Below are 69,649 nucleotides of genomic sequence, written 5' to 3'. Positions count from 1 at the left end.
GTAAACATTACAAGATTTAAAAAATCTGTCAGAGCTAGAAATGATTCCACTTCTAAATAGAATCCCAATTCTATCCTTAATAATTCTTCATATGAAAGAATATAAGAAAAACCATGACAACAGTGATGACACACAGCTCTTTGAGGTCGAGGGGGGGGCAGTTGAAGTTCAAGTTAAATATGAATAAAACTTTGAGTTGTGTTATGAAACCATCTCGCACAGACAGAACCTTCATGACTATTTGAAGTGAAACGTCTGCGCCATCGTCGTCACATCTGTGTGAATTTCTTGTTGCTCAACAGAAGCTAATGTTGTGAAATATGCATCAGGGAAGTTTTGCATATTTATCAAAGTGTTGAGCTGAGCATGAAACAAACTGACAGACAGCTGACACAGTGGTGAAGATATCAGGTTTGGATCAGTGTCGTGTTTTCTAATGAACATCGTCACATGCACTCGTTCAACAACATGGAAGCAAATTTAAATGTTTGTGTTTGAAGGATTAACCCATTCACTTTCACTGTCTTTAACAATTGCAAGATTTCCACATTTCAGTTGATTCCTCTTGGAAATAATTCATGGATCTTTTAAGGGGACTGATATTTCTGAATGTGAGTCATTTGGTGCAGATCCAAATAAAAGTCTGGATCCAGTTTCCCTGGCGGAGGCATCAACTCTACTGGGAACCATTCTAGTTAAGAACTTGCTCCCAGGTTGTTGCAGAGAACACTGGACTTTGAGAAAGACGTTTACTTTAAATAAAGAGCAGGTTCAGTTTGCTCTTTGTCAGCCGACCACTTCTGAAATGTGTTTGTGTTGGATACTGAAAGTCTGCCAGCGTTAGAAATGGTGATGAGTCGCTTCACGCTGATCTATTAGAATAACTGTTTGGTAAATCAATAGAATAAGAAAACAGAGGAAGATGCTGCTCGTCTGCACGGAAACTTCTCAACAGGTGATTGTGTGTTAATGTTTCAGTCATACTGAAGTGGGACTGCAGCTGGAACAGTCACGTGTCACTGATCTGCGCACACACAGACACACACACAGACACACACACAGACACACACACAGACACACACACAGATGTTTATGTATTATTTAGTCACTGTAGAAACAGCCGATGGTAAATAAGTGAACAAAAAGCTGGATTGTGCAAAGAGCAGATGGCAGAAGATGGAAGCAGCAGGAGAACCGAGGTGCAGTCGTCTCCTTGTGGTTGTTTTCTTCTTCTTCTTCTGCTGCTCGTGTGTGAGCAGGAAATCATTTGCCACCTGTTGCTAAACTCAGTTTTGAAATATGATTTTCCTTCTTCTTGCTGAGAAGCTGGACACTGTTTGATTTGAGTGAATGAAAGAGCCCGGAGGCTTTTTCACGTCTTTGTTGGAGTCCACTGCTGCGACGAGTCATCATATTTTCGGTCATTAACCAGCAGCGACCAGCTGTTTAGAAGACGTCCTAACAAATAATGCAGTGGACTCAATGTTTGAATGATTTAAAAGTCTTTCAGATGATGAATATTTACGAATGTCCAGAAAGTTCTTCCACTGAAGCACCAACCATTCTCACTCGTTTTGTTCTGTTTATTCCAACATGTAAAATGTCACATTCAAGGGCACAGGGTTAATTGTGTTTCTCCTGCAGGTCGGTTTAGATTAGATTAGATTTCTTTATTTATCCACACAACGGGGAAATTCACTTGTTACAGCAAAAAAGAGAAAAACAGAATTTAAATAACAGTGCCGAAGCACAATAAAAAAGAAAGATCAAAATATATACACTACTAAACTACACATAATGAGAGTAAAAATATACAGAAAACAAAAACAAAAAACAACCTGCAAAACAGACACTGTGCAAAAGCAGGTACTGGGGAGAAAGTGGAGTGATGTAAGTGTTATTGTAATGAAAACAAAAGTGTTATAAGTAATATTGCAACAGTAGTGACCATGATACAGAAAAAATAATGATTAATAGTGATTAAACTCTGTGACTTTCTCCTCATGAGCCAGATCCTCTAAACTTTCCAGCTCTGCAGCCACGGGGGCATTTCTAAAGTGTCAGATTAATAGTTGTGAAACCAGTGGAATGGAGAACTCTTGACTTCCAGCCTGAAACTAAAACGTGAATCCATCGTGTATGTGGCTCGTTTATCTGGAGAACCATTCCTCTTACCAGCTTCACACTTAGCATGTGTATTGTGAAGGGCCCAAGGAAGTGCAGTGTTGAATCTGGTGAGATTGGGAACTTCAATATGTATATTAACATACCTAATGCTTCAATTTAGAGATAATCCTGATAAAATCTTTTTTCATGTGATATTTTAAAATGTATGAATTACCTCTAGATGCATGAAATACTTGATATTTCTCATTCTTTGACTTGACATTTTTCAGATTTCAAATGACTTGAAACCAACATAAAAACAAAATATAGACTGAATCCCCTGTGAACATGTACATACTGTACATTTTGCACAAACTGTACATCAGGCTACTGGCTGCCGATTTCTGACTAGACAAGTTTCCGAAGTTTCAGACTAGATTCACAAAAACATAAATGTCAGGTACGTTGACGATTGACGGGTGATGGGTTGAAAACAGTGTTTTTCAGAATCCATTTCCTGAACCTGAGACAGACAGAGAGGCTTCCTTCTCCAGACTGGGAGGCTCACTGGGAGGAAGGGAAGACAGGTCACAGGATAAAGCACAGACCAGTGTGATGCAATGATTCAACACATTAACGTCAGACGACTGATGTTTCCAAACACCATCAATCAAAGCATCAGCTGTCTTTCTGTTTTCTCCGAATCAATTACACAAAGGGCATTTGGAAAGTTCACGAAAGTGGGAAACAAAAATCCTGGATCCATCCCTTGGGTCACACCCCTCTTATGAAAACGTTAGAAATCTGTGGAGTATTTGTTGAGTAATTCAAAACAGAATCTCCTTCCTGGTGGTAATTAGCAGCGCGTTACTTTCTCCATGTGCTTTACAATAATGTGAGGAAGTGAAATTCAGTGTGAGATGCGCTTCACATATTCTCCTGAGATTACAGAGACCTGGAGGAGGAGGAAGGGGTGGGGAGGCAACATTCACAGCTTAATTATTGTTTTTCCACCCATGGCTGCGCTTCCACAGCTTTCATGATCTTAATTACAGATCCTGGTATTATTATTTGTATTATTTGCTTTCATTTCTTCATGCAGTTCCTGGAGATGCTCTGGTGTCTTCCTCTGGTCGTCGTCCAAATACCAAAAATGTAAATGTACAGCACATGCACTATTTATGCTGCTCCCTCGCTCTCCTTCTCTTTTATCCGTATATATTTAAACTTTCATGGCTGAATCCAGCAGGGAAAAGGGAATAATTCATAAGATACACACATGAAGCCGCCTGTCACATTAGCAGAACAAATATACAACGTGAGCTTCTGGTTCTTCTTGTTAAAAAAATGCAAATTGAGGTCCGTGAGGTTTGCTGCTTGGGGATGAAGGTTCATGTTCGAGGACACAAACAGACCTCGTGCTCAGCTTCCGCTTCATTCAATCCTGAATTCCACGGAGACGCCGCGATTTCAGCGACATAATGAAGTGGCTCCTGGTGATTGAGTGACGGATGAATGACAGAGAACAAGAGAAGCTGCTGTGCTGGATGGATGGATGGATGTTGCATGGATGTGAGAAAACCTGCAGAGCTCTGAATGTGAGAGCTGACCACGTGGGAAAGAGAACATCTCTGTCCTGTGTGTTCCTCTGAAAGCTTCTGCAGAATATTGAATAGGAAAATATTCAGGATTCAGGCGCCTCCATCTTCCACTGGTGATGTCATGTGACGCTGTGTGGTAGTGATCATAGATATATATATGAGGCTAGATGTTTGTCCGTGTTGCCGGCCAACATACATTATTACATATTTTCTAAAAAATAACATAATTATTTATAAGTATGCAGTGTCATAACTACATCTCTGACGTTTATAACAAACCAAACCGTTTAAAAATCGGTTGAAAATTTAGCAAGTTATGGTTATTTAAAAAGTACGTACCTCTACAACACAATGTTATGGGTGGGCGAGCCGCCTGTAGCAAGATGGCTGCCATGTGCAGATGTTCGACTCCGTTGGCCGAGACATCTAGCCTTATATATATATCTATGGTAGTGATGCTCACGCTCTGCCAATCGTAGACTTAGCTGTCAATCACAAGGTTTCACCCCTGTTTTAAAAGCATCAGATTTATTTAAAACCCTATTACTAAGCTAACTTAAACTAATATTTAACGTAATCTTTACTTCTTCTTTACTTCTTCTTTAATAATAATTAATATTTTCCTTTTTAAAGCCTAAAATTGATTAATTAAGGCTGACCGTGCTATGTAAACTTCAAAAGAAGCGATACATTTTTCTTAGTCCATCTTTAATTATTAATACATTGATAGTATTTTAGATTTTTATAAAATTCTCTGTGTAAGTTCCTTCAATGTGTAGAAATCCAAAATCAAATCACTCGGGGCCACGTCCGATGAAATCTACACCAAACAAAGCAAAGATATTGATTTAATTTCTCAGAGTTTCTTATCTCTGGAGCTCATGAGGCTCCGAGCCAAACATGAGCCAAACCACGTCTTCCTCTTTTGAAATGTGCAGTTTGCCTTATAGATATAGTCCAGGTAAAGTAGCGTTTTACGACCGACTAATTGTAAACAAATTTTTTTCAGCATAGATCATTTCTATGAGGTGTCCAGAACAACGTACTAAAAGTCCTAAGAAATCCTAGTTGAGGAAATATGTTTAATTCTCATCAATGTGTGCCAATAAGGCCCGGCAACAATACACCCCAAAAAGACTATTTTTTTCCTTTACTCCAATCAAAATAAAACTTTACACAATGAAAGTAACCATGAAACGTAACATTTTTTGTATTACAAGTTTCTTTGAAAATGAATTTGAATATGCAAATGAGCTATACACTAATCCAATATGCCCCAAATACACCCAAATAGGCTTAATTTTTTCCTTTACTCCTACCACAATAAAACTTTATATAGTAAAAGTATTTATGAAAAGTAACTTTTTTTGTTTTACAAGTTTCTTTTGAAATGAATTTGACAAGCACATGAGCGCCACACTTATTGAATATGTCCTAATTTGCATAGGCAGAAACACCATTCATATGTATGACAAATACATACATAAATTCATTTTCAAAGAAACTTGTAATACAAAAAATGTTACGTTTCATGGTTACTTTCATTGTGTAAAGTTTCATTTTGATAGGAGTAAAGGGAAAAAATAGCCCCTTTGGGGTGTATTGTTACCTGGCCTAATTGGCACACATTGATGATAATTAAACATATTTCCTCAACTAGGATTTCTTAGGACTTTTAGTATGCTGTTCTGGACACCTCATAGAAATAATCTATGCTGAAAAAAATTCTTTTGCAATTACTTCTATTTTTGGCTCCAAAATGGGTTCCTTTGCCTGGACTAATACTCATGATTTTAACATTGAAACTGATTTTCCAGGAACAACAACACTAACAACATCTGTTTGTGTGTGATTGACAGATGTGTGTCACGGCTCGCTGGTGTCCACCCTCCTCCCGTCGTCCTTCAGGAGCTCCTCCCTTCTGTCTGCCAGCCACGGACCCGGCTTCGCCAAGCTGAACCGGAGAGAAGGTGAGTGTCAGCGAGCGTCACACACTGTCACTGTGATGCTTTGTGTGTGTGTGTCACAGCGGGGGGGGGGCTCCGCCTCACCTGCTCTACCAGGACACGTTATTACTGCTTTTTAGCTGACAATAACAAATTGTGTTGCTGTTATAAAGGCAACACATTGCACACAACGTAATTTTGCCTATTACATTTATAATTATATGAGTAGAATATATTGCAAACAGCTCTGGACAGTGTTGAACTTCTTGCTGCTGTGAAGAGCAATTTAATTCACGATGGTTTTTATATGAACACGATGAAATGACAGGGAACAGTTGACAGAGAGAAGGAGACTACTTGCCAACAGGTTGCCATAGGGATGAGTTTCTGTGTGTTTGTTTTGGAATCATTTTTTTAAAAACAGGTGGATATTATTCTTTGGCTTTACTTGGACACGACCTTTACCAGCTGCACTCTCCATATTTATAGATATGGAAACACATGTTCACACAATCTGAGCCTCACAAAACAACCACTGGAGATGCTTCACTGGTGGAGTTTAGAGTTCTGCACACGTGTCTCCTGTGAACCTCAGGATGCTGAAGTGCATTACTTTGTTTGAAGAGTTCATACTGACAGTCAGGTTTTGCAGTTTTGGGAAATTGGGAATTAAAATTGAGATTGCGATGCACCGGTAGCTCAGCTGGATGTTTTCAACCCTGACCATCGGCTTATTGGTTAGTTTGTTTGGATTTTTAGCAGAATTTCACTGAAACTACTCAACGGACGCCAAGGAACAACCCATTAACTCTTGGGTTCGATCCAGGAATGTGTTTTCACTTTCTTTATCAATGCAAGAGCTTTTCATTTCTTTATTTTTCACCTATCTCCCAGGTAATAATTCAGGAATCTTAATGAAAATAATCTGGCACATTAGGGAACTGAGATCTATGACTGTTGGTGCAGGTGGTTTAAGACACTGGAGACTGTTTGATTGATTCCTCTTTACTGAAACTGCACAGGTTTGAATCCAGGCTGAACCAGTTCCTTTATGTCATCTCCTCCTGTTCCTATTGTTTCTTTCCACGGTCCCTTTCAGAAAATAGATAAAAGCAAGGAAACCGAAAGGATTAGCGCGACATCCTAGTGTTTGACGGATCATCGAGCAGCCGGGTGTTTCTGTTGGTAAGAAACAATCCCTCCGGCCTGTTACATGTCAGCTCAGCCTCGGTGGGATCTCCCAGCTCCTCCCAGTCTCCCTCAGCTCTGCTCCCCAGTATCCACATACAAAATTTAGCAGCTTCACATCAATAAATAATCTCAGCGTTCACGTCGTCTTTTCTTCTCGTTGCTTTTTTGTTCTCTTTTCTCGGATGTTTTCACCGGTTGTGCAGAGAAAGGAGGAGAACCTTTTGTTTTCATGTTGCTTTGGGTTTTAGTGAGTTAGCTTCTTTCAAACATGCACTGAACTCCAGATAATCTCCTGAAATCATCAGGAGGGGCTGAAGGCGAGAGTCTGAATCTCTAAAACTCTCAGGATGAAGAAGGAGGAATGAGGAAAGACGCTAAGAGCTTTTGCTGATTGGCTCTGACGGAGGGGTTGATGTTCCGGGAAAAAAATTACCCATTTAGATAAATAATCACAAAAATAAGTCACAATTAGGTTTAGAAAATGTATGAAACTTGTGTGCTGGTGTGAGAAAAGAGTTGTGTTGTGAGGAGACGACAATCCCACCTGAGGCGTCTTTGTCTGTGACTGAACTGAGGATGTGAGTGATTCTCTGCACCTGGGAGGCGACGCCCACAAGTTGATGTTTCCTCGGTGCGTTTGAAGGTGAAAGCTGTGAGCCGCCCCCCCCCCGCTGAGCTCCCTCCCTCCAGTCAGCTCCCCCCCCCCCCCGTGTGTTTACCGATCGCAGTTTGATCGTCGTTAAGAAGAATCAGAGGCTTCTGAAGAAAGATCAGATGCATGGGAGAAGTTTTTCTTGTTCAGCTAAAGAGAGAAATGAGATAAAGAGATGAAACAAGACGTGACTCTGATGTTGTTCTGGCTCACTAACAAAGGAAAGGTGATTGTAAATTAAAAAACACATTTATTCCTCTGCCAGCGTCAATTCATCATTAACCTGTTGTCCAGAAAACTGTTCATTCATTTAGCTAACATTTAACTTACTGCGTTTTATTGCCATCTCAGTATCTTTCATACAAGTTCATTGAAAAGTGCTGTATAAATAAAGTTCATTATTACTTATATGTATACAAACATGCAGCTCAGTGTCCAGAGCAACCACACCCCCCCTCTGAGATGAAACATGAATGCTCCCTGAAACACAATCTGACTCTTTCCTCTGCTTCAGATCTTGAACTCATCAGGAAACTTGTCAATAATTTCTTGTTAACAATAAAAACCCTCACAGCTTACAACGCCTTATTAATCCTCTGCCTGAGATTGGAACTGAATTAGATTTGAAGTAGACTGCTCAATAAATCCAATTTGAAAAGCAACCACACAAACACACACACACACACACACACACACACACACACACACACACACACACATGTCAGGAGGAAACCACAATATAACGAAACGCTTCATTGATGGAAAGAAACTGCTTTAATTACCGAGTCCCAGCTGTTCTTTGTAGAAATCAAACCCCCGCTCCTTCACGCCTCCTCCAGCTGCTGCTGATGCTCCTCATCCTCAGCGCTCGCTCTCAGAGGAGCTGCTTCATTCAGAGTTAATTTGCAAACAAAATGAGCAGAGACGTCTCTCGAACGCAGCACAACACGAGGCTGCGTTCGAGAGACGCATCAGGAGGTTCGTTCTTCTTCCAGTGAAGTCTTCAGCCCGTGCTCCATTAGCCGGTGCGTTAATGTACAGGAGCTTTGTGATGAATGCAAATTCACGAAGTGGAGGTCGGGGACATACTCCATTAAAAATTCAATATTCATTAAGAGCTTATCAAACACAAGATGCATGTTTTTCTTCTTATGTCAAAGCTGCGCTTAAACAATGGCGCTCAGTGGAGTAAGAACTTATAGTTACACCTCATGAAACCACATTTATCTGGATCTGCACCTAAATGGACACACTCAAAGATATTTTTCTCATCAAGATCCTTTAATTATTCTCTGGTATATCAATGAAAATGTGGAAAAACCTCTCACAATGCTTAGGAAAGTGAGAACCAATGATCCTGGCTTCGCCCCCTGACCCATTCCACAACCTTTTAACCTGTAGAGTAGTTTCTACAGTGATCATTATATTATAACACATTAAATAAACTGACAAACAAACTCTGGTAATTCTTTGAATGGAGGAAGCCGCTGAAAGTTGAGCCTTGAAAATAAAAAACTGCTCCACAGTATAAACGCTTACCAAGCAGAAATAAACCATCGACCGCAAAACCAGAGAAGTAATTTAGAGCAGATTCTGTCACACTCACTCTTGTGCACATTTCCAGCCTGTTGGCAATTTCCTTGATGAATGAAATCCCAACACAGAATAATTTTCTCCTGGTACTTAATGAACATGTTTCTGTTTTATAATGGACTTTTAAATGCAGCGTGTGGGGAATATTTATATCAATTTGTCCATTTTATTATTATGAGGCTGACAGAACGTGTCCGTCTGTCTCTCGTCTTCCTTCCTGTCAGAATAGAGACGTGTTAGTGACCTCTCGATTGACCTGCGTCTAAAATCTGAAACTATGCAGAGGATATGATTTGGGTGAGATTAGGGTTCAGAAAGCTCATCTCTACCTGTGCTGTAGTAACAACAGTGATTTCCTGCCTTGTTCTTCTCGGTGGAAACGTTGAAACTTCTCGCTCGTGTGAGAAGAAACTTAGGAAAAAAAACACCAAAGTGATTTTCATTTAACTTTAACTTTCTTCCCGAGGGTCGTTTCTTAGCTTCTCTGATACCGAGTGGCTCACACTGGCAGCGAGCCCAGATTTAAAAGTTCGTTTTTGTAAAAAAAGGAGACGTATATTTTGAATTTCTAATCTCTGGTTGTCAGCAAAAAAGAAATTGCTGCGACAAAATGGTGACAGTGATTACAGTGTGTGGTTGTACTTATTAATTAGATATGTCCTCAGAGTCAGAAGTGAGCAATCGTCCCAAATTAAACACACATCTCAGCTGCTGTGTTATCAGTGTGAATTATGGCCTGTTAGAACTCATTGCTATCATAATGATACTTCTATCTTTGTGATGACAGGCGTGTTCCCAGCTTGTTTCTCCCAGTGCCCAGGACTCAAGATAACAGCAGCAGTGATAAGCGTCCTGGAGGAGACAGTGGTGGTGAAGGGACATTTAAATGTAGAAATGCATCATGGGGGAAATGGTTGGGGAGAGGCGTTCAAACCATTGACTCTAAATAAAGATGGACGATCTCCCATTGGGGTGGAGCCTCAGAACCAAGGTCCAACTCTTTAGCATGGCACCGGTTCCATATGCTAAAATGGAGGAGGACGGATGCACCATGGAGTTTTCTTGTAAACAAACCAAAGTTCACTTGTTTCCTCGAGGTTTAACAAACATGCTCTCCTCTTCTTCTTCTTCTTCTTCTTCTCAAATTCTACGTTTGAAAGGTCCAAACCAGGTTATCACGTCGTCAGGTTTCCATCAAAGTGAGTCGTACTGCTCTCGTGCTCGTGCACATCCTCCATCGTCCAACACTCTACCTTTACTCTACATTGTGGGGAAATGAAAGGATGTAAAGGAGTTAATTCCCTTTACAGAAGGTAGAATAAGAGTAAAGCCACTGGTCTCAGGGAAAGCACATGAAGTATAGAAGTGCACTCGCATGCTTATAAGCCGACGTTCTGGCATCAAAATGTCCCTTTGGTATGACTCAGCACTTTCCCGAGCACACAAATACACACACACCTTGTGGTGTTTTAATTATTTAAAGCGTCTTCATTTTATGGTCCTCTGCCCTGCTACTCAGATTATATGAAGGTCTGCAATGAACCGGTTACTTTTAATATTGTATAAGGCTCGCGGTGTCCACCACCAACGCCTCAGCCTCAGCCTGGCTCGGCTCGGCTCGGCTCGGCTCAGTGTTATGTGCAGAACGGTCCCTGAGCTACAGATTAAACCCTTTTGACTGCCGCGAATTAAACATCAGAGAAAGACGTTGACGAAGCCTCTTCGCTCGGGGGCCGAGGAGCCGGGGAGAAGCTTGGTGTCTGATGAAAGACGTCAGATAGTGAGATTTGTCTTCTTGTAAGAAGACAAATGAAAAACTCTGTGTGGATTTGTCTGAGAGCTCTTTTGTTCCTGCTCATGCTGTGAAGGCTTTTCAAAAGGCTCAGCCGATATTTCCATAGAGTTTGGTGAGATGTTTAAACTTATTCTATTTCCTCCTTTATTGAGAAAAGTGTTCCAAGGTTTATATATCAATGTTCGTCCCCTGTGTTCTTTTAAAGCACCCGACTACAGTTTTTACTCCAGACTTAATTCTTCATATTGTTCATATATGTGATTCTCTCATCCAGGCGCTGGAGGTTGGTCTCCTCTGACCTCGGACCGTTACCAGTGGCTGGAGGTCGACCTCGGGGGGCGCACAGAAATCACCGCTGTCGCCACGCAAGGTCGCTACGGGAGCTCCGATTGGCTGACAGCCTACCTGCTGATGTTCAGTGACACGGGACACAACTGGAAACAGTATCGACAGGAGGACAACATATGGGTGAGTTCATACTGAGTTTATGTTAAAGCCACTTTTATTCAAACTGTCTTTTCATCGCAGACAAATCACCTGCACAGTTTGAGCTGGAATTGAACATTTCTCAAATTAGCGTCTCATTGACTCATGCAATTCTTTTTATGTGTTATATTGTTTTACCTGGTGGCTCCCTCACCCATCGTGTTAGAGTCAGTCCAGCGTTTCCTCCCACTCACTTCTAAAGACAGTATATTCTCCCTATTCCAGTGAAGCTGTGACAAACAGGGAGGTGAGACTCTCACTCTGAGGGTTAATCTAATGTCAGCCCGACACTTCCTCCGACACAGAACAGAAAACCAGCTTCTCACGGCTTAAAAGCTTGTTGATTTCACACTCAGCATAAATCGGGATAAACCCGCAGCATGTCTCCAAAGTCCCTGTGAAGCTCCACATATTAGTCAGCCGGGTTTATTACGGCTCCATCACTCACGACCCCCCCCTCCCAGAACTCTCTCCTTCCTTCAAGCTCTCAGGCCGGAGTCACTGAGCCGGAGTGATGCTTCCTCTCCTCCGCCAGTTTTCATCTCCTCTTCCTCACATCTGCTACAAAGGATGAGGATGGGCAGATGGTGTTGGGCGGGTTCACTCCTCCAACCAGGGAATATCTGCCTAAGTGTTAATGGAGGTAAAAGGGATTGGAACGACATCACAGGATTTCCCTATAGCAAAGGAACACTTTCTGCTGAGTGTCATCCTGAAATGCAAATACAGGCTCTGAGACGACAGATAGAAACTGACTGAAGCTGTGAAGTCTGAGCTGATTCATGAGGGATTCACTCACCTTTAGTGAGAGTGTTTTAAAACAAGTAATTAGTTTTACAGGTTTTTCTCAATCTGAGCAATGAGGCCTGGAAGACCACAACAATTTCAGCTGAATAGAAAATAAGTTTTCATAATTTCAGGAGAGTTTAAAACAACATTATGCAACTTTTAAACCTTGAACCAGCTGCTTCAGACTTTGGACCCAACTGTCCAGACATTTTCTGGAGTTCAGGTCTGAAAACAGCTGTAGTGATGCTTCAAAGACTGTTTGGTTCAGAAGGCAAATGTCGATGCTGCATATTTCTGTGTATTTCCCAGAGTTTAGCAGCCATTTCCTTAGGTTATAAATGATTTCAATTGAACCAGAAACCAATAAATAGACGGATGAAGTCTTTGTTGCTTAATGCAGCCGTCACACCACATCTCACTTTCCTCTCCCAGTTGTAAGATGTATTTGTGTCATTGATTCCTGTCTCATAACTGTCTGCAGAGCGCTGCTCCTCCGTGAGGTCGTTTATCCTCCGACAGAGAGGCTCAATAAAAGCGATCGGTGCAAACAGAGCTAATAAACTACAGCAGCTTCCTCCGTTTGGACCCTGTGCCCCCCCCCCCCCCCTTGCGTTTCCTCACAGGTCATCACTCAGGACTAATGTCCGACCGAAGCTGAACAAAGATTATCTTCACTACTTGAATCTTGCTGTAAAAATTGTTGGTGTTTCCAGGTCCTTTAGAAAGTCTGACAAAAAACATGATTACATTATTTTCTCTATTCCTCTAGTTGCTCTGACAGGCTCAACTGTTCAAAGGCGTCAGATTAGTGTCACACAGAATCCTACGCTTCAGCTGTTCAATTGAAATCACTGATAACCTAAGGAAATGGCTGCTAAACTCTGGGAAATACACAGGAATATGCAGCATCGACATTTGCCTTCTGAACCAAACAGTCTTTGAAGCATCACTGCAGCTGTTTTCAGACCTGAACTCCAGAACATGTCTGGACAATTGGGTCCAAAGTCTGAAGCAACTGGTTTAACCCTTAAAAGTTGCATAATGTTGTTTTAAACTCTCCTGAAATTATGAAAACTTATTTTCTCTTCAGCTGAAATTGTTGTGGTCTTCCAGGCCTCATTGCTCAGATTGAGAAAACCTGTAAAACTAATTACTTGTTTTAAAACACTCTCACTAAAGGTGAATCCCTCATGAATCAGCTCAGACTTCACAGCTTCAGTCAGTTTCTATCTGTCGTCTCAGAGCCTGTATTTCTTAACTTAAATAAGTCAAATTATGCAATATGCAGATGGGCTTGAGAAGTGCCACTCCTCCATGCAGCAGCACCTACGTCCTCTCATCTGATCTCATATTCTAACCTTTAAACTCATTACGATCAAGCAACAGGTGACACAACTGGATCTTCATCAGATTAAACCCTCAGGAGAGAAGGAGGATGTTGGTTCCATCTCTTCTTCGTCCACTGAATCGGCCGTGGATCCGTTTGAGCTCCAAAAACCAACAAGTGAAACTCACCAACTTCAATATCAGTCTTTTATTTCATGTTGTTTCTTTTTATCAAAGACCAGATGATCGTCGCTTGATGTTGATGCCAACCTTCTCCTCCTGAGGCATGATTTAATTTTTTGAGCTTATAATTTATTGACGATGTTGCGTCACCGTTAATCTTTATCATCAGACGTCAAATTCACCTCTGAATTATTTGTTGTTTGTTTTGTGCGTCACTGTTGATGTGCATCGGCCTAAAATCCTGCAATTGAATATAAGGTGGAATGTATTTTAATATTTATTTAAAACTAAATCATGAAACAGTAGAATACAGTTTGAGGAGCAAAGACAAAAGTTGGGAAGAAGCAACCTGAAAACCAAATGAATTTCCTCACAGAAGAAATGTATGTGATTTATAAAGAGAACTGATGAACAGGGTTTAGAGCAAATCCAACTTAAAGGTAAAATAAATTATAAATCCAGATAGATTGTTCCTGGATCACAGAGGTTAATAAATGTTATTCCCCGTGGACCGTGTGTTTACCAGAACGTCTAAAACCTATAAAACTACAACTAGTGCTTCACAAATCTAATTTTCTACCTGATTGAGAAACCGTTCACCGGGAACCTGGCTCCATCTCCACAATATTCCTTCATTAAGAGGAAAATCAGACGTTTCACTTCTCCCCGGCGCCGAGGGGATTTCAGTTCAGCTCCAATGAACCGACACCGGAACATGTTCTCCGGTTTGGGACCGAGCTCGACCACAGGGAGGATCCACAGGGCGTGTTTGTGTTGTTGTCTTTGTGTTGTTGTCTTTGTTGTGTCTCACGATGATGGACAGGTGTGTTCTCCAGGTAACCTGCTGCTGCTGCTCGTGTGTGTTTTTATTTCTCAGGCCTTTCCAGGAAACAGTAACGCCGACAGCGTGGTTCAGCACAAGCTCCAGCTTCCTGTCATCGCCCGCTACGTCCGCCTCATCCCTCTGGACTGGAATCCCAACGGCCGGGTCGGACTCAGGCTGGAGACGTACGGGTGTCCCTACAGTCAGTTCCTCACTTCTCTCATTTAAAGGCATAAACTGAAAACATGTTTTTTAATTAATCATATGAACCTGAGTGGACTGGTTGTGTTAATTTACACGTGAGGACAAACTCTAGACTGTGGTTAAAGATGGCATCTCCACTTCCTCCGGCTGAAATGATGAATATCCCAGAAACAGGTGATTCTGATGTGCAGCTGAGGTCCTGAGGTCCTAGGTCGGCTGTCAATCATAACGTTTCACCTCATTTTACCATCAAATAACTAGTTGCACGTAGGGTTGCAAAATTCCGGGAATATTCAAAGTTGGAAACTTTCCATGGGAATTAACGGGAATATACGGGAATTAACGGGAATAAACGGGAATATACGGGAATTAACGGGAATAAACTGGAAATGTTGTGGGTAATTTATACTAACTGTATTTACCTTGTCATATACAGACATAAATATAAACATTTTGTTGTGTCATAGGCTGATTTGAGCCCTGAGGAAACTTTGGGCACTTGACTATATGCTTCTGCATCGTTGTGTCATTCTTAACATAGGTCTTTGCACAGTATTTGCTAATGAACACAGCCTTTCCTTCTACATTGGATGAGGTGAAATGTCTCCACACATGAGATAGTGCACGTGGCATTGTTCTGTAGAATAAGATGAGAACAAAGTTTGTAAAAAAACACTAATGCAATGCCAGAGATATAAATAGTTAGTCAAACAATTGGAATCGTCTGTAAACCTATTTTACAATTGATGGATAAATGAATGGAAATAGGCTAGATGAACAGATGAACAATCCTCAATCAGCATGCTAAGATATTTTCCCAGTAATATCATGGAAACTTACCTGACTAGTCCTGCACACTACAGTAGGCCTCACTAGCCCTGCTGTAGAGTGAAGGATGCTGGGAGTTATCTGTGCATGTGATGGAAGAATGCACAGTGGAGGGTTGAAACTCAACGTTCCATACATCTTTAAAATAGAGTTTTGAATGATGTTTTTATTGCTTAGCGTTTAATTTGCGTAGTTTTTTATTTTTTTCCAAAATTCCCAAAATTCCCGAGCCAAAATTCTCATGGAAAGTTTCCGGAAAGTGTCCGGAAATTTACGGGAAACTTTCCGCCCCTTTGCAACCCTAGTTGCACGTGCACACAACTTTTCCCGAGACTCACAGAGTGACTTTCAGACATGTGCACTTAACTAATAGCCTCTTGTTAGAGATGAGAGACGTCGACAGCTGCTGCCTCATTTAGCAACGTAGCACTTAGTCTGTGATCTGTGGCTGCAGCTGCTGCAGAGTTAATGTTGATTATACATCTTTACCTTTCTGCTGCTTTATTACTCTGTTGAATCTATATTGATTTATTTAGCTTAATATTACTTTATGAATGAAAAATTATCAGCTGAAGCACAGGCTGCAAAATAATAGATAAAGATGTATGACATGAAATACCCATGGTACCTTTAAGATGTTTTAATATATATCATTATTCTCAGCTTATAACAATATTTAGCACTTCCCTCCCCTTTTTTTAAATGTAATGCACTAATTTTAAGATAAGATAAGATAAGATAAGATAATCCTTTATTAGTCCCAAAGAAGGAGGAAGCAGGAGAGGACGTGAGGGAGGAGGAGGCAGGAGAGGACGTGAGTGAGGAGGAGGCAGGAGAGGAAATGAGGGAGGAGGAGGCAGGAGAGGACATGAGAGAGGAGGAGGCAGGAGAGGACACAGGAGAGGAGGAGGCAGGAGAGGATGTGAGTGAGGAGGAGGCAGGAGAGGACGTGAGGGAGGAGGAGGCAGGAGAGGACATGAGAGAGGAGGAGGCAGGAGAGGACACAGGAGAGGAGGAGGCAGGAGAGGACATGAGGGAGGAGGAGGCAGGAGAGGACGTGAGGGAGGAGGAGGCAGGAGAGGACACAGGAGAGGAGGAGGCAGGAGAGGATGTGAGGGAGGAGGAGGCAGGAGAGGACACAGGAGAGGACGCACCAGCTGTGGCCACGACAGAAGCAGAAGACGGTTTCATCACATGAATTAAGAAGTGAAATGTCAGCGAGGAGTCGACTCAGTGTGAAAAGTTAATCAGCTCTTTGCCCCCAGACAGAGTTTCAACAGAGCTGTCAAGCAAATTAAGTGAAATTTAAAAAAAATAATTAAATAACTCCAGTGCAAAACGATGAAACTGGACGAGAAGGAAAATATCTTGTGTATAAAAGGAAACTGTTGTGAGAGAATCTATTATCTTTCGAAGGAGTGAGCTCTGAACAAATGTCTGAGTGTCTCCGTGGGTTCGGTTTGATTCAACAGCTCAAAGAAATGAGAGTTAATTAGACTCCGAGGACGCTGGCAACACGTCAGCATCCGAGAGGTGAAGACGCAGAGAGAAACTTCCCAAGCTTTGACTTGTGTATAATTAAATTGTTGGCTTTGCGTGGTTTCCCAGCGTCAGTGGCGGCAGCAACAACATGCACCGAACGCTCCAGGTGACTTTTCTCATTTGATGCTTCAACAGCGACTCGGTGCAGGTGGAACATTTGTTGGGTCGGCACAGAAACACTCACCGTTACAGTAAAGTGTCATTTCCTTTAGAGTGACAAGAAAGATGCAGTTAACGTCTCATGTTCAGACACCAGCTACAGAACGTCTGCATTTAGTTCATGACTCAGCTAATTTCATCTGGGTTTTGATGTCTTGATGACCAGAGGAAGATGGAGATGTATTGTTCAGAAGATTGCATTGTTCTTTATTAAAGTTAAAAAGGTTTTTAGACCTTTAAAAAAGTAGTTTATTCTCCTGCATACAGACATAACTGGAAGAAGGATATTGTTTGGTTTGTGTGTGTGTGTGTGTGTGTGTGTGTGTGTGTGTGTGCGGCTGATTGGTCGGTTTTAAGGGGTAAGGTCAACAAAAATATGGACAGAAGAAACAATTCCTTGATATCGCCCCAAATTTTAGAGACGGTCTAAAACTTATATTGATCTCAAATGTTTTCCCCAGATAAGTCACATGATAAATGACATCATGAAGAAGTCAGAAAAGGACAATGCACAAAGTTTAAAAACAAACTATTTGAGGTTTCTCTTCATCCTATGTAGACGAGCTAACACTCATATATCGGCCAAAAGATTATTTATTATCATACTGGAAGAAATATATCATAAAGACATCATGTTTAATTCAGAAAATTAAATAATATGGTGTAGTAATGCATTAACTAATAGGAATAGAGACTGACATTATTCTCTGAAGGAATAGAGAATCTGCAACATATTTCGGTGAACCAATCATTCAACCTCATAAGGTTTAAATTACATTATTACAATATTAAACGTTTGGCATGCATCAAATTGTTGTTAGAGAATTATCTATATATGAAAATCAAGTAAAATTAAATGTACATTCATGATCAGTAGAGTTGTTCATGTGGTTTTTCAAAAATCAGTCAAACTCGGTGAGAACAATCCTGCATTTTATCCACTTCATTCTTTTTGCAGAAGAATCCAGAATGTTTTCAGAATTCATTTGTTTGTTAAGTTGAAGCTGCAGAGAAATTATTTATGATGGCATCAGTGGGAGCGTTGGATCTCAGTTCTCTGTGAGCTACACGCTGACAGCTCCTCTGGGGGGGAGACAGATTAGAGACCAGATTTAAATAGATGTGTTTCCAGAAGAAGCATAAATTGCGAGAGAGAATAACTTTGAAGAGATTCAAGGACGTTGGAAAATCTAAACTTTTTTGGTGAATTACCTTTTCAACAACCTGCGTGACATTTACCTCACGTGGTTTAATCTGGGCTGGATGTATTTCTGTGGTGGTAAAGAAACTAAACACAGATGCAGGCGACATACTTATATCTGCACAATGAAAGAAACTGGGAATCGTTGGTTTGATTTAACTTCTACATCTACCAATGAAAACTCACAGCTTCCTAATCATCTTCCCAAAAACAACTTAAGACGATCTTATTTGTCAGTCTGTGATTTGATTTATCAACATATGTTCACTTTATTGTGTCTTTCCTTTGTGCAACAAACCAAACTGATTATATAGTAAAAATATAAATAAAATCTGAGGTATGATTTTCATATCTTCCTTCTCAGGTAAATATTATTTATAGGGCTGGGCAAGTTAACTCGTTTCAATGGAGTTAACTCGAGTTAACTCAAGTGATGAGTTAACTCGATTAATTATTTTATCTCGCATTCACTCAGGTTTGATTATTTATTGTTTTATTGTGAAAGTCAGGCTTTTATTTTGTGAAAGTCTGTTGCTGACTGCTGCAGAACAGGAAAAAAGAAAATAATGCTTCAGAACAGGAAAAAATAAAATAATTGGCGGATAAACAATCGAGTTAACTCATCACTTGAGTTAACTCGATTAAAACGAGTTAACTTGCCCGGCCCTAATTATTTAGTTGATTAAAGAAAAATCTCTGAGATTATTCAGATTTCTGTGGTTGTACAAATACAGTAGTGTAGTATCAGCAAACAGACCGATGTCATTTAAAAAAAATATTAAATATTGTAAAGTATAACCTGGCCTGAGTTCACTGAAGCAGCCATTCATCTTTGTCCATAAACATATGAGATCCTGATATAATAAATAAGAAAGTCTACAAATAGTTAAGGTTTTTTTTGGTTGTGCCTAATAGGAGTGTATTGTGTGAGTGAATTGTGTGCTTGTTGTTCCCCAGACTTTGACGTGGTGAGCTTCGATGGCCACAGCATCCTCCTCTACAAGCTGAGTCCCCGGCCGAGGCCAACCACCAGGGAGAGCATCTCTCTGAAGTTCAAGACCCTGAGGAACTCTGGGACGCTGCTGCGTGCGGCCGGGCGGAGCGAGTTCAGCCTCACGCTGGAGCTGCAGAAGGGAAAGCTGCTGCTCGTCCTGCAGAAAGGTACAAGGCTGAAATACTCGAGTACACAAAAGTCTTTCTGCTCAGACACCAGTGTTTGTTTTCACAGAATAAAGTGAACTCGTTTGTTCTGGAGGAAACTTTCCAGCTGAAGCTCCGACGCCTGTTCCTGCAGACGGACTCTTTCATGTTTTAGTCTCTTCGGAGATGGAAGAGATTTTGTCACCGAGCCAAACGTTGAGTGTTTGTGATAACGTGCATTTCATTATGTGGTCGTGTGCTGAACAACATCATTCAATAAGCTGTGAGGCTGTTTCACTGCTCTCAGCGTTTTATAAGGAAACAACGCTGACCACTAGTTTCTGTTCTCATGTCGGTGCCATCTTCTTCCATGAGGGTCATCTCAGATCAGAGTGTCCGACACAGACTCAGTGCTACATGCAGAAGGTGTGAGGGTTTGAAAGATGTCGGCTTGTAGAAGTCTTATTATGGGATGTTTAATCGAATGATCTTCTGAGCAGGTTCAGATGTCAGAAATGTCAGAATTCTGAGCTTGAGGAAAACACATATGGTTCATTTCTGCAGCACAACACAACACTTCTATTGAGTAAAAACTAAAAATGTCACTCTTACAGCGAGTAATAAAGGACGTTCACTCCTTGTTTTTAGATTTAGTAAAGAACCTCATTAACTACAATGTGTGTTTTACAAATTTCAACTTGAATTTTACGGGAAAAATAACAATTCATGCCTGCAAGACAGGTGAGAGAATCCCATATTGGCCAACTTGGATTTCACTGGTAATGTGAAGAAAAGAACAATGTTAAATTCATCTGCACATATTATGACATTTCATTAATAAACCACAGAGTAGAATCCCATTAGCAGTTTATTACTCTTGCTTTATGGCACTAAGGAGGTAGAACTGTTGTGCAACTGAAAACAAAACTACAACAAACAACCCACACTAATGACTGCTTGGTTTGATGCATTGACCAGGTTCAGCAGAATGAATCACCAAACAGTCCCACGCTGTTTTCCAGGACTCATTCAAACCACTGGAGTGAATCCTCAGCCTTATATAAACGCTGTTGTCTCCACAATTAGTCACAGTGTGAGTGCAGGTCTGGATTATTCCAAGTGAAATGGATCCAGCTCGGATCCGTGTCCACGAGTCCTGTTCCTTCTGGAGGAGCTTCGGTTTTAGGTGAAACTTAATGAACGTGTTAGAAAGGCAGACGACAAAGAGCTTAAGGTTTTTAACCTCAATAAGTCCAGATGTGACGTATACAGAGTAACAGGTGAAGTCCTGAGGTGTAGAGTTACCTTGCTAACGTACATGTTACTTTCTGTTAAAGCTCATTTCAGGATTAAAGACATAAAAAGGATCTTTGCACTGAGCAGGACTCTGTGTGCATGTGAACTCGTGGTGGGGTCTCCTCTTCCTTCGCATGCAGAGTGAATGTGATCTCCTGAGTTTCTCCAGGAGCTGAACTCGTGACCTGAGGAGAAGGTCTCAGGTTTTTCCCACAGGGATCCGGGAGCTGCTGCCCGTGAAGCTCAGAGTTCCATGGAGAAGCTGCTGAAATGGAGACGATTGATTTGCGGTCGTAGTAAAAGTTCTCGGGCTAAAGGTTCGATTCCAGCAGGAGCCTTCATCCTCATCATTGGACTCTGAGACAGAGCAGCAGAACCTGGAAAAACACGGGTTTGGTCTTTTAGTTTTTGGTGTTTTAGTTTTTCTCAATAGTAAATGCAGTGTTTCCGTGAGGGAAACAGATTCTGTGTGGACGATGACTCATTCTGGATACAGTCGCTCGGCTCAGGTGTCCCAGTGAACGCCGGACCCCCTGCTGTGCTCTGTGCTGCAGTATTGACTTCCCCTGTTATTCTGCTCTATCCACAGTGATTTACAGGAAGGTCTCTGGGTAGTGCTCCGTCTGACAGCGTGGTAAATAAACAGCTGAGCCTTCATCCCAGAGGCTGCACACTTGTGCCATGCAGAGCGAGCTGAGCTTCATTATTACAGCCGACTCACTGCACCTCACAGACGTGTGTGTTAACATGCGTCCTGTGTGCAGCTGTAAGAGTTTACATCTATCTACTGATTCCACAATAAAACACTAAACTAGAGGGACACCTGGAGACGACATACTTCCACTAATGCTGATCACCACATTGCATTTACACATATTGTGATCCAATACATGCAAACAATCATTTTCTGCAATCTAATCTCTTCTAATTTCCTGATAAATATGTTGAAGGAATTCCTCTGTCTGCCTCCTTAATAGAATCAGCTCCAATAGTGACTGTATTCTTCCTCAGGCCGCGACTCGCCCTTCCATACAAGTTTAAAGAAAATCAGTTCAGTAGTTTTTGTGTAATCCTGCAGATAAACTGACAAATGAGGTCACTAGACATTTTAAAAGTCTGTCAGGAAAGTGAGCACTTGTTGGGCGACGGGTCAGAGGTCACACCCGTGTTGACTGACTCCGTGCGGCCGCTTCAATTATCCACGCCGAGCAGAATGTAATGAAAACGCTGAAACAATACGGCCGTCTGTCATCTGATAAGAGCCGTCAACGTCTTCCAAGCAAATGAGATTCAGAGTCGCAGTGAGGAGCAGCAGCAGACAGATGGTGATTAGTTGATATTGCCTCGGAGGGGCTTTCTGGAATGATCCGACACAGGATCTCAAAAGGATCTCAAAACACCGGAGGTTTGGAAAAGCTCCTGGAAAGAAGCCGTGTGAATCCTGAGGAAACTCAAACTGAGAACGAACTTCAGAAAAACATTCTGTGATTGTAAAGATCACAAAGAGAAAAGAGTTCTGGAACAACTAAAGACGTGAAGAGCATTTACGGATCATTATCACTGTGGGTAATGGATCCACTGAGCCAGTAAACCTAATGGGAACAAACCTGCACCTTAAGAGCTTCAGCGTTCTGCAGATCTGTAGGATAAGAAGTAATCTGTACCTTATTACAACCAACTGGTTTTTATAACTTTACATTTAAAAGTTGGGGACTCTTCAGATAAAAGAAGCTAAACTTCTGTTTACACTCAGAAACACGTTGAATGTTTCCTACATTAACTGCATATATATATAATAGATATATTTATAGATGTGTAAAGATGGACGACGCATCTTCACTTCCTCCCAATGTCATGAAATGAAGACAGAACACGTCGGATACCAATGCAGCATTTTGTGAAAAGTTAATTTCTTAAAATTACTCTTAACGGCTCTTTCAGATATACCGTTCTTCTTCTTGAGCCTTTTTTTTTATCACATATTAATGCTCCATCACTCTCCTAGAGGTCATTACATCACTTACCCAAATTATACAAATATAGAGGACCAAACACAAAATAATAAAACAGCAAGAATCTAGAGTATTCATGGCAGAATGTGATGTTGCTATGGTTACTGCTCATTGTGAATCAGGGCAAGAAACATATGAGTAATAAAGGTAAAAAAGATTTGAAGATTTTGCATTTTTAATGATGACGTGTCCGAACCCTCAGGCTGCAGTTTTAATCTGGTGCATCTGCAGCTGAAGGCAGGATGGACTTTTAACTCTATCTGAACTTATCCATAATAATAAGAAAACCAAAGAATTCCGTTGTTTGTCTCAAAGTTGTGTGACCTTCCCGTGTTTTGTCAGATTGATAAACAACCTGGGACCAAAGCACTGACTCGTGTTTCTTTCTAAACGTATTTGCAGCTGAACATCGGTGGAACCACTACGTGATTTATAGGAAACAGTTAGGACGAAACTTCGGTCTTATGACTGAACACACTTGACTTTGTCTCTGTCTCTCTGTCGTCCCTCATTGAGCTGATCACTGGTGATTGACCAGGCTGCGCTCCGTCCTCCTCTCTGTCCGTCTGTCTCTGGATTCTCCCTCTGCGATGCCAAGTGTCTGTCTGATAGATCCATGATGATCGATGACTCAACACTTCTCTCTCTCTCTCTCTCTCTCTCTCATTCTTTCTGTTCCCATTCAGTCAAAAGTTATCTCTTTTTAAACTGATTCTGATTCATATTTAATGACATTTAGCTCCATTTTCGCCCTCGACTGAAACCCTGAGCTCGACTCTTATTGCTTGTGTCTCTGTCGGCGATTGTTGATTTGGTTCTGAGATGTGATTCCCACTAGAAACCTCAAAAAGTACTGAGGTCAAAAACCTAGAAAACACACGTTTCATGAAGGGAAAACTGGGATGTGATGCTAACTTTCTTCCCACAGAGCAAAAGGAAAGAGAGGAAAATGCTGCATTTCTGAAATTTGAAGATGACAGAGCAGAATTCAGGAAACTTAAAGACATTTCTGTAGTCGTCCAGACAAGACAACCAGAACAAAGTAAATATTTGATAGTTCACCACCTCAGGGTCTCACCCAGACAATATCAGCACAATCTGATGGAGAATTTTAAGGTAAAAGCCCTTTGGAAATCACTGTTTTGAAAGGAGATTCTTATGGATGTTATTGTAAAGACAGCAGAGTTCAGTGAGTTACTGCGTCTCCTACATGTTAACTAGTCTGGTAACCGTTACACAAATAGGATTAGCTACACAATCAGAGGTCTGGAGCTGCATGTGAAACAGCTCAAGTTCCCTTCAGTTTCTCCTCATCCTGTCTTCTCTCTGCCTCTCACCTCCTCCTCCTCCTCCTCCTCCTCCTCCTCTGTTCCAGGCCGGAGCTCGTCTGCAGCCGCTCGGCAGCTGGTGTCTCTCGGCAGCTTGTTGGACGATCAGCACTGGCACCAGGTCAGCGTGGAACATCACAGCCATCACCTCAACTTCACCGTGGACAAGAGCACCGAGCGGCTGCAGCTTCCTCCAGGACTCGCCCACTGGGACCATGATCAGGTGTCCCTGTGTGTGTGTGTGTGTGTGTGTGTGTGTGTACCTGTACTTCTATCTTTATTAACTATGAGGTGCAAAGGCACATGAGGTCCAGGGAAGTTGGAATACTTAAAACTAGCATTGCATATTTCATAGTTCATTTGAAATATATTTAAAGTAATAGTTTGGGCAGCTATGATTCAATTGGAATGAATCAGACCTAGAAAGACACTGAGACATCATACCTGTTCCCCTTTGATGATAATATAAATAGTAATAAACTTTATATATCTTGCACTCTTCAGGCTTAAAGACTCTGCTGAAATGCTCAAAAAACCAAAGATAGTAAAAGTTAAAATCCAGAAACCAATGAAATCCACCGTTCTGGAACATGACAGCATATTTATCCACAGCACTAAGAGTATAAATAGATCAATTGATTTCTATAAATGAATCAAACCAATGTGTGGTTAAATTATAGCTCCTTCTTTTCCCCCATGGTATAGAAAGTTATCTCCTATCTTTTCTCTCCCGTGCAGATGAGCGTCGGCGCCGACCACGACCTCGGCTCTCGCCCGTCGTCGTTCGGCTCGGAGCGACATTTCTCCGGCTGTTTGGAAAACCTGGTCTACAACGGCGTGAACCTGGTGGAGCTGGCTCAGCAGAGGGACCAGCGGGTCGCGGTGAAGGTAAACTGCTCGTGTGGGTTCGTATATCACCACGTATATTATTCTGTGAGTGTGTGTGTCAGTGAGTGTGTGTGTGTGTTGTGTTGTGTCAAGCTGATGCACAACACCTCTCTTCAGCCTGCGTCACTTTAACGAGCCCACAAAGAGCTTTTAGATTTGATCGTGTGTCTGTGAGCTCCACTCGCCCGGAGGGAACCGGGGGGGTAACTTATCACTGCTGCTGCCCCGGCTCTGGATTCACTGTAATTACCTCTTCTCCAAACCAGGAGCCCTGGTAGAGACGGCCAACTGCTCCCAGTCCTTTAATTGCCACCTTATTTTCTCTCTCTCTCTCTTCCTCTCTTCCTCCGTCTCTTGCTCGTCACCCTCCCTCCGCGACCTCAGAAAGCTGCTGGGTGACCTTGGGGTCTTCAGCTCGACTGTTGCTACTCATTCTAAACTCAGCTATTATCATTATGGTAATATTTTCATGCTCTTTAAGGAGACTCGCCCGATCGGATCTCTGAGCCACGCACCCTTCGGAAAATTAATTTATATTCATGCTTTATCGTGTTTTCTCTCTTTTGCTATAATATTTTCTCTCTCTCTCTCTCTCCTTATCTCCCCCCTCCTCCTCCTCCTCCTCCTCCTCTTCCTCTCCGTCTATCTCAGGGCAACGTGACCTTTTCCTGTGCTGAACCCGTTTCCGTTGCCGTGACGTTCACCGGCCCCCGGAGCTTCCTGTGGTTCCCGCGGGCGGCTGCACCCTCCTCCTCCCCCTCCATGACGGTGGGACTTCAGTTCCGGACGTGGAACAAGGCCGGGCTGCTGCTGACCTTTGACCTCCCAAACCACGGGGGTGCGGTCTGGCTGTACCTGAGCCGAGCCGTGCTCCACCTCCAGACCCACAAGCCTGGCAGGGCGCCGCTGGAGCTCCACGCAGGTCAGTCCGACCTCTGACCTCTGACCTCCACCTGAAAGGGAGACTGTCTTTAATGCTTGTTTCTTATTTAATTAAATTCTGTCTGAACTTTCTTGCGTCTCTGCTCACGCTGCTGTTTCTGTCACTTTCACTCCAGGTCACTTTAAACTCTAAATATCATCCTGCAGTTATCATAAAAATATTATAATTCACTGCATGTTTTACCTCATGAGCCTGTTTGCATGTGACGAATAAGAATCCTTGAATTCACCGACTGTCTCCAGCTTTTATAAAGATCTCATCCTTGTCATAAATGAAAGGTTTCGATGCAGAAACAGACTTGTGCTTGAAGAAGGAATATCTTGGGTCTTGTTATGATTCTGTGTTTTGTTTGGATAGATGCAGACACAGAGTCAGATGATTGAATTCAGCCCCAGATGGTGAAAGGTGTGTGTGTCTGCGTCTCCAGGTTCAGCTCTGAACGACGGCCAGTGGCACTCTGTGGTCCTGACCTCCGGACGAGGTCATCTCACCCTCGCGGTGGACGGAGACGACGGAGACGCTGCTCAGGCCACTCCCTCTTTTCTCGTGACCACATCTCAACTCTTCTTCGGGGGTAAGAAGAGAGATGAAGAAATGAACTCATGCAGAGTTGAAAAGTTTTAAACTTTGAGCCTGGTGTCACGTTTCCTTTGCGTTGTGTCTTTTTCCTCTCGTGCGCAGGTTGTCCCCCTGGAGGCAGCAGCCAGGACTGCATGAACCCCTTCAGAGTTTTCCAGGGATGCATGCGCCGGCTGAATGTGGACGATCAACATCTGGATCTGATCAAGGTGCAGCAGAGGCTGCTGGGAAACTACAGTCACCTGCAGGTCGACATGTGTGGCATCATCGACAGGTCGGACCTCAAAACACCATCTGGTTATTTCTACAGAATCTGATGCTTTGCTTTTCGGCAGAAACAAAACCGAGACCAGTGCATTTAAAACAACTTATACTATGTATTCTAACAGCTGGAGGCTACTGATCCAATAGGGAAGTAATGATTGATTTCATTCTACTAAGGCCCTGCTCTGGTTTAGTGCTTTGAAAAACAATTACATACAGAGAACGAATGACATCGAACTTCTTCTATTATTCAGTTTGACAGTCATAACGAAAGAATAATAGTTTAATCTAGATATACAGAATATTTCTTTCTTTGGGGCTGTCTTTGTTGAATTTATTGCGTTGTTTAAATGTGAATATCCAAAGTTTGCCTCTGTATTTGAAGTGCAGTGTTGAGTTATAGCTGACATTGTGGTTAACCCTGGATAACGCTGCTCTACTGGGAACTACTTCGTCCTCGCCGCTCTGGAAAGTGATTTTTGTGTGAAACTAAAATAATTCATAGATGTGGTATCGGCTCGGTTCATAGATTCATGTTCTCGGCCAGTCCCAGACCTGCCAGTAACATATTCTATTGGTGCAACCGACCAGTTTATCCAGGAAACGTTTGGTGCAGATTATTCAATGTGCTTAACTATTTGTTCGAGGGCATTGAAAGAGAAAGAGGAAGCAATGTTGTTCAAATGTTTAATTTCATTGTCACTTGTTCGTTGTAAATCCTGTTAATCTCCCCTGGAGGCTCCGTGACTGGTTTCCTGTGAAATTGGGTTACATATGGATTATTGGACAGCAGAGGATTGGACACAGAGGGAATTTAGTTTCCTTCAAATTTTCCTTCTCACCAGGAAAACAGTCTTATTAGTATTATTGTTTTTCATCGTTTAGCATCTCATGAGGTGGAGCTTCTCTCCCTGGGCTGTAATGTGCTTTAGTTTTCTTTGTTTCTTTGAAATGTGATTTACTTTTGTGAAGCTGTGATTCTAGCATGGACGGTTAGAGAGAGGATTCACTATCCAGGAGCCACACACACACAAACACACACAATCACACTAACACAAACATACATTTATGTTACATTTGGACCAGAGTGAAATGAGCGCAGAGAAAACTTAATTTTTCTCTTCTGCTGATTGCTGCCAAATCCTCCTCCTGCCTCCAGTGTTTCTTCTTCTTGGCTCTGACTGCTGCTTCGTCTCAGTTTGTGAGTTCGGAGAAATTATAGGATTTTGTTTCAAAGTTACCGCCGGTGGACGGAGTGATATTTGGCATGTTTGCAGAAATATGTGTGACGGGAATTTTGTATTTAGATATGTTTAAATGAAACAAATAACATTTAAGTAAAAAGGAGTTTAATGAAGAATGTATTTCTGTGTTTAAGACTGTAAGTCAGAGTTGTGGCTCAAAGTAACTGTATGCATATTGCTCCTGGAAGCCTTCAGATTGTGGCCTCCTCAGTCTAGTGTGAACAAAAGGTTTCTCAACAGGGGCCAGAGACGTTGGGTCTGAGAGAAAAGATGTACTCACACCTACAGTCTCTCAGAGCCTCTGAACACATTTGCATGTCATTGTCTTGAAGGAGATCTACTTTATGATGGAGGACCAAATGTCTGAACATCCTGTCAGGACATCCAGAGAAGCTGATTGGTCTACTATATTCTGATGTGAAAGGAGGAGTTTAAACTTGTATAAGTGTTGTGTGTTTTCATTGTTCATTGCATTTGCTTGAATCTGTCTGTGATGATAGCAAGTTGCCCCCAGGCGCAGCTGGGTAAAGAATTAAACTTCCAGATTGATAATTGTTTGCTTGTCCTTGGTATAGAAATTTCCATAACATATGTCTCAGATTTGGACTGGTTTGCTTTCTGCTTCTGCTTCGAGTAGTTTGTTGCCAGATGATCATCATCATCCTCATCATCATCACTTCCATAGTTGTGTTTATTTGCTCCAGTTCAACAGAACAGAAGTCTCCCAGCTTGGCCTTGAATTCCCGTTACCGACCACGATCACTAGTCCGGTTCCAAATCCATAAAATGCTGGCGTTCATATTGGGTATATTTTTGTTTCAGTTTTCCAAAGTGGGAGGAAGTTAACAGTTCATCTATATATAAAGTCCATGGTGGATACATACATGCATGAGAATAAAACTCTTCTGACCCTCCACAGATATCACTCCCTCGAAAAATACATTTCCACCATTGCACAGAATCAATATTCCAGACATTTCATAAAATATATTAAAGGACCCATGACCTGTGATGAGTCTCTGAATCTGTGATGCAGAAAATTCAAGCTCCGCTGTAACACATCGTTCTCACAACACGACCCTTGACCTTTGTTCCGAGTGATTATAGCCCATTGCTAAATGGTAAACATGTGATCCACCAAGAGGGTTTTCCTTCAGTGAAATATCGAGTTGGAAAATAGTTTTTTCACTTCTCCAGCCTCTCACCTCCGACCTCCTGTAAACGCAAATATGTGCTGCATGACCGTTCATATAAATTCATCCGTGAACCCATTGCCCTTTTGCTGAAAATGAATATTTCCCAGTAAACACGGCAACACCGGACCATCAGAATTTAAATTGAATATATATTAACAGCAGTGGAGTTAATAGAAAAGCTGCAGCTGCCTCCATTTCTAACTTATATTCAGAAAAACAAAAAAAATGCAAAAAGGAAATTGGTGATAAAATAAAAGTTTCCCGTCTGACAAGTCTGCTGAGTCAGACCTTTTCATGCAGTGAATTTCCCCCCCCGACTCAAAGATTAAACATACAAGCTGCGCTGCTCTCTCTCCTTCGCTCTTTCTCTCTCTCTCTCCTTCTCTCTTTCTCTGTTCTCGTCTCTCTGCACATATCGCTGACCTCGTTTAGCCTCACTGATGTGGTTACCCACTCCCTTTCTCACCCTCAGTTCCCCTTCCTGTATTTCCCTCTCCCTCTCTATGCTATCTCCATCATTTTGTATTCCCCTCCTCCTCCTCCTCCTCTCTTTCTTGTGTTGCTTGCCCCTGCAGCTCCATTCTGACACAAGGCTGAAGGAAAAGAAATACGAGTTAACGGGAGCAGAGTTTTCTCCAACGTGTTTTAGAGTTTGTGACGTTTCAGATACAAAATTATAACACCAGAGAAATCTGGAAAAATCTTATAAATCTTTTCCATGTGTAAGAGTTTTGTTATTCAGTCGTGTTGAATGGATGTTTCAGACCAGGGGAACATTCTGAAGTGCTCTCTTCACACACACACATGCACTTGCTTCAATAAAGACTGAGTAGACTGAGGGAAAGACAAAGAAATAAATAAATCTTCTTATGAAATCAACCCTTTCGATTTCCGAGCAGATAAAAAAACCCTCTAGATCAACTCCATTAAGCACAAGAGTTGATGCTATTTTATCGTTTCATTATTCTTATTAACAAAGTCCTTGAAAGGAAAAGGCAGAAATGTCTCTGTGGACAAAGTCTGAAAGGCCTTTTTGCCGTTTAACTATTAGAAAAACACACAAAGAGCCACAGAGTCTCGATGGGAGACATTTTATTAAGGTGATAAAAGCTTTAAACAGATCCCAGTTAATACAGTCAGGTTTATAGTTGAGGGCCAGTGGGTTCACATTGAGTAAGTTTCTCTACAGTGATCAGAGGTGAAGTCCAAGACAAAGCAGGAAACTTTGAGAGGAAGTTTCTGTTATTTTAATTATACCTCCTTACTTACTTACTTATTTACTTACTATTGTATGTTATGTTTGTAACTTGCACTCTCTGGTTTGGATTTTCTCTTTTCACAAACCTCTGTGAGAATGTTCTCAGCCTCTCGATCTCTGGCTCCTTACGTTCACTGCGCCCACGGCTCTTCTGAAAACACACATTTTGGCGGCTGTGTCTCAGGGTGTAGAGCGGGTCATACACCGACCAGAAGTTCAGCCGTTCGATCCCCGGCTTCATGTACACTGAGTCTGTTCTGGTTGGCGGCAGGCAGACATTCAGAAGACAGTAATTCTAGACTTTCTTTTGGGTTGTGGAGTTGTAGTGTATCTTAAAAGTGTGAGTTTCCACTCCAGCAAATTATTGGAGCGCACTCGAAGCCTGTCCTGTCTCTTCTCTGTCTCCTTCTCTCAGGTGTTCCCCGAATCACTGTGAACACGGAGGCTCCTGCAGTCAGTCCTGGAGCACCTTCCACTGCAACTGCTCCGGCACCAGCTACACGGGAGCAACCTGTCACAGCTGTAAGAGACGTTCTCCTCCCTCACAGATCAGAAGCACACCCTGGAATCTGTAGGTGTTTCCTCTAATGAGACATTAGTGTCGGGTCCCTGTGGACGCTGGAGGAGCTGAGGGTCAAAGAGAGAGGGATTCAGAGGATGAGCAGGAGAAAGAGAGGAAGAGGAGAAGTTTATTAAAGTGATTCCATGAGCTATATCGTTTTGTAATGGAAAAGTAAATATATTTTTATAAAGTGCTCTTCCTGCAGTCTTCAGCCCAAACGATGAATTACACACGAGAGGTTTCCACAAGCTTCAGTTTTCAGAGGTGATGGAACTGAAGTGTTTTACTCTGCAGTCGACGTTACACACGGGACAAGGGAATTTTTAAAAAAGATCAAGAAAAATCAATATGTCGCTCGTTGCTTCACAACAGTTGTTCGACTTATTCACCAGAAACTTGTTTGCTCCAGAATCTCTGTTTAACTTTCCATGGGAAGTTTAGCTCGGGAATTTTGGGAATTTTGAAAAAAAAAAAAAACTACGCAAATTAAACGCTGAGCAATAAAAACATCATTCAAAACTCTATTTTAAAGATGTATGGAATGTTGAGTTTCAACCCTCCACTGTGCATTCTTCCATCACATGCACAGATAACTCCCAGCATCCTTCACTCTACAGCAGGGCTATTGAGGCCTGCTGTAGAGTGAAGGACTAGTCAGGTAAGTTTCCATGATATTACGAATATATTAGCATGCTGATTGAGGATTGTTCATCTGTTCATCTAGCCTATTTCCATTCATTTATCCATCAATTTTAAAATATGTTTACAGACGATTCCAATTGTTTGGCTAACTATTTATATCTCTGGCATTGCATTAGTGTTTTTTTACAAACTTTTTTCTCATCTTATTCTACAGAACAATGCCACGTGCACTATCTCATGTGTGGAGACATTTCACCCCATCCAATGTAGAAGGAAAGGCTGTGTACATTTGCAAATACTGTGCAAAGACCTATGTTAAGAATGACACAACGATGCAGAAGCATATAGTCAAGTGCCCAAAGTTTCCTCAGGGCTCAAATCAGCCTATGACACAACAAAATGTTTATATTTATGTCTGTATATGACAAGGTAAATACAGTTAGTATAAATTACCCACAACATTTCCCGTTTATTCCCGTTTATTCCCGTTAATTCCCATGGAAAGTTTCCAACTTTGAATATTCCCGGAATTTTGCAACCCTACTTAGATGACACTACGTCATTAAAACATTTAGTAAAGTAACAATGTAAATGTGCAAAGAACACATTTAAATGAAATGCAGGGTTATTTCTTTCCTGTTTCCCAAAAATGATTTGTGCGTTGTTCTGTATTCATGTTGTGTGATAATGTGAAGAGGAGGGTCACTGTTGATCTGTTGTAGTTCGACTGCAATTCCTCAGAAAATAGCCGCACTTTGCAGCGATGCTTAACATGCAAAGTGCTGGAGGGGACAACATTTCAAATACAGACACAAAACTAAAGAGATTCTTTCTTGAAATTGGTAAAAACATCAAAAATGTCAAAGAATAGATCTGTCCTTGTTCCACCAAGTTTTGTGGAAATATGTTTTTTGTGTTATTCTCCAAACAAACCAACTAACAGACATTGGGACAGCGGTGAAAACATAACCTCCTCATGTTGTGATTCCTTTATTCAGTCAGACATCCTGGTTTTGATTAGAAAGATTCAAACGCCCAGTCCCTGTGATCTCTCCATCTCTCCAGGGAGAGAGAGAGAGTAGAATCTGATGCTGTCTCTCTCTCTCTCTGTGTCTCCTCAGCGATTCACGAGCCGTCCTGTGAAGCGTACAAACACAAAGGAAACACGTCGGGGTTTTATCACATCGACGTGGACGGCAGCGGCCCCATCGGACCTCAGCTCATCTACTGCAACGTGACAGGTGGCAGACACACACACAGCAACACACACAGCAACACACACATCAACACACACTGGTGTCCAGCTTCTCCTCCTCTCTCTCTCTCTCTCTCTCTCACGTGCTTTGTGTTTCTCTCTCTCCACCAGAGGACGTGACCTGGACGGTGATTCAGCACAACAACACCGAGCTGACCCGAGTCCGACCGGCGCCGGGGAAGACTCGGCACTCGGCTCGCTTTGAGTACGCGTCCAAGGACGAGCAGCTGGCCGCCGTGGTCGGCCAATCAGAGCACTGCGAGCAGGAGCTGACCTACCACTGCAGGAGGTCACGTCTCCTCCACGCACCAGGTCAGGAGCAGAGGACTTGTGACACCATGTAGAAGATCCTGATGTTCATTTCTGCACCAAATCCCACACACTCTGCTATTAGTCCTCTAAATATGACAGATTATTCTCATCAATATCCGTTAATTACTCTCTGGAAAGTGAGTGAAATGTCCCAAAACATCGACTCCCTGTGGTTTCTGCATTTTTCGAGGATTAATGACCGAGGATGTTGTTTCAGATTGTTCAGCCCTGGGAGGCAGGTTGTGATTTATGAATCTGTGTGTGTGTGTGTGTGTGTGTGTGTGTGTTTGTGTGTTCCAGACGGCTCCCCTCTCAGCTGGTGGGTGGGGGGTCCAGGTGAAGGTCGGAGACAGAGCTACTGGGCCGGAGCCCCCCCGGGCAGCCAGCGCTGCTCCTGCAGCCTGAGACAGACCTGTGTGGATCCCAAGCACCAGTGCAACTGTGACGCTGACCGCACCGACTGGTACGGCTCATTTATTAATGTCAACGAAGACCACGAGATTTGGAAATATGATGAAATGACACATTGGCCCTGCATGGTTTATTAATAAGGTTCTAGACGAGTTAACAAACCTAACGGGCCGGTAGAGTTTACTAATGATCCTGTTTGAGCCACGCTCTAATCTGTAAACAATATTTAATACTTTTTTAATATTCATCCTCTGTGTTTACTTTCATTTGTGTTGATGAATTTGCCTTTTTGCTCCTTTGTCACCAACGATAACGATAATCAGACTATTTATTATTCTCTCTCTCTCTCTCTCTTTCTGTCTCTCTCTCTCTCTCTCTCTCTCTCTGTCACTCGTCTGTCTCGTTCTAAAGATAACAATTCATCTTTCTTCTTCCTGTAATCTGCTGTTTCTCCTTCTGATGTTTCTCCTCCTGATGTTTCTCCTCCTGATGTTTCTCCTCCTGGTGTTTCTCCTCCTGATGTTTCTCCTCCTGATGTTTCTCCCCCTGATGTTTCTCCTCCTGATGTTTCTCCTCCTGATGTTTCTCCTCCTGATGTTTCTCCTCCTGATGTTTCTCCTCCTGATGTTGCTCCTCCTGATGTTTCTCCTCCTGATGTTTCTCCTCCTGATGTTTCTCCTCCTGATGTTTCTCCTCCTGATGTTTCTCCTCCTGATGTTTCTCCTCCTGATGTTTCTCCTCCTGATGTTTCTCCTCCTGGTGTTTCTCCTGCTGATGTTTCTCCTCCTGATGTTTCTCCTCCTGATGTTTCTCCTCCTGATGTTTCTCCTCCTGATGTTTCTCCTCCTGATGTTTCTCCTCCTGATGTTTCTCCTCCTGATGTTTCTCCTCCTGATGTTTCTCCTCCTGGTGTTTCTCCTCCTGATGTTTCTCCTCCTGATGTTTCTCCTCCTGGTGTTTCTCCTCCTGATGTTTCTCCTCCTGATGTTTCTCCTCCTGATGTTTCTCCTCCTGATGTTTCTCCTCCTGGTGTTTCTCCTCCTGATGTTTCTCCTCCTGATGTTTCTCCTCCTGATGTTTCTCCTCCTGATGTTTCTCCTCCTGATGTTTCTCCTCCTGGTGTTTCTCCTCCTGATGTTTCTCCTCCTGATGTTTCTCCTCCTGATGTTTCTCCTCCTGATGTTTCTCCTCCTGATGTTTCTCCTCCTGGTGTTTCTCCTCCTGATGTTTCTCCTCCTGATGTTTCTCCTCCTGATGTTTCTCCTCCTGATGTTTCTCCTCCTGATGTTTCTCCTCCTGATGTTTCTCCTCCTGATGTTTCTCCTCCTGGTGTTTCTCCTCCTGATGTTTCTCCTCCTGATGTTTCTCCTCCTGGTGTTTCTCCTCCTGATGTTTCTCCTCCTGATGTTTCTCCTCCTGGTGTTTCTCCTCCTGGTGTTTCTCCTCCTGGTGTTTCTCCTCCTGATTTTTCTCCTCCTGATGTTTCTCCTTCTGATGTTTCTCCTCCTGATGTTTCTCCTCCTGATGTTTCTGTTTACTCCTCCTTCGACCTTCCTCTTCCTTCAAGGGTGAATGACTCGGGCCTGGTGACCCACAAGGAGAACCTGCCTGTCAGATCCTTGGTTCTGGGCGATGTGCACAGGCCCGGCTCGGAAGGCGCCTACAGGGTAGGACCACTCCGTTGCCATGGAGACAGTAAGTCCAGTCCAGAGCCATCATCTGACGTAATAGCTAAGGAATTCCAATGTTCCAAAAGTTAAATTTCGATCTCATTTCCTCTTCTCAACTCTTTGTAAATATGTTTAATTTGTTTCTTCAGAAAATGTGTGGAACGCTGCCTTCTTCGACAAGGAGACCTCCTACCTCCACTTCCCCACATTCCACGGAGAGCTGAGCGCCGACATCTCCTTCCTCTTTAAGACCACTTCATCCTCCGGCGTCTTCCTGGAGAACTTGGGCATCAAGGACTTCATCCGGATCGAACTCAGCTGTAAGTGAAGAGCTCTCAGGTTAGACGTCTGATCCGAGCGGTTCTTAGATGGTGAGATCAACCTGAGCAGGAGGGATCACGGTGGTGGCTGCTGCTTCATCAAACTCCAACTCAGATCCTTTAAACCTAGAGAGGAAATATACTTTTCCAGCAACTCCACCGTTTAATTTCCCTCCTCTGGGAAATCACTGCAGTGTCATTGTTCCAGCAGTACGTTTCCTCTACAGCTATTCTCTGCTGTTGAGATATCATCGTAACGTCACGGTTCACATGGCCTGAGCTGCTGTAGCTCTCCACAGGAAGGTGTTGTATCATTTAATGTGACTTGCTAAAGGTAATGTAGCGTGACTCTGTGGCTGAACTTGATAGAATCAGACGACTTCATGACGGACAACAATATATTTTCTCACAAGACACAAAGGTTTAAACTCCAGGCAGCCATCTGCTCTTTACCCTTCAACTAATGACAGTATATTGAACATTTGTTAGTGATTTATTGTGTTGAGTTAATGCTGATTTCTGCTAAACGACTTAAAGAAGATATTTATCTTTGCTGGTTGTCAAGACTACAGCTGTCCAGTCGTCGTTGTAACTCGTTGTCATGACAACCGCTCTCTGGTGTGTCGTCCTCCTGAGCCGGTTGGTGTTTGATGTTTGTTTGCTTCGCCCTAATGATTAATTACTTGAGTCTGAATATATATATATATATATATATTGTTTTCTCATCAGTGTCGACCGGCTCCTCCCACAGGGAATAAGAGTCCTCGGTGGAAACAGATAGAAACATAAAGGGTCGTTTACAGTCGAGCAGCAGATGAGAAAACGAACCAGGAGCAGGATGAGCACACGGCACTTTGCAGGAAACAACCTCTGACGAAAAGATAGAACGATATCGTTAGGGGATTTTAATGGTCTTGCCTATTCTTGTTTGGTAAATAAATACGGCAGGTTTGGTTTTAAACGATGATGAGAACAACAGCTGAATCATGTGCTTTCAGAAACTCAACAGGAGCTTGTTGGACTGTATTTAGATAGATAGATAGATAGATAGATAGATAGATAGATAGATAGATAGATAGATAGATAGATAGATAGATAGATAGATAGATAGATAGATAGATAGATAGATAGATAGATAGATAGATAGATAGATAGATAGATAGATAGATAGATAGATAGATAGATAGATAGATAGATAGATAGATAGATAGATAGATAGATAGATAGATAGATAGATAGATAGATAGATAGATAGATAGATAGATAGATAGATAGATAGATAGATAGATAGATAGATAGATAGATAGATAGATAGATAGATAGATAGATAGATAGATAGATATATAGATTACTTTATTCATCCCCGAAGGGAAATTAAGTCGTCATAGAAGCCGGTATATTTGAATACAATAAAATACAATACAATAAAATAAAATTAAAAATATTGAGGTAGAAAGAATAAAAACAGAAACACAAGATAAATAGGTAGATAAGGTGCAGTGGCAAGATGATGGTAATAGTACTGATGATATGATGATAATGGTATTGTTAGACAGTATATAAGAATAGTACAGTATATATAGTATATAATATAACATAATATATATTTATATATGATAGTAATTATACCAATGTAAAAGCAGTATATGGTAAATTTATGACTTTAAGTTATCATTTAAGTTGCATCCATGTCCCATCTGTTAACATGGAGGAGGCAGGGTTTATGAATGCACACTTTGGCTTCACTGTCGTCCATCTTTATATTCACTCTGTGGGTGGAACTCGGCTGCAGAGAGAAATGATGAGTTGATAACATCATGTTAAATCTTCCCTCCTTCCTGCTGCAGCCTCCACTGAGGTCCTCTTCTCCTTCGACGTGGGGAACGGTCCGCTGGAGGTCGGCGTGAAGGCCGCCTCCCCCCTCGATGACAACAGGTGGCACCGCGTCCGAGCCGAGCGCAACGTCAAGGAGGCGACGCTTCGTCTGGACGAGCTCCCCCCCGCTGCTCAGGAGGCTCCTGCTGACGGACACATCCACCTGCAGCTGAACAGCCAGCTCTTCATAGGTGTGTGTGTGTCTGTGTGTGTGTCTGTGTGTGTCTGTGTGTGTGTGTGTGTGTGTGTTTCAGAAATGAGGCAGTTTTGAGTAAGGCAACTCAAAACTGCCCTTTACAACATCATTACAGAAAGAATATCTTTACAATATTCAGACACGGCCTCTGTCCACGCAGTTATTACTTTTCTTCACATTTCCAAATTCCAGAACAACTTGTCACAATATTCAAACTCGATCAATCAGTCGAGAGCGGTTCTCGTTACCCGGGCGAGTCTGAGACTCCGAGTTGGAGGCTGTAATGAGAGAAGTCACAAAACAATAATCTCAGGAGTCTAAATTCTGCCGGAGACGAGGGAGAATACGTGTCCCAGTGAGGACGGACAGGACCAGCAACCTGTCAGAGAGACTGACAGTCTGTCCACTTCCCCGTGTGGACAATCAGTCCGGTGCTGGACCGTTAGGCAGACGGCTCCTCAACTCTCTCACCTGCCAGTTTGTGTTTCACTGCATTTCATCACCTGGTAATCTGAATAATTCAGCAGGAGGGCGGTGACAGATGTTGCGTCTGGAAGTTGTTGAGCAAATATTAAAATCAGATACCGTCTGTGTCTCTGTGCAGTTCGATTACAGGTGTGATGTGGAGTGAAAAGAGTCTTCAAACCTGCTCTAGTTGCATCAGCAGCCACAGAGAACATCATGTTTTTTTGGATAAAGTTACTGCATCAGAAAGAGAACTAAAACAGAGTTGATGTGCGTATATATAACTGTGATAGATACACAAACGTAATGAAAATGTCAAAGGTTGGTTCTTATACCGTCCAGAAAATATGTAGAAGCTCTGGTGGATATAATATAGAAGCTGACACCTGCAACGATCTGGAGGTAAAAGATAGAAAAGTATGTGTCCTGCATAAAATGACTGAAATAAAAGATCAGTCAACTAATCAATCAGATAGAAAATGCATCTGCAAGAATCACGTTAATAGAATCATTGCTTCAAGTCATTTATCAACAGAAACGTCCCATAGCTCTAACTTCTCAAATCAGTTCAGAATGGATCCTATCAGAGTTTGTGACTACACTGTGAATAGGATGCATCTTTAGTTTTATTTTTTTTGGGCTTTCAGTTAATGACTTTTTATCGACACATAGTCTGATAGATGGTTTGGATGCGTGTGTACAATTAGAGAAGATACCAGATTGGGTTCAGTGTATGTTGGACTGTGGAGTGAGTCTGTTTCCTGTGTGTCCTCAGGCGGCACCGCCTCCAGGCAGAAGGGTTTCCGGGGATGTATCCGCGCTCTGCAGCTGAACGGGGTCACCCTGGACCTGGAGGCGAGAGCCAGGATCACCCCCGGGGTTCAGGCCGGGTGTCCGGGCCACTGCAGCAGCTACGGCTCCCTGTGCCAGAACCAGGGCCGCTGCGTGGAGAGGACCAGCAGCTTCTCCTGCAGCTGTGGCCCGTCGGCCTTCACCGGGGCCTTCTGCGACCGAGGTGCGAGTCTGAAGGGAGATCTGGAAATAAACCAGTGTGGAAGGGGGGGGGGTGCAGAAAGAGGGGGGGGTGCAGAAACGATCATCAGCCCTGTCGCTGCCCAGCTGCTCGACACACCTCCGTGCACTCAACACATCAGATCCTCATTCTACACAGCTGCTAATCCATCCTGATCGAGGGGGAATTGTTATATAAGACGTTTATCTCGAAGTCAATTATGAAGTTTGTGATTGGTTGATTTGAAGTGTTTTTGCTTTAACCATCAATCATCAACTTTATACTTTATACCACAGTTACAAAATACTTGTGTTGTCCTTTACTGAAGGAAAACACTGAAGTTAAAATCCATATAACAACAGAGGCTTTCTTCAATTGTTCTTCAGGCTTTTTAAACCATGTGATCAGACCTTTGCTCCATTAAAGTCCCCCTATTGTAAAATCTAGTTTTTAAACATAAATATGATATGAAACATATACATTTTTTTTCAGAAAATACACAATGTAAATCAAACTTTCACTTATATTAGAAAACGTGAGATCTGGTATCACGTGTTTCTCGGGTTCGGTTCAAGTCCCATTAACGCACCTGGTCGCTGCTGTTTGTGATATCCCCCCCCCTGCAGAGGTCTCAGCCAGCTTCAAGGCCGGGACGTCCATCAGCTACACGTTGGAGGAGCAGGCGGCGCCCGGGCCGAGCAGGAGCAGTGGCGTGCCGTCCTCCATCTCCTCCATCTCCTCCATCTCCTCCAACCTGAGAGCAGAGAACATCTCCCTGAGCTTCAGGACCAATCAGAGTCCCTCGCTGCTGCTCTACGTCGGCTCCTCCCACAGCGAGTACCTGGCGCTGCTGCTCGACGAGCACGGTGAGCGCTCTGCTCCACTCACCTCTATCGTGATATTAATAATCACTCATATGTGTCTGTCCAGTGATCCGTATTATGACAGCTGCATGTTCTTAACCAGTGCAAATTCAAAAGAAAATCAAAACAGAATCACAAACTATTGATTTAAGTGAGTTTTATTGCTGTGGGGAGTTTTTAAGGTTATGGTTCACGTAAATATGAATTTCTCTGAGAGCTGGAGGACTGTTGGGATCGTATCAGCCTTAAACAAATTCTCCTCCCCTCAAATCTTGTTCTAGAAACTATAAAGACTTCAGTTAGGAAACAGAGACGTGTTTCATGTCTTTCCTCCTCCAAATGCTAAGTGGTAAAAACAAAAGAATTAGCACGGATGAAAAACGATGAATTATGCAAACAAAACAAACAAATCTCCTCCAAACTGTTCAGATTACTCTGTGGCCTCCTGAAGAACAAAAGCTTTCACGGCTCTAATTCAAGATCTGCTCGTTTGAATTAGTCATCAGAAACTCTCACACCCGTGAAAATCCAATGAATTAATTTGATTCTCTGCGGAGTTATTGGCAGCATTTGGCCCTAATTTTCTAAATATTGAATTCTTTTCAGTTTATTATTCAGCCGCTGTTGCCCTGGAAAATCCAGACTCCACCTAATACATATTAATACTTACTAATATACATTTCCATTAACATAGATGATCGGTGCAAGGACAAATTTAGCAAAGAAAGACAATTTCAATTGTTCTGTTTTTACTAAATGTAATCAGGTGTGTTTCTTTTATACAGAAACCTAAAAAAGTTTATGAGTTACAATTGTGGATAATTGCAGCATTTAATCAGTGAACAAACAAAAATGTTTGGTTAATTTGTTAATCAGAGAACCAGTGTGATGTTGTGTTGCTTGTTGTGTGTTCAGAGAAGCTGGAGCTGCGATACAGACTCGACAGCAGCAGAGACGCAGAAATCCTGAGGAGCAAAGCGAGGAGCCTGGCCGACGGGCGTCTCCACCGGGTGACCATCAGCAGACGGGCCGAGGCTGTTTCTGTGCAGGTAAGAAACACACGTACACACGAGAGGCTGCACTGATCTGCTCAGAGGAGTCAGCCTCACCTTCTCAGCAGCTTCTGTCAACTCCAGCGACCAGAAGCAGAAGAACGAGGAGACAGCAGAGCTGAGCTGCAGGAAACATTCAGACGTGAAGAAGCCTGAGCTGCAGTCAGAACTCTCTGGGAGATTTTTCCTTCGAACTTTCCACATGCTCCTTCCCCTGCTGAGCTCAGCTGAGTGAGAATGTAGCCTCGACAAACCTGATTCACAGAGGATCTTCATTTAAGCTCAAGTTGTACGCTGATGATACACAACTGTTCTCAGCAGCTTATTCTCGACCTCTTAACATCTAATATCAGGGACACTGACACTGTTATATCCAGATTATTCTCATCTAAGGTCCACTCACCAGACCATGAGATTCTATCCATCTTTGTTTATGTTTACTTTAGGTGAAATCAGTGTTTTAAAAATCATGGGGAGAAAAATGTCAAGCATTAAAGTATATTTTACCTCTCAAAACATGTGGTTCTTTTCGTTAATAGTCGTTTTCATTCCTGTAGTTTTACATTCTGAGCTGTAAACTAACTGTGATGTGGGTTATGTTTCCTTCAGATTGACCAGGACACCGAAGACGACTTCAACCTGACGTCTGACGTGGAATTCAACGGCATCAGGTTGCTGACTCTTGGCAGAGTGCACCGTAAGTGAGAGGGTATCGAACGCCCGGGACTTTTCAAGCTACAGTGGGATCTGAGCCCATCTTGATTTTCACTCATCAAATCACGACAGATTTGTTTTAACGGAAACAACAGGATGAGATTACAGTGATGTTTGCTCCGGTGACATTTTAGTATATTTGTTCTAGATATAGCTACAGAACAAATGCACGTACTTCCATAAGGGTTTGAACTCTAAGGTTTGGACAGATATTGTAAAGAATATCCCTTAGGTTGCTCTGATACCAAATTTAAGGACTGTGTGAAGGATTAAAACAATCTACATGCTCATTATTTACTGTATTAAACCTGGAAATCGCTTTTTAAAACATGTGAGATGGTTCTATTGAACTACCTGTGCTCCTGTTTCCTGACGCCTGGTGTGACACAGATCTGATGTGTAGCGTCATGACAACAGCGTGATTCACTTTGTCGTGACCTAGTTGTGTTCTTTATGGATTGTGCCCTCGGAGACAGACTAAGAAAAAGGTTGTTAATGAGACGAGCGGCAGTGGGACTTCCTGACCCGGGTGAAGCACGGACAGTCTTCATCAGCATTTCTTGATTGAACCAATGATACAAGGCTTTAAAAGGTCAAATTAGACAAGTAGAAATGTTTCATGCATATCACATCCAGGGAAACTGTTCTGTGTGTTTCTCTGCAGACTCCGGGGACATGGATCCGGAGCTGGCTCGGCTCGGCTCGCTGGGTTTCACCGGCTGCCTCTCGGCCGTCCTCTTCAACTCCATCAGCCCTCTGAAGGCCGCCCTGCTCCACCCGGACACCAGCCCCGTCACCGTCACCGGCCCGCTGGTCCCGTCAGTCTGTGGCTCCACTTCAACCAATCCCCACGCGGTGGAAACCACACATCACCGATCAGGTCAGAGGGGAATGAGCTCTTCCTGCTGACGGCACTCGGCCCAAAGGTTTTGTTTTAGCCGCCAACACGAGAAGAAAAGTAATGTACATGGGATAAAACCAAGAAGTTGTTGAACACTCAACCTTCGCAGTTCTGTTCGACCTTCTCCGCAGCTTTTCCACAAAGTTTGTCTCGTCATAACTCTGCCTCTCGTGGGAGGAGATCTCCCAGAGGCTCGGTTTAGGAACTGTGTTGTGTGAAGCTTCATCATCAGTCAAGTGAAGAGGATTTAAATTTCATTTAAACTTTAAAAGCAGTGGGACAGATAGTTGTTGATGTTTCGTCTGCACAGTAAAGGGTTCAGGACGTCTTCGACTCTCAGGCTCAGCTCTGCAATGTCAGAACCTTCAGGCAGGTTTTGGTTTTTGTCTTTGTCGGCTTTTACAATGTCAAGCGTTTGTCTCATAGAAAACTCTCGGCTGTTAAATGGAAGTTTTCTGTGTTTAGCCCATTGACCTTATTGGTTTTCTAAATGCCGCAGTTTTCTTCAAATCAAAACATTGATTGAAAACACTGATGCATTTCCTCAAGCAAGTTTCCAGACATTCATTTTCACAATAAATGACCGACAGACAAACATGGAAAACAGAAGCTCCAGCACCAGAAAGGCCAGTTGGTCTTGGTTTGGCAGGAGAGGGTTGAGGGTTCGATCTGGTTTGTAGGGAGATGGGAACGTCAGTGTGTTGCAGGCATCAGAGCGGGACGCCGGGCTGGAGCTGGCAGAGCAGACTGGGAACCATCAATCTGAACAGGCAGCAGGACGTGGCAGGTTGTGGACCTGAGGCTGAGAACCACTGAGGTTCCAGAGCCGGGGTTTTCTGCTGCAGTGGCTCGCAGCAATGATTCAGACGATCAGCTGCAGGTGCTCAGGCTACAGAGCAGAACCAGAACATTCACACACAACATGCAAACAGAGACAGGAGCCAAACATGAAACACAAGGGAGTCGGGAAACAACAGGAAATCACAAGATTTCTCTCTCAGTATTGCTTGAATCTTAAGTTTGATCAAATTTGGGTGTTTTGATGTTGATGTAGCAAAAAGAATATAAAGACTTTCAGAGCAATTTGCAGGATTCATTCCGTCCCCTGTCTTTCCTTTCTCACTTTGTCTTCTGTCTGTCTCTCTCTGTGCTGCAGGTCAGTCTGGACCCGTGGAGACAGGTCAGCCGTTAGTCAACGCCATGAGGAATGACTCAGCTTTAATTGGAGGTAACTGCAGCACCGCCATTATCATCAGTCACATAGAGACTCAGTTTAAGTTTAAGTTTGAGACTCGTACGTTTCTTTTCTTTCTCTCGCTACATCTGAGAGCAGAAGAACTTCTCACACTGAAGTTACGTCTAAGCGCTGAACCGCTCGCTGTGTAAATGAAAAGCCTTAAACCCCCCTGAGCTGTTTCTCACGCAGCACGACCGCGGCCGAGTACACAAAAGCAAACACAACTAATTGGAATAAAAATGACGTTATTCTCCAGGCACAAACACCGTCCATTTATTTTATTAGCTAACGTCGGTGCAGAGACCCTCTAATAGCTGGAACTGCCCTGGGAGCCTGCAGAGAATGAACAGACCGCCGCGCTAATGATGGAGCAGAAGCAATTTGTTTCCCGGACCTGTTTGGCCACTTCCCAGTTGTTGTTTGCAGCAGGTGTTTGATTTCACAGTCTCCCATCGACTTCTCAGAGTTCTGATTTACACCGTTTAAAAATAAGCATTTCAAAAAGTCCAACAGTGGTGTCATCTTCTTCAGTGGGAACAGTTTCAGACAAACAATGTTTTCACCTCCGTCCGTTTATCGGTGGGTTGGTTTGTTTTTGATGGAAAGATGTCAGGGAAGAACAAGTTCTATTGTGTTTGTTTGATCCAGTCTCAAGTTCATGAGAAACGTATTTAAACACATTGAAAACATTTTGTGCACACGCAGTCCAAATGCCACACACACAAACACTTTCCACAGATTATAACACACTTGATCCACAGTTCAGCTTCACTCTTGGACCTGGTTCTGTTTTGAACCTTCAGACTCACTGTGAAGCTGTGTTGTGTTGCTTCAGGCTCTAATGTGTTGGTAGTGGACTTGGAGTTTACTCGTAGGGGTTGAGGAGAGATTTCTTTCTGTTTGTTGGGCTTTAAAAACTCCGTCATGGTTTTGATTCTCTTGCTTTTCAACGAACATTTATCTAAATTGTGAATATGAAGGTTCATCTTTCTCGTTGCTGAGCTGCTGTAACGTCTCCCTCCTATTCTCTGCAGGTGTGATCGCCGTGGTGATCTTTGTGGCGGTGGCTGCGTTAGCCGTGACGGCCAGACTCCTCTACGGGAGGCCGGGGACGTGTCAGAGCCAGGACATAAAAACAGTCAAACCCGAAGACAGCCCCCCCGAGCTGCCGTTCAGCAGCCAGACCGGGTCCCACAACATCTCCACTGAGAACCAGAGGGAGTTTTTCATTTAGCTGCAGCTTCGACCTGTTGCTGGTGTCTGGGCCGAGGAGACGGACGGAGACGGGCGGAGACGGCGATTCCTCGTCCAGCTTCGGTCCTTTACACAAAAAACTGAGGCAGAGACGTGAGGAAGCAAACAGGAGGCGTCTGTGGTTGTATTTTTGTAAAGACTGTAAATAGATGCACAAAAAGTCAAAGTGTTGAAAAAATATTAGTTGGAACAATTGTAAATATTAAAACGTGTATAAAATGATGACTTTATATGAATTTTCTGTGTAACTGAGATGTTGAAGTTGTTAAACGACGTTGGTATGAAGCAGCTCTGTTGGGTCTGGGATCTTTTAAAAGCGTTTTCTGACACAGATAAAGATTGTTTGATATTTTCAGTGTGTGTTTGTCGGATGTTCGGAATCTGAAGCGGGATTTTTTTTTTACAGTTTATCATCTTTAGTTTTAATTTTTGCACTTGTTGGATGAAAAGTGGCAGAAATCCAAGCGTATCCGTTCACATTGAACATTTCTCTTTTTCTCAGCAAGTCGTCTCTCAGCTTGAAGCCAAACTTGTAATTCTTTCCCTTTATTCCCTTTGCTTGGTTTCTGAAAGAGTTACAGTTAAAAAAATCCAGTCTTGTCATTCCCAAAATAAACTTTCAAAAAGATGGACAATGCATCTCTACTTCCTGTCACTATCAAGAAATGAAGTTAAAATAACTCGATGCGTACTTTGACTTTTTACTTCTGTCTGTGTCCCATCCACTAACAAGGCTGAGGCGGCTTTTATGGCCTATACACAAGCCAGCCACCAGGGGGTGATCACAGCGATCTGCAGTGTTCCTGTTGTGTCAATGAGTTCCAGTTTAATTTTGTACAGATATTTTACAAACACTTTTCTTTTCAGTGTAAATAAAATGATGAATCTCTTTTCTCTGGAGTCGTTTTATTTCCTTGGACCTGAATTATAATTGTGCTTTTCCAATCTTACTGGAAAAATCAACACAAAACATCAGAGTGATCTTTGAGAGAAAATGTTTCTGACGTGTTCTTTGACTTTTGTGTTTGGTCCAAGTTCCATCCGCTAACATGGAGGAGGCCGGGTTTATGAGCAATGCTGCAGCCAGCCACCAGATGGCGATCCAGACGATATAGTTAATTACTTTATTTACAGTAATAACCAGGAGCTCTTTTAGATCAGGGTCAATAAATGAAAGAAACTTATAATACATTTAAAATATAGTCATGTAATTGTTTGACAGCCTGAGTTAATCCTGATTAATCAGAGAACGTGGTCATTAGAGGAACTCGATGTCTGATTGAATTATTTCTTTGTCAAATGAGGCTGAAACAACAAATCTAATCAGCGTAAAGTTCCTTCTGTGAAAAGTTGCCAGTGGATCGGTCCTTTCTTCTCCCTGTGTCATGTTTGATGGATATTAATATGCATCAGTTTGCAGAGAGGAGATAACTTCTCCCGCTGCTGCTTCGTGATGCGTTCAGGGGCCGAGCTTCAGTCTCTCCAGGCTCAAACAGACACACACTTACACACACACACACAAACACATACACACATACACACACAACAGGTCTCTGATGATCCTGATGACAGCCGCTGGGTGGTTGTCTGCAGGTGTTATTCACAGAGAGGGACGCAGCCGTGCATCAAACAACAGGAGTCGAGGTGGTTTTCACCTCAGTCATCTGAAGTAGAGACAATTAAATTGCGTTACGTTGGTCTAACAAAACCCGGCCGTGAGACAGTGTGCCATTGTAAATTATTTCATTAAAATGAGATTATAATGGGAGAAGCGTCACCAGAACCGTGGGCTTCATTTGTGATGAGAGACTCGTTATGAGGCTGTGAAACAGGATCTGTGGGGGGGGGGGGGCAGGCACCAGTAGGGTTATTTAGTTTTAATTGGAATCACCAGTTTAAAGTACATTTTCATCTTTTCAGTTGTCAGAATAAAGTATCTATTGAAAACAAGAGCTGTGTCTCTCAGTGAATGAAAGAAAGATTGAATAAAAGCCTCTGGAGCAGGTTTGGGTTGAAAAGCTTCAGACTCTGGACTCAGAGAAACGTGAGAACATCACAGGACTGAAGCTCTGAGGGTGAAATAGGACGAGATGGTGATGATCCCTGGGACGTTTGAAGGTCTTCTGGTCAAGTTGCCAACCAGCAGTAGAAGTTATCAGATGTGAGCAGATGTGAGGGACATATCTTCAGTTGTGCACCTCAACCCGCTCGTGTTCTTCTGGTAAATCATGGAATTGTCCAGGTTGTTATTGCACAGACACACCTCTGGTTAAATACAGATTTCCACACCCTGTTCAGAACAAGTAGAGCTTTGTGCTGCTGCGACGCTCAATCTCCTACAAACACCATGAGGTCCTGACAATTACCAGCGGCCTGCTATTTGATTAAAGATCTCATGAGGGCTCTATGAACACCAACATCTCCACGAGTCACCGAAGGATCATAAACAGCAGCTCAGACCTCTGGCTCTGCAGCGCCCGAGCATCCATCATCATCACGCAGCCCAATGCCTCCAGAATATGAATGTGATATTTATTGATGTTAACAGACTTCTGAGCCGAGTGACGCTGCCGTGTCACCGTCTGTGCGCCCGGGGGGGGGGCTAAACAGCCCGGCAGACAGCGAGCGAGCAGTGGTCAGAGGTCAGCTGCCGACCAGCCACAGGGTCAAGTGCTCTGGTCAGACTCCCACACATTTCACTGGGTGGGGGGGTGACAGAAACAGGTTTACCTTTCATACGACCTCATTCCAAGCAGGAGAGCGACACTGTGATAGTTCCAGAGAACACATGCAGATATCAACGTGAAGCAAACCGACAAGATTTACTGATGAATTTCTGAACTTCTACATCTGCATTTGTTTGTTTTCAGAGTGAAATGAAACTGCAGCTCGTGCATTAATATATAAAAATAAATAATGACTGAGGAAATATTGACACAAAGAGCTGTTCAGGCTTGGACTCTGATCATGAGACAGAAGTTTGGTGGTGATAGGACAATGCAGAGTGGAGTTATGCCAACATTGTCTCCTTTGGCGAAGGATGAACCTTCGCCGCACCTCAATGTTTACACGGTTTGAGGAAATGTCCCAATTCTCGGATAGAGAGACGTCACCTTTGCAAGACATAAAGATTCCTTTGAATTATGACCACTGTCACTGCAGGAGTGGAGTTGTTTGTTTGCGGCTCAGCATCAAAGGACTCATGGTCCACGGTACAGAACATCGTGTTTTATTGGCGTGTAATCAAATTTGACGCCATGTCACACCGTGTGACGAAAAATCAATCCCTCAGTCAGTTTTAATCTCCGTCTTGTTGTGATGACACTCATCTCAATTTGAAGTTGGTCCGATGAAAGCCCTGGTACAAGTACATCAAAATAAAAATTTGGAATATGGCCAATTTCCAATTGCAACTGAAGACTTTTTTGATTGTCTTGTGTTGTGCAATAATGGTTAGGAGTGATACCATAAGCTGGTGTGCCTTTAGGCGTTCAATACATTTGGTTATCAAAATAAAATATAAAACATTAATATTTAAAATATTAAATCATAACTTTAGTTTGTTTAAGTTCTCGCGGGGCACCACCCTTCACAGAAGGGAAACGATAGCCAATTTATTGATTAAGATCAGTCTCATTTAGATCTAGTTCAATTAGAAATCTTAATATTTACTATTAAAGATTATATAATGAACAGTTAAGGTTTATAGAGCTCTTGACAGTGTAACGGTTGGTAAACTTCACTTATGCAACATTAATGACAGGACAAGTTTAAAAGAAAACATTTATTATGGACATAATAAAGTATCAAAACACAAGTAACTAACAAAATGTGCTAACTAACAAAGATGTGTGTGTGAGTGTGTGTGTGTGTGTGTGTGTGAGAGAGGCTCTCAAAATGGTGGCTAACAAAGAGAGTCACACCTTCCTGTGGTCTTTTAAGATGGTCTCTAAGATAGCAAACCCCCCCCCCCCCCCCCCTTCTGGTCGGGGGAGTGGGTACGAAGGTAGTGATATGCAGGGTCTGTGAGAATGCTAATTAGAAAATAACAGGGTCTGTTTAGAGCCAACTCACATTAACTTTCATTTAGCTTGTAACTACAATAACACCACATATCAAACCTTAAAACACCACTTAGAATCAAATACAGTCTTGCTTAGTTCTAGTATCATTATTAAGCCCAGTATGTTACCAGTCCTAAGAAAGGAAAAAAGTTGCTGTGCAGTTCGTCCTGCCGGCTGTGTGAAGTCTTCTGGTTCGTGTGGTCTCTGCTTCTGCGGTTCTGTTGAGCTGTGACGCTCTCGCTTGTTGAATTCCTTACCTGCAGGATATCGAATCGCTGCAAGGAGAATGGTGGAGCTCGAAGGGCGAGGAGATTTCCTTGAGAAGATGAGCTGAAAGCTCAACCTTTGCCCTCCGGTTGTTGGATAGAGAAGATGCCAGCCAGGAGCAGTCAGGCCCCTGCTAGGTGATGCAGGAGAGGAGAGGCTGGACAGCCTGCTCTTTTGGAGAGTTGAGGAGAAGAGAGTGAAGCAGCCTGGACCCCCTTCCCTTGGAGTTGCAGGAGAGGCGGCTGGCCGCCTGCTGTCTTCGGTGGGGATGAGGAAAGAGACTGAGTTGAGGGAGCCCTGGTCTTTTATAGAGCTGATTGCTCCCAGGTCATGGGACCAGAGTTACCAATTGGAATTGATTCTTTGCACTTTGCACCTCCATGTGAAGTTGCTGAAACAAAGGGGACATGTAGCCTCCTGGGAGTTTGAGTTATTTGACCTTCTCAGGACAAAGAGAACACATTGCACTCTGGGAGATTGAGTTCGCTCAAGCACATGCGGCTTTCTAACGACAAAGAACATGTGCTTCAGGTTTTGACTACCCATCCAGGTCGAAAGAGAGGCCTGCTTTTTGCACAATAACCATTTCCCAACACGTGTCATGATACACCTGTGTATTTATTTTTGTGAAGAATGGTCAGTGTGAACACGTCTCGGGGGTCTCGGGGGGCACTGTTGAGCCATTTTGCAACGCCCATTAAACATTCCTCCAGAATAAGTAAATTTTCACCACTTTCTAACTTTCTGCAAATTTTGGTAAGAATTTGAACATGTTAAAGCCCTCAAAAAGCCAATTAATTTGCCTGAATAATAATAATAATAATAAATAATAATCCTTACAATTTCAATAGGGCCTCACCTGACCTTTGATCAGAGCTCGGGCCCTAATGAATATATCTGTGACGATTCTCATGGTATCATGGCCGTCTTCAGCAGCTGCACACGTGTGAACAGGAAACTGTGCGTTATTGTATCCAGAAATACAGCAACCTCAACCTTGGGTTATGTATCATAACCCAATGTAAAATAAAGGGCAAACCACATAATGGAGGTCAAAGTATTCAAAAAACAGCAACAAAAAAAAAGAATATATACGTATACATTAGTTTGTTAATTTACACAACATTTTCCTAGCATCTACGTGCATCAGCATGATGCCGCTCTCATACAAAATAGAGACCGTGCACATACTGTGCATCAGGGGTCACCAACCTTTTTGAGACTGAGAGCTACTATGAAGGTACTGAGTAGTACGAAGAGCTACTTGTTTGATACAAACTTCCTGGATAACAAAGTTCCACAGATCACCTTTTAATATTAATAATAATATATGTGAAGAGACTGTCTGATCCAACAATGTTAATTATTCCTCAAAATAATTATTAACGATGATTTCCACAACAATAATGGTAGGAAACAGATATATTAATACATGCAACATTTATTTCTGTTAATCTGTTTCAACTTTGCTTAAATTCAACTTAATTGAAGTAATTTTGATGACATCTATCACTACATTCCTCCATCAGTCTGTACTTTTTCAAAAATAGATAAAAAATAAATTAAATTACAATCACTTTGTTACAACGTTGATAAAGCTCAACCAAAAATAACGCATGCATGTGACTGGGGTGTAATGTTTCTAAGTGTCTTCTTAATTAGTTGGGTCTCATCCTGTCAGCTGCCAGAGTTTTCAGACCTTAAATCCACACTGGTCTCTCCTCATCACCTCCTTCATTCACTGTGAACCCAAGAGCAAGACAGGTTTCATCGTACTTTCTTTTCAACTTGGTTTTTGAACACTGTGTCTTGTTTGTCACTGACCGGCGGCTGCACGTGAACGAGCTCTGATCTCACTGTGTCTCTCTGAGCAAATGATTGGGGGCGGAGCCCCGGGGCCTGTGTGTGTGGTGCTGTCTGGGGACTCTCACACACATTTCCCCCTCCCGGTCGCGTGCCCTAGCTGTTATGCATCTGAGCCACACAGTCTCAGCATCACTGGCATAGATTGAGATGGCGGTTTGACCTTTTTTTTTTTTCCATTTCAAAGTTAATTTTTTTTTTTTTTTTTTAATTTAGAGCAGGCTTTGCGGGCGACTCGCGGGGTCCCTGCGGGCGACCAGGTGCCCACGGGCGCCGTGTTTGTGTCCCCTGCTGTACATAGTTCCGACATGTTCAGTGCATATTTATTATGAAATAGTACGAGGGACCAAAACAAAATGTAAAAATAAATATTATCAAAATAAGAATAAAATACTAAATGGATTGTATAAAAGTTGTAAGCATAATATTTAGGAAACACTTTTTTGCCATTGGCAACTGGATGTTCAAGCGTACAGCTCCTGAAGAAGCAACATTGATGTTCTCGTACAGCATATAAGAAGATGACATATTTGATAAAGCAAGAAAAAAGAAAAAGTATATCTATGATGAAAGAACAAGATGAAGAAACACAGAAGGAAATAGCTATAATTATGCCTCTTTCTGCACTTTTGCTCTCGATACGGGCATTAAGTGGAACATCATGTTGTATGACGCAAGCGTAACAATCAGTTCCTTAAATTGTGCTGATAAATCAGTGTTAATGAAAAAGGAAGATGACAAGATTACTCGATGTGTTGCAACTCATACAGAAAACATTGACAGTTAGCAGGGCAGGAGAAAGATGTTGCCACATTAAGTGTAACACTTGAGCTCCATTCTCCTTCACTGCGTCCAGTCCTCTGCAGCTGTAATTAGACCACAGAGTTCCTCAAAAATAAAGAATAGAAAAAAGTTGCTCAAAGCATCAGGTGTATATTGGCAAATATTTAACATTACAAGTTTAATGCAGAACAAATTAAGAATAATCTTTCCTGTAGTTCATATACTAATTATACATACATATTACATTTGACACAGCTTTTAAATCTTATGGAATATGAATCACACTTGCAAGATGAATATATCTGTGACGACTCTCATGGTATCATGGCCGTCTTCAGCAGCTGCACACGTGTGAACAGGAAACTGGGCGTTATTGTATCCAGAAATACAGCAACCTCAACCTTGGGTTATGTATCATAACCCAATTTAAAATAAAGGGCAAACCACATAATGGAGGTCAAAGTATTCAAAAAACAGCTGGGGAGGAAAAAGATGTTGCCACACTAGGTGTTACACTTGAACTCCATTCTCCTTAACTGCGTCCAGTCCTCTGCAGAGGTTATTTGACCACAGAGTTCCTCAAAAATAAAGAATAGAAAAAAGTTGCTCAAAGCATTAGGTTTATATTGGCAAAGGTTTGACATGACAGCGTGGCCTTGTGACTGATGCTCACTTGATTCTGCATTAAAGCACAGATCAATGACACAGTGGGCGATAGGACAATTATGTTGTAATAGCCAAAAAGGATATGGTGTGAATTAGCTTGACCCCAAACTCAGCCTGCTAAAACACCTCTACCGTCACAAAGTCTGAAGTTAAAGTCACCCTGACAAATCAACACAAATAGTGACAAGCACACTACTCAGCTACACAAAGCGACGTTTCTCAGAAACAGACAAGGATAGCTACATTTAGTAGTTTTGGGGAGTGTCCAACACGCAATCACATGCATATTACTCTCTCTCTCTCAGCCTGTTCCCCATGCAATCTTCATTTCCTGCTTATATGAGCACACATGAAAAAGCAACATTACTGACAGCTGACAGCGGGAGGAGGTGAGGGAGGGCTGGGATCTTTGTTGGGTGCAGGCAGACGTCAGCTTTTAAAGGTGAGGAATCAAGAAAATCTAAATCACAGAGTGATATTGCAGAAAATGTTGTTGATTTTATTATATTAATTGTGTCATATGTGTTATTTATTGGGATTCATTTTACTAATATGTCCGAGAGGAGCTTCCAGGGAGTGTGTGTAAGAACCACTGCGTTACAAGCTTCATACTGATGCTCTGTCTCTTTGTCTTGTGTCCCTCAGGCAATTATTTCTTAACTTTTTCTCTTGTCTCTCCATTGTGAAACGTTTTTGTTGCAGTTTTTCTGTTTTTCAGTTTTTCTGTTTTTCTGTTCCCATGCTCCTTTGCTCCTTTGCTCTACCTTTTAGCCCTAACCCTGTCTCTGTCTTCATCCCTTTCCCCACTACATCAGGCCCTTCGACCTTCAGCTCCAACCCCTAGGTGGAGGTGTGATCTGGTGCAGGATGGCAGAGGGAGATGTGGGCACCTGCCCCCATTTGTTGGTTGAGGACGCTCACTCAAACTGTGTCTCGGAGCCCGGGAGGAAGAAACCGATGTGGGCAACGGCAGGCCAAAAGCTTCTCCTCCTGCTGGTGGGACTGACCATGTTGGGACTTGTCGTGCAGAGTTTTTTCCTCTACACGCTGTACAAAAAAACGGAGGTGAGGCTGATGTCTGCATGCAATTGTGTGTCTGTTCCTCTGTTCCTCTGTTCCTCTGCATTTGCGCTCCAGTGAGCGCAAATGCTTTGGGCCCATCGTGTTTGGATGAAGATTTGCAAATTTACACGTAATGTTATTTGTGTAAGACCTAATTATTTTAATTTGACCCAGTCTGACTCTACAGAGTTGACAGATGACAATGGTTGTGTGTGTCAGTGTGTCAACATGAGAGGGAGAGGAGTCAGGAGGTGCTGTATGAATCTCGTGCAGCTGCAGTGAAGAAACATTTCACCAATTTAAGAAAAGTATCAGTTATGATGTCGTGGTCAGTGTGGATACTTAAGTGATGGTCACAGACAAATCAGTGTATGGTCACAGATAAGAGTAAAAATAGGATCAGTTCACAATGAAACTGTTGGGGGTCAGAGGACGACACCCGACCACATCCGAATGTGGTCTGGTGTGTCTGGTGTGACTTCTCACTCCTTTTCTTCTGTTTCAGGGTGGCCCCATGATGGATCAAATGGGATCTAAAGGTAAGGAATGATCGTCATTTATATTGCTTATGCTGTACATAGTGGGAAGAACAGTCACAGTTATATGATAAATGAATTAATGCTACACTTCTGACCTACTGTCAATGCATAAAATGAAGTTTTAGCAACAGGATGTCCAGGCTCTAACATGCCAAACCAAACGTGAACATTCAGATACAGTTTTTTTTACTTTGATTGATCCATTGGTTGATTGATTGACTGTTTTCTTGAACAGAGCTCAATGAGGTTCAACAGAGGCCCTTTGCTCACCTGATGGGTCAGTGCCCACCCCTCATTATAATAATAAATATTGTCAATGACCCAAATGGTTGAATTTAATTCATATTTTGTATTGTCTCTGTTTAAAAAAACTCTCTTATGTCGTGTTTCTCTCAGGCCCTAACACTCCTGCAAAGGATGACAATGTGGTGCAGTGGATACATGAAGGTGGCGAGGCCCTCACCCACCAAATGGGCTACGACAAAGGTCGACTGTTGGTGGAGAGTACAGGTTACTACTACCTGTACTCCAAAGTGCAATCAAATGCTGTGTTGGACTGTTCAGTTATCCTGCACAAGGTCATGAGAGACACCAGTTCCTACAGCCGACCAATAGAACTCATGAGCTCAAACAGGTTAGTCCTTGTGCTGAACTTTACTTCTTCACTCTGTCACTGCACCTGTGGTTGCTCGGGTGTATCCTGTTTGTATCTTCACATCTGTGTATTTGAAGGCAAGTTATCTTTATCGTTTTGAGGTGAGTTTCTGTTGAGACATCTCTTCTTGTTTTTTTCCACTAGCTATAGCTGCAGGACACCAACACGTGTGAGTGAGAAGGCTTTGGAAGGGGTAGATCTGTGGAACAGCTTCCTGGCAGGGATTTTCCATCTGCAGAGAGGAGATAAAGTTTTTGTCACGTTGGATAATATACAGATGATTAGTAAAGGACCTTCAGACAACTTCATGGGGGCCGTCATGATACTTCCATCCAACCATTAAAATAACGTCTGTCAATTTTCGCGACAAGATTATATGTTTGAGTTCATTTAGACAACATGTTGTATTAAATTTCATGCATCCAATATTAACAATATGAATATAATCTATTATACACTGTATCTGATGAATGTATTTGAATGAAAAAGCAACACACAGTTGTCATATCATAAAATGCCAGACGGCAGCAGGCAAAACAGTTTATGGCTGGGGTGATAGGGGTCTTTAATGATCCGGTTGGTCTTCTTCCTAGACCGCTGGGTGTAGAGGTCCTCCATGGATGGCAGCTCCGTCCTGGTGATGTGTTGAGCAGACTTCACCACCCTCTGTAGAGCCTTACGGTTCAGGGCGGTGCAGGTGCCGAACCAGGCGGTGATGCAGCCCGTCAGGATGCTCTCTGTGGTGCACCTGTAGAAGTTGCAGAGGATCCTGGAGTCCATGTTGACCCGCCGCAGCCTGCGGAGGAAGAAGAGCCGCTGTCTGGCCGTCTTCCTGATGGAGTCTGTGTGATGGGTCCAGGTCACTTCATCACTGATGTGGACCCGAAGGAACCTGAAGCTGCTGACCCCCTCAACTGTGATCCCGTTGATGGAGAGGGGGGCGTGTTCTTCTCCTTGTCCCTTCCTGTAGTCCACGATCAGCTCCTGTGTTTTGCTGACGTTGCGATGGAGGTTGTTGTCCTGGCAACAAGAGGTCAGGGCTCTGACCTCCTCTCTGTAGGCCTTCTCATCATCGCCGGTGATCAGGTCTGTGACAGCGGTGTCATCAGCAAACTTAATGATGGTGTTGGAGCTGTGGGGGGGCCAGGCAGTCATGCGTGAACAGGGAGGACAGGAGAGGACTGAGCACGCAGCCCTGGGGGGGGCACCGGTGTAGAGAGTCAGGGTGGAGGATGTGGAGCTGCCTATCTGCACCACCTGTTGTCTGCCCGTCTACATCTGCATTTGATTGTTATCAGAGTGAAATGAAACTGCAGCTTGTGCATTAATATATAATGAATAACTGCTGTGAATCTGTTTGTCCTCCTTCACTTTGCTTCCTCACACTTTCCTCTGTTTTACACACTCTTCTTATTCAGGGTTAATTCAACTGGCCCTTCTTAAAGTTCTGTGCTTTTGAATGGTTCCAAACAGGGAATATTCACGAGGTCAGAGCGGTTTCACTGACAGTTTTGCACGGAGCTGTTACAGACTGAGATGATACTGAGCAGCCTGATGGAGTGAGAATAGATGAACACACCCGGAGGAGGCTGAGATAATCTGGAGAAGCCAGAATAACACTTCTTGAGGACGGCTTCTAAACACAAAACCTCTCTGGAGAGTCCATCACTTAAAAAGACTGTTTTCATCCATTAAGTGGATTTGGATGCATTCAAATATTAATTTCTTCCAAACAAATGTTATCTTTCTAAATTACAGACTTGGAATAATAAGTCTGAGGTCACAGCAACACTTTAAAATACGTATTTGTATCTGTTGTTTGTTGTAAGAAAGTCAAATAAAGGAGATTGGAGTTTTATTTCAAATATTACTCCAACGTAGAGCAGCTCAGGACACATCTTCACAAACATCACAGAGTGAATTAAAGTATTAAAACTAAAAACTAAAATTGTTGCTGCTGCTCTGCTAAAGGACAACGTGAACACAAAGTTAGAAACCAGGGAGCAAAACGCATGAATTAAAGATGGAGCCACGTTTTTCCAGAGATGTGATATACCTGGGGAATATGATTAATGCATTTTTAAACGGATCTATATAAAACCCAGATGAGCTTCTGCATGTACGACGGCCTGTCGCAGCTCAGCAGAGACGTGTGGACTTTTCCCAACAGATTTATAAAGATGCAGTGATGACCTGTACACGTGGATTCTCTTTGTTCTACATCACATACTAAACCCGTGTGATAGCATTAAAGTTAAGTTTATTATATTATATCATGTAATTGAGTATTGGCTGCTTGAAGGAAAGCGTCTCCTGAGGGATTGTGTGTTTTCTCTCATCGATCTGTTCACCTGTCAATCACACGACTTTCTCCACTTTCCACATTTTATTATCGTGATGAATAGTTAAATCCATAAAAACAAATGAGAGCATCTACGCTCCAATTAGCAGTTTTTCCATGTTGTTGTAAAAACACCCCACCCCCCCCCCCCCCGATCCTCATCAGCACCTGCACGGTGTTGTTGACAGTTAATCTGTTGTGCGGTGGCGCCCGTGGTCCACTCGCTCCTCTCCATCCATATTGATGTGCGTGGATGAGCGAGCAGGAGCCCGAGCCAAAGGTCCTCTCCTCTCCGGTGTGATTATTCAGTCTCCGTGGCTGTAATACATCAGTAATGCTGTTTTTGGCTCAAGGTCGGCGGGCAGGCGTCCAGCGAGCCGAGGCGGTGATGGACGACTGGTTTCCAGAGCCTTGAACTCTGCAGGACAGTGACGGATTTCAGCAGATCCAGAAAAACAACCTTTTTTTTTTGGTGGTGTTTTTGGCACTTTGTTGACACGTCGGGACGCCGGGGAGGACAAACAGCATCGGTTTTCCTGCTTGTGAAGCTTTAAATGTTTTCTTGATGTTTTCTTAACACTTGACATCCATTGCACTTCTGTCCGTCCAGGGAGACGGATCCCTCACATGTGTCTCTCTGAGGTTTCTACATATTTTTACCTGTTAAAAAGGTTTTTAGTAGTTTTTCCTGACTCTTGTTGAGGGTTAAGGACAGAGGATGTCACACCATGTTAAAGCCCTATGAGACGAATTGTGATTTGTGAATGTGGGCTATACAAATCAAATTTGATTGATTGATTGATTGATTGATTAAATGGAGCGTCTGCCTCAGAGGAGACATCAGGAAAACCTGGTACTCCTCTTCCTCCTCCTCCTCCTCCTCCTCTTCCTCCTCCTGCAGGAAACACATCCGCCTGCACTCAGCACTAATCACTCCACTGTGCTTTCTTCCCTTCTCAGAGTAAAACTGTTTATTTGTGAGCACTTTCTGGCTCTTTTTACTTTCTAAACTCTTTGTTTCATTCTCCTTGACGTGTGAAGTGAATCCCAGTGAATCGGTGCTTTGCTGGAAAGAACCACATGGTCCCAGTTAAACGACCGAGAAGAGACTGGGACGGTAAAGCACAAAGCATATGGTGCTGTAAGGATCTCTCTGTTGTTTTGACCAAACAATCTCTGCAAAATATTAGAAAACCTGTTCTCACAATTAGCCTGAGGATGGAATCATCACTTTACATCGTCCCCAGCTCGTCTTCGTCCTCGCTGCAGAAGCAGGGACGCTCCGAGCGAGTGGCGTCGGCACAGAATGTTACAATTAGCAGCAAATTAAAGCCGAAATGAGCATTTCTCTGAGTCATTGGCAATTAACTTGACAACACGGAATATAGAAAACCCACAGAAAACATGGCAGAAGCCTTGATATGTTTGAAGCTTCCCAGTGAAATCCAATTAGTCGGGTTTTACAGGACGACGCCTCCATGGATCACATCCTACTCTCAGAACCAATCAGAAGATCAATACATGTGGCCGCCGTCCATCAAATCGTGCACGTTCACAAACAAACACACTGTGGATGAGCTCCTGGTGTTACACAACAGTTTACACGTTTCCTGTGTGAGATGCAGATAGTTGCCTCCAGGGTTTGACCAGTTGTCCCTCAGGCTGGATGAAGATCACATGTTCTTGTTTCCTCTCCTCTGAACCAGCAGCTGAACACAGTTTTCCTCCTCTCCTCTCTCCTGCTGAGCCTCTTCAGGTGAAAGGAGGAAGTCACGCTGATTCACATCGATGTCTTGTAATCACCAGAAGCTGAAATAAATCCTGGATTCCCTGTTGATGTCACACGGCTGATTGGGCTGATCCCCTTTTTAATTGACTTCAATTAAGATGGTAAATCGCACTTAACTGTAGAATCAACTTGTGTGTGTGTGTGTGTGTGTTTGTGTGTGTGTGTGTGTGTGTGTGTGTGTGTGTGTGTGTGTGTGTTCTGAGCCTGTGTGTTTTTTTCTTTGGCTGGAAACACAAACAGCTTGTGTTAATGGGAGACTTTATATTGCCAGTAGATGTGTGTGAATGGTTGTGTGTCTGTGTGGTGGCCCTGGGATACACTGGCAACCTGTCCAGGATGCACACACACACACAAACACACACACACACACACACACACAGACACACACACACACACACACACACACACACACACACAGGCCTCTCCCCTGATCCCTGTGACCCACAAAGTACAAAATGTTTGGATGAAGAAATCATTATAACCCATTTTTCTGTCATATACAGTGTTTAATGATGTACTGATATACACAGAGGGGGGGGGGGGTTGGGGGGATGAGCAGATGTTTCAGGCGACAGCTTTGAGGGCGTCACTCCCCCCCCCCCTCCTTCACCATCTCAATGGACACCTGGATCTGCTTCTTCGCCGGTTTGGAGGTGGGACGTCTCTGAGGCTGGGAGGAGCACCGGAGCACCTCCTGCTCCCGGGGGGGGTCTGGTTCCCTCTGGCCCTCGGTGGCCCCCCCCTCCAGGAGCAGGCTGGATGAGGTCCTGGATCCGGTTCTGAGTCTGGTGCCGTACACCGAGCTGGGCATGGGCGTGGCCCTGAAGCCCGGCCGCTCCTCCCTCTGACCCAGGCTCTCCAGCTCTGCTGAGATCTTCTCCTCCCTCCTCCTCCGCTCCCTCTCCAGGAAGTGGAAGGGCTGTGGCGAGACGGCAGCAGAGGCCCGGTTGGTTCCGGACTCACGGTGAAGGTCGTTGCTGCTGCAGCTGCGTGGGGCGGATCTCTGAGGGAGGAGGCGGCGGCCGCTGATCATCCCAAACCGCGGCAGGTGTGTGTGCGCCGGCGCAGGTGACGCCCGGAACTGCTTCTGACATTCTCTGATCTCCTCCAGCTCGCGTCTCAGCAGCGTGTTCTCCAGGGCGACCTCCGAGCGCGTCCGCACCTGCTGCCTCTTGCGGTCCTCCTCCCTCAGCATCATCTGGAAGGGTCTGGGCACGGTGACCTTGGAGTCGGAGCGAGCTCTGACCCCGGACCGGTGGGTGGATCGTCCCCTCGGCGCCGGACACGAGGACTTGGGCTGGAAGCGAAAGTTCTTCTGGCTCATCGGTTCCTCCGGGATCAGCAGGACGTCTCTGGGAGGAAGCAGAGGAGAATCAGATGAGACGGAACGGAAGCATTTGTTCTCTAACTCCTCATCCGTGCTTCACAACAACAGTTAGAGACAACAGTGTTTGTCGAAGGAGAGTCGGCTCTAACATGAATTTATCAAGTTAGAGCCATTCAGAGGTCAAAGGTCGTCCTGGCAGAACCTCAACATCCTGCATCAGGAAGGACAAATAGACTTATAGATATTAAAGATCATTTGTCTCCTCAGTGGTTTGACTTTTATTTTACTATTCTAACAAATATTCTCTTTCTATGTGTTTTATATGTAGGGTTGCAAAGAGGTGGAAAGTTTCCGGTAAACTTTCCGGTAAACTTTCCACGGGAATATTAAGCTCAGGAATTTTGGGAATTTTGAAAAAAAAAAAACTATGCAAATTAAACGCTGAGCAATAAAAACATCATTCAAAACTCTATTTTAAAGATGTATGGAACGTTGAGTTTCAACCCTCCACTGTGCATTCTTCCATCACATGCACAGATAACTCCCAGCATGCTTCACTCTACAGCAGGGCTATTGAGGCCTGCTGTAGAGTGAAGGACTAGTCAGGTAAGTTTCCATGATATTACTGGGAAAATATATTAGCATGCTGATTGAGGATTGTTCATCTGTTCATCTAGACTATTTCCATTCATTTATCCATCAATTGTAAAATATGTTTACAGACGATTCCAATTGTTTGGCTAACTATTTATATCTCTGGCATTGCATTAGTGTTTTTTTACAAACTTTTTTCTCATCTTATTCTACAGAACAATGCCACGTGCACTCTCTCATGTGTGGAGACATTTCACCCCATCCAATGTAGAAGGAAAGGCTGTGTACATTTGCAAATACTGTGCAAAGACCTATGTTAAGAATGACACAACGATGCAGAAGCATATAGTCAAGTGCCCAAAGTTTCCTCAGGACTCAAATCAGCCTATGACACAACAAAATGTTTATATTTATGTCTGTATATGACAAGGTAAATACAGTTAGTATAAATTACCCACAACATTTCCAGTTTATTCCCGTTAATTCAAGTTAATTCCCGTTTATTCCCGTTAATTCCCGTTAATTCCCATGGAAAATTTCCAACTTTGAAAATTCCCGGAATTTTGCAACCCTATTTATATGTATTTATGTCTTTCCTGTATTGTTGCGATGTGTAAGTTGTATGTGACCAAATCGACGACCTTGAACTTTAACTTTAACTCATTAACTCGTCTCTTGATGTTCTTCACCGACCTCCTGCAGGTTTGCTCCCGGTCGGGGGACATTCGTCTCTGAGTGTCCGGCGCCCTGATGCTGTCCTCTGATTGGTCGGAGCCACTCGACGTGTCATGGAAGTCCAGCTCCTCCTGAGAGTTGATCCTCTGCAGCGTCCGGGCCGGGCAGCTGCTGCTCGTTCACAGGGAGAGACACCAGGAACAACTTTTAACCTTCTAAACATGAATATATATATTATATATATTATATATTTTTGGGGAAAACTGTCACGCTGCTTTTAAATGACTAGACTTTATGATTTCACAGCAATTCAATGACCACATTTTAATGTAAAAATATCTTCTCATTTCATATTTCTGTTGGGCCTTGTTGAATGTTTGAGCTCCACTTCCATTCTAACGGTTTGTATCTAACCTGAAGGACTGTCTGTCTTCTCTCGTCCCTGTCTCCATCCCTCCTCCTCCTCCTCCTCCTCCTCCTCCTCCTCCTCCTCCTCCTCCTCCTCCTCCTCCTCCTCCCTCCTCCTCCTCTCCTCTCCACTCCCGGCCCTGGCTGATGTACATCCTCTCCAGCTCGGCCATGTTCCTCAGGTGGGTGTTCTTCAGCTCCTCCAGCCTCCTGTAGTACTCCAGGTTGGAGAAGTGCACCTGCTGCTCCCTCTGCAGGCCGTAGATCTCCAGGGACACGGAGCTGCGGACTCCTCTCCCTCCTCCTCCTCCTCCTCCTCCCTCCCCTCCTCCTTCTCTCCCTCCTCCTCCCTCCTCGCTGCTCCCTGAGTCCAGCTCGTACTCCTGAAGTGGGAGAGGTGGGAGCATCATGACATCTGGTGGACGCAGTCAGTAGCAATACAACATAATAAAACATAATGTCCTCACAAATTAAATATAAGTGATAGTATAATGCTGTGAGGGTGAAAACATGTTTAGGTAAATGTTTAAAAATAAATGTGCTGTATTTAATCTTTTATTATTTAAAGAGTTAGTATGTGAAAGATAATTCATTGTTGTAAATGGTTTCATAAATATTTCTACGTTAGAAATATCAAGCCAGGTTGCAATAATTAGTACTTACAGGAAATAGTTAAGTATTAAAGTTAGACGACTTTTTTTAGGGCCCGAGCACTGATCAAAGGTCAGATGAGGCCCTATTGAAATTGTAAGGATTATTATTATAATTCAGGCAAATGAATTGGCTTTTTGAGGGCTTTACCATGCTCAAATTCTTACCAAAATTTGCAGAAAGTTAGAAAGTGGTGAAATTTTACATATTCTGAAGGAATTTTCAATGGGCGTCGCGAAATGGCTCAACGGTGCCCCCCCCGAGACCCCTGGAACGTGTTCACATTGACTTAGGTGCAATTGGAAAAACACAACAGGAAGCCTGCTATTTTGCATTTAGTGGCCATTTTGGCCATATTCCACATTTTTACTTTGATGTACTTGTACTTCTATATGTATTACTGTAATTATTATGTCCTTTATGTGTTAGTACAGTTCACTAAAGCCAGGCTTACAGTGCACAACATGCAATGCATTTATTTCACGTGGTTATAAATGATGTGAACCACAAACTTTAGGAGAGAGTGAAAAATACAAAAACTTGCAAAACAGTTTGGATTCATGTAAATTTATTCAATTCTCCAAACTCTGCATGTTCAATACATTTGAATAACGTACAAGATATATTAAAGAATTGTTGGAAGTGTTGGATTGTTTTTTCTACAATCAGAAGTTTTTAGTCTCATTAGAAATCTCTTCAATGCTGATTTGCAGGCTGCTGGTATTATATCTATAAATCGATAACGATGCAGTTTTTAATGTAGATTATATATTTAAGGAGTTTTGTGTCTTCTCACTCTCACCTCACTGGTGAAGTCCTCGTCTCTGATGAAGTAGACGTCTCCATCGTCTCCACACAGAGACGTTAGCTCCTGGTTTTCCAGAGAAGCTGATCTCTGCATCACTGACATCTTCTTCACTTGTTATTTAAAAAGCGTCCGGGAGCAGAGTCTTCTCCTCCTGCTTCTCCTCCTGCTTCTCCTCCTGCTTCTCCTCCTGCTTCTCCTCCTGCTTCTCCTCCTCTGACTCCTCGGTCTGTGCTACAGAGGAAACTCCTCAGAGTCAGGGCAGGACACCAGATTAACACACACTTCACTGACAGACACACAAACAGACTGAGAGCATGATCCTCTTATGATCTGGAGGAGAGGAGATGCTCCATATGGTCCAGTGGCTTTTCACCTAAACCCACGATTCTACGTGAGTCAGTGTGAACGCTCACAATCTGTTTTACAGATTAACTTTCCTAAACACATCACAAGGGCTGATCCACTGAGTCCTGCACCTGTTGAGGGGAAACGGCTGCAGCACGAAAACAAAGTGCAAATATTCACAAGGTGATACAGAGAATCATAGGAATCAACTCGAGGTTTAACTTGTGTGTTTTATGAAATTCTTCATGTAAATACGTTTTTCCTATTGTATTACCTCTGCAAAAGAGTTTATGTTTTCATCCCTGTGAGTTTGATTATTGATTGGTGTCTTTGTAAGATAGAAAACTACAGGACAGATCTGATATTTATGAGTGTGTGCAGTTTGGGACGAATCCAAATAAATCTGGATGTGGAGGATTTGAATGTGTTTCACTCCAGTTTTTTGGTGTGTTTCCATGTTTGTGTTTGTTTGTGGTAAACAAGACAACACAAAAACAACTGGGGATATTTTACTTTGTGAGATTTTCATAAATTCCCCAGGGAATAAATCGTATAACTTGATATCGTGAAATCTGGTGCAGCTTGATTGAATTCAAAGAGATTCTTGTATGAGCTCCACCCGGTGCTTTAGCATTATGAATATAGAAGAATTTAAAAGGATATAGATGTCTGAACTCGGCAGAGATGAGGATCATTATTTTGTTTAACTGACTTTAGGGAGGTTATTCTCAAACATCCTCATTTTGTGCTGATTTCCTTCGATTGGATGATTGTGAAACTTTTTTTGCAGCAGATTTTATTTTTAATGCTTAAGAAAGAAAACAAAATTTTTGTAAAATTCTGTACAATGTTTGAGTCACCCTGAGGTTTTGTGCATTTCTGTGTGCGTGACTTAAAAAATGTTAACAAACAACAACACTAGTGCTGATCTGTGAGGTCGGTCTAACGCCTGAGCTCCAGTGAAATGAAGCCCGGCCTCAGTTCTCAGCCCTGAGATTTGGGGATATCAGGATAAAGCTGGAGAGGGAGAGAACGTCCAACTGATTTAATCCCTTTACTCCGGTTTGTCAGCCCCTGTCGTGACGAGTCCTCACCTCGTGCCACCAGGACGTGTCCCCATCTGTCTCCTGTCTCCTTCTATCCCGTCTCTCATCCGTCTGCCTAAGACACAGAGGCAGCAGGAGGCAGAGCAGAGACACCGAGAAGTCTCTGCCTGTGACCTTTCATCAGAGGTCGTTGTCCTACTGAACATTTCGTGAACTATTCATACTTCAACCAAATAAATGGATCTTTCCTTGTCCTTGTGAGATTTGTGTCGAAAAGCAGATGTTTCCTTTCTTTCTCAGGTTCGAGACCACAGCTTTAATATTAGTAAAATACATAATGTCATACATAAGTAGATGTATTCATTTATTTTTCTGTAGCTCAGTCCTGTCGGTGTCCAGATGTTTCTCTGCTGACATGTTGAGATCAGACTACAAATGCAATTGTCAATATTTTTGTACTAATTAAATTTTCACCTCAAACATAATATTTTACCAACAGAGTGAATGTTTTTTTTCGTGTTTTTCTAAGTTAAAATTGAATTTCTGAAAGTTCTGACCAAGGTCTGAGATAAAGCAGAGAAATCAGATCATAAAGATAATGTCATATTTCTGCTTTGACCTCAGGATTGAAAGATTCTTTAGACAACAACAAACTTCTTTTAAATTTAACCTAAAATGTTCTTTCTTATTCGTTGAACTCTTTTTAACGTGTGTCTTAAATAACCTGCTCACTTCTAATGTGCAACAAAAAATTTAAAAAAGCTGTTTTATGTTCAAGCTTGTGACGTTTGTGTCTTTTTTTTTACTTTAAATGTGATTTTCACTTTTCCTGATCGTCCAGCTCCAGATGGAGTGAACCTGCTCGGACGTGTCTCACCTTAAAGTCAGACAAAAGTTTTGTTGTTATTATTGAAGATTTATTTTTGAAAGTCTCATTGAAAGCAGCTTCTCACCAGAACAGACAACATCCGCACACTAGATGGAGCCACTGTACTTTTTGGTTCTATTTCTATCAAACACGTGAGGAAACAGGAAACTTCTTCAGTTTGTCAAAAGTAAACATGAAAATTACTTTTTAACGTGATATTGTTATAACACATGTTTTATAGACGTCATGTTTAAAGGTTTAAGTTTGAATCTGATGTTATAGGAGCATTTTCAACAACTTTTAAACAAACTGAGCAATAATCATTGAGACATTTTCAATCTAAACTTGAAGTTGAATATTTTACCGCAGAGGTTTGACAGGTTGTTTATTTTTGTCCGTCTCACACACTTGTTTTTCTGGAATTATGACATTTACTTCTCTTTCAGTTCTCAGAACACCTTGCTCTTAAAGTTCGCTGAACTTTCCCTCCACTTCCTCCCATGTACACACAGACGCCTTTGTGTGTGTGTGTGTGTGTGTGTGTGTGTGTGACTGTGTGTGAGTGTGTGTGTGTGTGTGTGTGTGTGTGAGAGAGAGAGAGAGAGAGAGAGAGCTAAACAGTGATTAAAACAAAGAAAACAATGTTGTTGTGTCAAAATGGATGCCATAATTACATTTTACAACAGATTACACTTGTTTATAAGTCACTGGTAGAATAAACAATATCCCAGCATGCACTTGGAAAAGAGGGAGACACCTTGGACAGGTCACAGAGCTGCAGTCAGGACAATGTGGGTCCGTCCACTAGTGAGTAACAGCTCATTGTCCATCAACACGATGAAATCTTTGTGTTTACACCATATTGTGTCCAGTGAAATTCATAATTCTGACATTTCTGTTTGCCTGCTGTGTGTGTCTGTGTGTGTGTGTGTGTGCAGTTTTCCACTGGGCTCCTCAGTGTGTTGGCGTGGGATGAATAGTGCCAGTGTTCGGTCGGAGTGGGGCTGAGTAAACAGTTATCACAAGCTTGGGCGTTCTGCACAGAAAGCGCGCGGCGGCACAAAGCCCGGGTTCTGCTTCCTGCGCTTCGCTGAACATCCAGATATCTGCAGCGTTCGTCCTTTGATTCAGAAAACAAAACTCATATGAAGCAATGCAGTGAAGATCCAGAGACACACACTGTGGCACTTCAGGACCGACGCACACAAACCACCTGCTGCTGCATTAATCATACGACAAACACGACACAACGCTTACATCAACACACTCGTGTTTATGGTTATTACAGCCATTTGATAAAGGCTGATGGAAAGTTCTGACCAAGGTCTGAGATAAAGCTGAGAAATCAGATCATAAAGATAATGTCATATTTCTGCTTTGACCTCAGGATTGAAAGATTCTTTAGACAACAACAAACTTCTTTTAAATTTAACCTAAAATGTTCTTTCTTATTCGTTGAACTCTTTTGAACGTGTGTCTTAAATAACCTGCTCACTTCTAATGTGCAAAAAGTTGACTCTCGTGAACAAAAAATTTAAAAAAGCTCCAGGGAATAAATGTTTTATGTTCAAGCTTCTTCACGTTTGTGTCTTTTTTTTACTTTAAATGTGTTTTTCACTTTTCCTGATCGTCCAGCTCCAGATGGAGTGAACCTGCTCGGACGTGTCTCACCTGAGTTCAGTGATCCGTCCTCCTCATCAAGTCTCTGAGCTCCTCACTCTGCTTTGGCTGTTTTTCTCTGAACAGCCCACATTTCCTTGTCTTTCACTCTCTCTTTCTTGTTTTTCTTTTTCTGTTCTAATGAAACTCTTTCTGGTCTTTTGCATCTGCAGGAAACTCAAGTGATCAAATGAATGATTTCCACACACACACTAGTGTCGTGAGGCTCTGTTCTTTGATTCTAGTGAAGATATGAAACTCCTGCAGACGTGTGGCGTCTCTTTGTAAATTCTGCAGAGTTCCTTCATTTCTTCTGTTGCAAGCTACCATGAGCTTTGATCTTCTGCCACATCCTTTTTACGGAGAAGCAGCACGACCACAGAGGCCTTGTGCTCAGGAGGAAACCCCCCCTCACCTCACATCACCTCCAGGGCCAGACCAGGAGGTGTGTGTGTGTGTGTGTGTGTGTGTGTGTGTGTGATGGAAACACTCACACATGCACACACTGGCTCTGTACCTCCTCTCACAAACCTCTGGAGGAACGATCCAGGAGCAGCTCGACTGGAAACCTTCCACTTCCCGACCTGTTTGTTTTCAGGAGGGCCGCCCCACCCTCTCGTCAACAACCCCACCCCCCCGCTCATTAACTTCCTCCAACCACTTCTCCGGCACAGCCCGGGCTTTGACTGGGAGGCTGATGGCAGCCTAAATATACGACCCACACAAACATGGCCCCCGCCCTAAAGACAGAGGCCAAGAAGAGATGCAATGTGTTCAGACAAGGTAGAAGCACCAGAGTAATGTCAGGGTGTGCACGGAGCTCAGGCCTCAAAATACACCTCAGACGAAAACTTTAATTCCTGGAGAATAAACATGTGTTTTGCAAAGTTTGTTTTCCACATGTGAAGAAACACAGCAGGAGATTATAAAACTAAAGGACGTGGTTTGGTTTACAGCACATTGACGCTGGTGTTGAGTCTTAAAGCAAAGAGCTCTTGAATCTCATCGTCTTTCCAGGTTGACTTCTAGAGATATTTGTATTCTTTATGCATTCTGTTACAAATGTGCACATTTTCCTGCAGAATGTCCTCAGTGAGACATTTAACTGGCTCAGACGTTTGGTTTCTCATGTCAAGGCCCCGCTGGCAAATTCCAGAATAAAATGTCCGGACACGTCTGAAAGCAGCTTGAATTGGTCCAGATTGTAAAATCAATTCCAGATAAAAGGTGATATAAATGCCCAAAACATTTAATTACATTGACAAGCCCTTCACACACTTTGCTTTCCAACATCTTTTAATAATCTTTAGTTCTGTCTAAAGCACTAAACAAATCATTTTGATGTACATGCCATGATAACACTTTTTCTTCAGATGTGTACAACTAACTACAGGCTCATTCATTTAGTGTATGTGTTGTTTTTATTTCATGTTTTCCAGCCCAGAGGGATTGTGTGTGTGTGTGTGTGTGTGTGTGTGTGTGTGTGTGTGTGTGTGTGTGTGTGTGTTTGTGTCTGAGTGTGGGAACTGACGGTGTCATGTGCTTTTTTATTTTCACACATCTTATCACACCATGTGTTCCGCTTTGTGCCCGAAGACACATTTCTGCACAAAGATTTATTTTCTATACAGAGGACATGTGTGTGCAAAATTTACATGTTTCCAAGAACTTCCCCTTGTCTCCCGGTACCTGTCCCCTGTAGCTATAGCAAATAAAACATTAATAAATGAATAATATCATGAATTAAAAATATTAAAACCCCTAAAGTCCAGTGGAGGGTGCAAGGGTGTCACAGTTAGAATTTTTTTTTTTTTATATTTAAAGAATTCATAGTCAAAAAATGAAACTAATCATTTGTGAAATCAGATTATGTGAAATTATTCCGCTTGTCTCTGGGTCTCAGCCCAGGATCGGAAGAAGGCGTG

General features: G+C 42.7%; 2 protein-coding genes across 2 annotated transcripts; both read left to right on the top strand.

The window, feature by feature from the left end:
* Positions 1-11,280: 11,280 nt before the first annotated feature.
* Positions 11,281-45,294, top strand: LOC133020642 (contactin-associated protein-like 4). Its single transcript, XM_061087279.1, has 22 exons — positions 11,281-11,352; positions 14,546-14,693; positions 19,383-19,586; positions 24,249-24,424; positions 24,940-25,089; positions 25,741-26,011; positions 26,460-26,606; positions 26,714-26,885; positions 30,989-31,095; positions 32,899-33,018; positions 33,144-33,344; positions 33,645-33,807; positions 35,323-35,450; positions 35,575-35,745; positions 37,593-37,811; positions 39,057-39,296; positions 39,920-40,159; positions 41,072-41,205; positions 41,818-41,905; positions 42,587-42,802; positions 43,980-44,051; positions 45,095-45,294. The coding sequence occupies exons 1-22, from the start codon at positions 11,296-11,298 to the stop codon at positions 45,292-45,294; spliced, it is 3,624 nt and encodes a 1,207-aa protein (XP_060943262.1). The 5' UTR covers positions 11,281-11,295.
* Positions 45,295-53,824: 8,530 nt separating this feature from the next.
* On the top strand, positions 53,825-55,556 carry LOC133020339 (tumor necrosis factor ligand superfamily member 14-like). The gene is made up of 5 exons (XM_061086864.1): positions 53,825-54,022; positions 54,525-54,558; positions 54,794-54,835; positions 54,955-55,192; positions 55,358-55,556. Exons 1-5 carry the CDS (start codon positions 53,825-53,827, stop codon positions 55,554-55,556), a joined length of 711 nt encoding a protein of 236 aa, XP_060942847.1.
* The last annotated feature ends 14,093 nt before the right edge of the window (positions 55,557-69,649 follow it).

This window comes from Limanda limanda, chromosome 15 (assembly GCF_963576545.1).
Source record: "Limanda limanda chromosome 15, fLimLim1.1, whole genome shotgun sequence".
Classification (NCBI taxonomy): domain Eukaryota; kingdom Metazoa; phylum Chordata; class Actinopteri; order Pleuronectiformes; family Pleuronectidae; genus Limanda; species Limanda limanda.
The sequence above is the reverse complement of the archived record's forward strand: the minus strand, read 5'-3'. Positions and strand labels throughout refer to the sequence as shown.

Coding starts and splice junctions, on each gene's coding strand:
- LOC133020339 (XM_061086864.1), top strand. CDS start 53,825: ATGGCAGAGGGAGATGTGGGCACCTGCCCCCATTTGTTGGTTGAGGAC. Junction 54,836..54,954: donor GCCCTTTGCTCACCTGATGG/GTCAGTGCCCAC, acceptor TGTTTCTCTCAG/GCCCTAACACTCCTGCAAAG. Junction 55,193..55,357: donor GAACTCATGAGCTCAAACAG/GTTAGTCCTTGT, acceptor TTTTTCCACTAG/CTATAGCTGCAGGACACCAA.
- LOC133020642 (XM_061087279.1), top strand. CDS start 11,296: ATGTTCAGTGACACGGGACACAACTGGAAACAGTATCGACAGGAGGAC. Junction 33,019..33,143: donor CATCTACTGCAACGTGACAG/GTGGCAGACACA, acceptor TCTCTCCACCAG/AGGACGTGACCTGGACGGTG. Junction 40,160..41,071: donor GCTGCTGCTCGACGAGCACG/GTGAGCGCTCTG, acceptor TTGTGTGTTCAG/AGAAGCTGGAGCTGCGATAC.